This window comes from Jaculus jaculus, chromosome 7, assembly GCF_020740685.1.
Source record: "Jaculus jaculus isolate mJacJac1 chromosome 7, mJacJac1.mat.Y.cur, whole genome shotgun sequence".
Taxonomy (NCBI): domain Eukaryota; kingdom Metazoa; phylum Chordata; class Mammalia; order Rodentia; family Dipodidae; genus Jaculus; species Jaculus jaculus.
The window spans coordinates 35,264,205-35,335,791 of NC_059108.1; the positions used below are offsets into that span (position 1 = coordinate 35,264,205).

General features: G+C 46.4%; 1 protein-coding gene and 1 long non-coding RNA gene across 9 annotated transcripts; one reads left to right on the forward strand and one right to left on the reverse strand.

The window, feature by feature from the left end:
- The first annotated feature begins 696 nt into the window (after nt 1–696).
- On the forward strand, nt 697–54,029 carry Traf3ip2 (TRAF3 interacting protein 2). Of its 8 annotated transcripts, XR_006638106.1 has the most exons (10): nt 929–1,211; nt 16,999–17,796; nt 30,341–30,530; nt 37,149–37,327; nt 39,350–39,438; nt 45,224–45,292; nt 46,332–46,448; nt 48,566–48,666; nt 50,507–50,581; nt 53,484–53,541. XR_006638106.1 is itself a non-coding variant. In XM_045154091.1 (9 exons), the coding sequence occupies exons 2-9, from the start codon at nt 17,007–17,009 to the stop codon at nt 53,628–53,630; spliced, it is 1,656 nt and encodes a 551-aa protein (XP_045010026.1). In that variant the 5' UTR covers nt 697–829; nt 16,999–17,006; the 3' UTR covers nt 53,631–54,029. The 8 variants fall into 8 exon arrangements, 7 of the variants coding, with proteins under 7 accessions (XP_045010026.1, XP_004660696.1, XP_045010028.1 ...); XM_045154091.1 differs by lacking the exons at nt 929–1,211; nt 48,566–48,666 and adding an exon at nt 697–829 and having other exon boundaries at nt 53,484–54,029; XM_004660639.2 differs by lacking the exon at nt 48,566–48,666 and having other exon boundaries at nt 933–1,211; nt 53,484–54,029.
- On the reverse strand, nt 12,821–15,182 carry LOC123462087. The gene is made up of 3 exons (XR_006638107.1): nt 14,794–15,182; nt 14,288–14,535; nt 12,821–12,973 (listed from the first exon to the last, which is right to left on the reverse strand). It is a non-coding gene; the product is annotated as an uncharacterized LOC123462087 (long non-coding RNA).
- Nucleotides 54,030–71,587: the final 17,558 nt, after the last annotated feature.

A 71,587-nucleotide genomic window follows, 5' to 3' on the forward strand; every position in this document is an offset into this window, starting at 1 on the left:
GAAAGGGAAAGAAAGAAAGGGAAGAGGAGAGGGAGAAGGGAGGAAGGTGCCAGGTCAGGACAAAATGGAGTCACTGAGGACAGCAGGAGGGCAACAGACACCAGGGAGTGGGTCATCCACATTCCTCAAGGAACCGCCCAGCCATCACCCCTTCCTTGACTAACAATGCCCCAGGTCTAGGTTTCTTGCCCCCTTATCTCTCAAGACACCAGGTTACTGTTAAGGTGTCACACCCTGCCTATCTTAGATCTCCCCTAAAGAAACCTTTTTTTTTTTTTCTAACTTTTCCCTTCCTCACCTTCCCCCAACTGAAGAGCTCTATAAAGCCCACTATCTGTAACCCCAAGTTCACTGCTCCCCTCTGAAGAGTCAATCCTGTCAGCTCTTGTTTTTCCCTAAATAAAAACTTTCACCTTTGCCTCAGTGTGGTCTCCGTGGTCTTGGTCACTCCTGAACCTTACAGAGGGAAGGAAGGAAAGGAGGGAAAAAAAGAAACACACAGAGAGAGACAGAGAGAGAGAGAGAGAGAGAGAGAGAGAGAGAAAGGAAGGAAGGAAAGAAAGAAACTTGAGGCCATGGAATGGGAAGACAGAAGAGGTCAGCGGATGTGTGTGTGTGTGTGTGTGTGTGTGTGTGTGTGTGTGTGTGTGTGTGTGCACGCACACGCGCGCTCATATGCTCTCTTGCAGGACATACCAGTAATCCCTTTTGGGTGGTATGGGCAGTAAATGCCATTTTAAGCAGGTCGACAGCTAGTGAGAAGTCCTGTTTCATACTCCTAGTTGACCTGCCACCTCGGCCTCCAGCTCAAGCTCCCAGGACTGTTCAGGTGAGCAGGCCCTGCCGCCACCTGGAAGACCCCGCATTCCTCACAGTTTTTAGCAGCTGGGTGGAGAAAACAAAAAAAAATGCAGCCTAATAGGTCACTGGCTCTTTCTGGTGACTGAAGGAGGTTTCTGTTTTAAGACTAAAGTGACTTCTCAGGCTGATTCACAGCCCACAGGGAGACTGTGAGGGAGGCTTCCTCGCCTGCCAGCCTGCCTCATAGAGATTTGCATACGACTTCCACTTCCTGCTTCGGAGCCGGTTCTGCTCCTTACCTGGGCCAGGAGAGGGAGGGAGAGAGGGAGGGAGCCAGCCTAGGTGGAGCCGGGAGAGCAGAGCCGACCACCACCGGGGCCCATCTGTCTGTCTGTGGTTGGTGATCTCTGGTAAGTGATCTTGGTGGTGCCTGCCACTCCCCCCAACTGATGACCCACTTTGCAGTCCACTCTGTTTCCTCCTTTGCCGGAATGTCCTGCCCGTGCTTTCCTCCCCACCTTTACCTCATCTGGAGACCAGCTTGGGTTGAGAAAATGACAGCAAGCTTCTCCAGCAAGAATGTGGTCTGGGTTAGTGTTTCAGACCAGCAAAGGAGATTAACTCTTTGAGCAGAGGAGTGCCACGCAGGGTCCTGAGGGTTTCTGAGCCGTCTGGGAACGATTTGTGTGAGTACTTCATGGCCCCTCCAAGTTTGGATCAGGAATTCAAGTCCTATCTACCTAGTAAGTTGAAGGCCAGGCCAGCAAGCCAGCCAGGGACTACACAGCAAGACCCGGTGTTTAAACACAGAAACTCGCAAGCTCTTTCTCCAGGGAGCCGCCTGTGGAGGCAAGGATTAAGTAATTGGCTCCCAGCCCCAGAAACACGTCAGTGGCAAGATGGAAAGGAGAACTCCCAAATTTTCTGTATTCTGTTTTAATGCTGGGGGAAAAAAATCAACACCACATTTTTTGGGGGGGCCAGGAAATTTCACTCAGCTCTGGGCTGGGTTGGGCCTCCCTAGACCCCCTCCACAAGTCTCCCTGCCAGACTTAGGCTGGCATTTGATGGAGCCCTGGGGGGGGGGGGCGGGGAGGAGGACACAGGGAGGGAAGTGCCAGCTCTTGATCCTAGAAGCTGCCCTTGCTTCTCGTGATGTGCTTGTTCAAGGTGGTCTTTCAGAATAGGGGGATTTCTTTTTAAAGGAATGGGAGAAAAGAGACCAAATAAGTCATTCAAAAAGAGAGGAAACTTGGTTCTAAGTTCCCCCTCCACTTGCTGTGGGTCTATTTCTTAGGCAATTCTCTTTGGCTCCCCAGCGCGCGCTTTCTCTCTCTCTCTCTCTCTCTCTCTCTCTCTCTCTCTCTCTCTCTCTCTCTCTCTCTCTCTCCCTGTGTGTGTACTAACATGATTATGTCTGAATTCCTTTCTAACACAACAAGGGCAGTCCCAGAGGAGGCCCGTGATGGGTGGTCTTAGAAGACGGGTTTGGTTTCTTGATTATTGCACATATAAATTTTGTCTCCTGCTACTAGTTGCTTAGGAAGAAGCCTTTGTTTCTTTATGCTTTCCCAGCCCCCAGAGCCCAGCATGCTATCAGATACCTTGGAGGAACTTGGGGCTCCTCGCATGTAAACGTGATTTTCTGTTTTCCAGGCCAAAGGTAAAGCAGCTTGGGGTAGATGGTGGGGGCTGGGCAGCTGCAGTTTACAGAAAATCTGCTTAGAGTTGCGGCATCTTTTTATTTTTTATTTTTTGACATTGACCACTTGGGGTAAACTGGGGATTTCTAGAATTTAGTTCACATCCCACTTGGGTTACTCAGAGAGCATCACCCCGTGGGTTTGCTGGGAGCCGAGGCAGGCTGGAGAAGTGGCTGGCCAGTGACTGACTGAGCTGCCACCCTGGGTGTGTGGAGCCTTTAATGGGAGGGTTTAGGAACCTGTGGAACACATCCCCACTCCATGTAAGGCTGCTGACCGTGACTGGACCCATTATTAAATGCCGGATATACTGAATCTTAACCTTTTCTGAACCACTGCTTTAAAAAATTGTTATTGTTTCTTTTGAGCAATTCCTGCCAGGACAGTTCCCACAGGCTCTAGCTGGCTGGGAGGAGCGGATGCAGGGCTGCGGTTGGTGTTGCTACACGGGTGGTGGGGGCGGGGGTCAAGGCCATGTGGTAGTCCTCATGGTGTTTTTATATGTTTCTTTGCGTTCCTCTGGGAAAAAGAGGACAAGAATTTCAACATATTTCACCTGTGGTGAGTTCCTGACTTTTTATTTCCAAATCACAATGTATTTTCATCGGAAACCAGGGTAAGAGGTTGTTCAGCTGTCAGCCTCGCTTTCAGCCACTACAGCCATTCGTTTTCCTTTTTTTTTTTTTTAAATTTTTATTTATTTATTTGAGACCGACAGACAGAGAGAAAGAGGCAGATAGAGAAAGAGAGAGGGAGAATGGGTGCGCCAGGGCTTCCAGCCTCTGCAAACGAACTCCAGACGCGTGCGCCCCCTTGTGCATCTGGCTAACGTGGGACCTGGGGAACCGAGCCTCGAACCGGGGTCCTTAGGCTTCACAGGCCAGCGCTTAACCACTAAGCCATCTCTCCAGCCCCGTTTTCCTTTTTTTAAAATATAGTTTATTTATTTGTTTGTTTGAAAGGGAGAGAGAGAGAGAGAGAATGGGCACACCAGAGCATCTAGCCGCTGTAAACGAACTCCAGATGCATGCACCCCCTTATGCGTCTGGTTTACATGGGTCCTGGAGAATCAAACTGGGATCCTTTGGCTTTGCAGGCAAATGCCTTAACGGCTAAACCATCTCTCCAGCCCCATAGCCATTCTTTTTTTTTCTTTTTTTCTTTTATTTGTTAATTTATTTGAGAGCGACAGACAAAGAGAGAAAGAGGGAGAGAGAGAGAATGGTGCACCATGGCCTCCAGCCACTGCAAACGAACTCCAGACGTGTGCGCCCCTTGTGCATCTGGCTAATGTGGTTCCTGGGGAATTGAGCCTCGAACTGGAGTCCTTAGGCTTCACAGGCAAGCGCTTAACAACTAAGCCATCTCTCCAGCCTCCCCCCAGCCCCCAGCCACAGCCACAGACGTTCTTAATCTGGTGCTGCTGCTCCAAGTTGGTCCCGGGCCTGGCTGGCGAAGTAGGAATGAGGGTTGAAGAACGCGGCAGTATGTCAGAAAGAAAGCTTTCCCGCTCAGGGATCCTCACGTCAGACGCTGTAATAGAAAGTGTTAAAGCCGGCAGCTCTCAGGATTAAGGGTTAGTGACTTTTCAAATGTGCTGAGAATTAAAAGAAGGGAGGAAGTCGTATTTGCAGGCATCCTTTAAGCAGGCGTTCAGCAAGATAGATTATGGTGGGGTAGTTTGTCTAAATTAAATCAATGTTCTACATGTTGCCGAATGGAAATCTCAGATGTATCCTGAATTCAAATCATCTTTCTGCTGCAAGCAATTTTCGATTAGGCTTTAAAAACCCACATCTATGAGTTGCAGTCAACTGCTACTGCAGCAAGAACACAGATGAGGCACATTAAACTTCCAGTTCCTTTCAGAGCCAACTAAGTGACCCCTAATGTTTGATCACATTTCCTTATCAAAACAATCCAGCAGGCCTTCCATGAGAACACATCTGATGATTGGAATCTAGACGCTGTCCCCCAGGCCTCTCCTATTTCTTCCCAATGTATTGTCACCAAGATATTTTTAGTTCATGAAACCCAGGCTTTCCTCTCCCCCTCTGACATTCCTTGTCTCCTACCCAGCAGGCCTCTGAGAGCCCACATATGCTCAGGCCTGACTTCTCTGCCTGCTCCGTTCCTGTGAGCCCGAAGGCCCTCCTGGAGACCTGCCTGTCATCCGTGTGGCGGCATTTAGTGCTGTGCAGATTTGGCCTGGTTCCCTGACGAGGCCGCTGGAATCAATTGTTTGGAAGGCTAGATCTGCTTGGAGCTCTCGTCCAGGCTGTGGATCCCCCTGGAGTATCCCCACAAACCTAGGCTGCCTGGGCTCTTCGCAGCTCCCTCAGCTGAACCTGCCTCTCCTCTGCTGCATTGGTGTCCTGTGCCCAGCTTTGTGAGTTACCTTCTTCTTTGCCAGGGTCAACAGGTCTTGGTCCCACCTCTGAGCACCCTTCCTGCTTAGTTCTGTCTGCCCAGACTCCCTGACCACACTGGCTTATCCCGTGTAATTGCACGCCTTTCCCTGTGTGTACTTTTCTCTTTCCTTCCACTGATGCCTCTCACACTACCGTGCTGTTGTTATTATTATTGAGGCAGCATCTCTAGCCCCAACTGACCTCAGATCTTTATGTAGCTAAGGATGACCTTGCTCTTCCTGTATCACCCCAGTGCTGAGATTACAAATGCCGCCATGGCCTGCTCTATGTGGGGCTTTGAATAGGCAACTACATCCCTAGCAGTTTCGCTTCTTGTTCTCTTACTACATCTAAACAAATTAAATATGTTTTTCTCCTATGACAAGAAAGGGTTGTCTGCTTTCCTTACTTCTCCGCTCTTCTGCACCCTTCTCGTTCTTTCTGTTTCTTCTTCCCTTGAACTGAATTAGGGATCACAAATGGGCGCTAAAAAGACTATCTTATCTAAAAACAGTAAACCAAAGCCGGGAGGGAGGAGGGCACATGGGCTGGAGAGATGCTCAGTGATTAGGGTACTTGCCTGCAAAGCCCAAGGACCCAAGTTCAGTTCCCTAGTACCCATGTAAAGCTAGACGCACAAGGTGGCACATGTGTCTCGAGTTCATTTGCAGTGGCTGAATGCCCTGGCATGTCCATTTTTTTTCTCTTCCTCTCTCTCAAATAAATGAAATGAAATGAAATTTAAAAATACAACAAAAGGACTGGAGCTGGATGGAAGCAGGCAGTCTGTTCCCACTAAGACAATTTTACCTCCCTTAGTGACTCAGAGCTAGCTCCAGATTGTACTCAGTCTGGTGCGAGGCTTCCTGTGCAAGGTCCTGTCCAGGGACCAGTCCGTATCCCCTTGTCTCTAGGGCTCAGATGGTTTCCAATCCTCTGGCAAACCTAATGGAACAACTTCACTCTCAGGGAAATTCTGCAAGTCAACTTGGAAGCATTTGTTCTCTGGAGTTTGAATTGGAGCCAAACAGCTCACTTCAAACCAAGCTTCTACTACATAAATCAATGTTGGGAAAAATTTGCATTTGGGCAGTAAACAAACAACATTAATGAATTTGCAGATTTTTTTAAAAATCCATGATTTTCGATACATTAACAAAAATTATTATGGAGGTCTGGGGACATGGCTTTAGTCAGCAGTTAAAGGCACTTGCTTGCAAAACCTAATGGCCTAGGTTAAATTTCCACATAAAGCCAGATGCACAAAGGGGCACATGTGTCTGCAGTTCCTTTGCAGTGGCTAGAGGACTTGTTGCACCCTGTCTTTCTCTCTCTCTCTCCCTTGCTATGCAAATAAATAAATATAATATATGCAATAATAAGTCAATATGTATGCAAATAGATCAAAATGGTTTTTAAATAATTTCTGTTTAAAAAAGTTGCTCTGGGGCTGGAGAGATAGCTTAGCGGACTTGCCTGCAAAGCCTAAAGACCCATGTTCAACTCTCCAATTCCTACATAAGGCAGGTGCACAAAGGTGAGGCAAGCACAAGGTCACACATGCCTACAAGGGGGAACAAGAATCTGGAGTTCCATTGCAGTGGCTGAGGCCCTGGCTGCCAATTCTCTCTCCTTCCCTCCCTCTCTCTCTAATTTTATTTTATTTTTTTACTTAAAAAAAGTTACTCTGAGACTCTCTAATTAAAATATTTTTTTTTAATTTTTATTTATTTATTTATTTGAGAGCGACAGACACAGAGAGAAAGATAGATAGAGGGAGAGAGAGAGAATGGGCGTGCCAGGGATTCCAGCCTCTGCAAACGAACTCCAGACGCGTGCGCCCCCTTGTGCATCTGGCTAACGTGGGACCTGGGGAACCGAGCCTCGAACCGGGGTCCTTACGCTTCACAGGCAAGCGCTTAACCGCTAAGCCATCTCTCCAGCCCGACTCTCTAATTAAAAGTACCTGATCCAAATTGGATTTTAAGATCCTTCCAACTATAAATATGTATGTGTTTATTTCTCATATCCACCTAAAATATTCATGTCTGTAGGATTCTTCAATCCTATCCATGACTCAAACAATGTTAAAAATAAAATAAAATAAAATCCAGCCAGGCATGGTGGTGCATGCCAGCACTTGGGAAGTAGAGGCAGGAGATTCAGAGGTTCAAGACCAGCATCTGCTACATAGTGAGTTCAGGATCAACCTGGGCTACTCCAAACAGGTGAACAGCCGGCGTCATTATTTGGGAGCTGATCACGTGGTTTCCTAATTACTCAGGCTGCCTGTCCTCTGGTCTTGCTGTGCTATTTGTCTTTTTCCTGGGACATAGCACCTTCATTAAATCCCATCCGTCCTTTCCTCGGAGACGTCCCCTGGAAGCTGTCCCCTCTCCGGCTGCACTGCCATTTATCATCACCCTTTGTTTATGCTCTGTCAACCAGGTTTCAATTTATTTTGAATTCAGTTTAGATTAAAATTTAATGAGATCCAATCAAGTGCTTTCCCCAATCAAGATGCCTCTGCAGCTTCCTCCATTGTAATGGCATGAGGAAAGCCAAAAGGTTTCCCGCCTGGCAGTGCTCTATGGAACACCAGTGGTGTGTGTCTAGGCCCCTTTCCGTCAAGGTGAATAGTCTGAAACACACCTTTTGCAGAGCTTCTGGGGGCTCTCTGACTGTCCCCAGCTGCTTTCTCCTTCTCAAAGAACCATACCAGTCCATGCCAAACATTTAGTGCATAGGCTCTGGGACCGAACAGCCGCTTACTGGCCTCATGACCTTAAGAAAATCTCTTGGGCTGGAGAGATGGCTTAGTGGTTAAGCGCTTGCCTGTGAAGCCAAAGGACCCCGGGTCGAAGCTCGATTCTCCAGGACCCACGTTAGCCAGATGCATAAGAGGGCGCATGCATCTGGAGTTCGTTTGCAATGGCTGGAAGCCCTGGCATGCCCATTCTCTATCTGCCTCTTTCTCTGTCTGTCACTCTCAAATAAATAAATAAAAATGAACAAAAATTAAAAAATTAAAAAAAGAAAATCTCTTAACTTTTCCATGCCTGTTTCCCCATTATAAAATAGGGCCAACAACAGTACCTGTCAAACTTAGATCACTGTAAGGACTACATGAGTTAATATATATGAAACACTTGGAACAATCATTCACACATAATAACCACTCAGCAATTATTAACCAGTGATAGCTAAGAAAGAGCATTTCATTAGGTTTGTGTTTGATATATCAGCATTGCCTTATGTCTGAGGTTGGTAAATTCTAGCCCTGGGGCCAAAGGTAGCCCACAAGCTCTATCTGCCTATTGCGAAGAATCATTTGAATATATTTTTTGGTATGCATTTGTGTATGGGGGCACATGCGCAGTGGCACACATGTGGAGGTCAGAAGACAACCTTGGGGTGTTGGTCTTTACTTTATACCTTGTTTGAAACAGGGTCTCTCTAGTTATTCACTACTGCATATGTCAGAAAACCTGGTCTGTGAACTTCCTGGGCTCTCCTGGTTCTGCCTTCCATCTTGTGGTGGATGTGTTGGAATTATAGATGTCTCTATCACTGTGTGTAGCTTTTTAAAAAATTTATTTATTTATTTACTTGAGGCAGAGGGGTTGGGGGGAGAGAGAGAGACAGAGAGAGAGGGAGAGGGAGAGAGAATGGGCATAGCAGGCCTCCAGCTGCTGCAAACGAACTCCAGATGCATGTGCCACCATGTGCATCTGGCTTACATGGGACCTGGAGAATTGAACCTGGGTCCCTAGGCTTTGCAGGCAGGCACCTAAACCTCTAGGCCATCTCTCCAGCCCCACTGTGTGTAGCTTTTATGTGGGTTCTAGGGATTCAAACTTTAGCCTTCAGGCTTCTGTAGCAAGCACTTTCAATCACTGAGCCTTACATTTTTAAAGGATTGTTTTTAAAAAATGTAGTGGATCTGCTGGGCCTGATGATGTATGCCTTTAATCCCATCACTTGGGAGGCTGAGATAGAAGGAGTTCAAGGCCAGCCTGGGACTCCAGAGTGAGTTCCAGGTCAGCCTGGGCTAGAGAAAGACCCTACCTAGAGAAACAAAACAAAACAAAACAAAACAAAAACGAAGTGGAATATAAGACAGATATAGTATGTGGCTCATAAAGCAGAGCCGATGCTTTTGTGGTCCTTTGAGGAAAAGTGTGTTGGCCCTGGGCCTCAGCTCTTTGGGGGAATTACTCAAGTTATTATATTAGTCCATAGACTAGATTTCCCTTCACTTTGAAAAGGATACTTACTAGATCACTCTTAATGTATTATATCTTAATGTATAGTAAAGTAGAAATGACAAAACGGGAGCTTCACCCAGCCTGTGGCCCAGGCTGGCTTTAAGGACCAAATGAGATGATGTGAATTAAATGTTCTGGAAATGACTCTCCCCGACACAGGTTGGTTAGGCAGATATAGTCTCCATATCTGGCTTAGATAATATTGTTAGTACCCGGTGTAACACCATGGGACAGAGTCTATAGAAGAGTTCCATAGCTAAGTCACTTACTGGAGTAAGAATAACAGAACAGCCATTACTTTCAGAGTCCCATAGCAGCCAGCGTCTCCACGGGACACTTGATATCACCTCTCAGCCACACCGTACCCCTTGGGGCAAGTGTTCCCATTTCTTTCATGTCTTTCAGAAGTTAAGTGATTTTTGTCAAGGTCACACATTATCTCCACCTGGGGAGGTTTTCTGTTCTGTGTGGTCTCACATCATAGAAGAACCTATGGATTTAGCGTAAGGGCACCTATAAGTCAGCCACAGCGGACTGTGAACATGAGCACTGGGTCTGTAATGTGTGTCTTGAGAGAGACCCCCCCCACACACACACACAGGAGGGAGAGGGGCCAGGCATCCTAACGGACTTGGAGAGAGGAAGGTAGGCAGGACGTGGAAAAGAAGCCTTTCGATGTAGTGTGAGATCAGAAAGGTGTGTTGTAAAAACTATTGGGTTCTGTGTTGAGACATTAGTAATCTAGTGTAGAATGTGCTAGATGGTTGAAGAAAAGGATGCTGGGAAAGCGCTGGGCAGAGTTGGTGACAACTCAAGGAGGCTGACTGTGTTGTGTACAGAGAAAAAGTGGGAGGGAGGAGCACCGGTCTCTGTGAGAGGAACATCAAGGGCGCATTGTCACGGGGTTGTTGAGACTGCAAAGGCCCGCGCGGATCCGTGCAGATAAGATCTTGTCTGCCACGCCAGTCCTGGTGAGGGTGGGGTGGGTAAAAGGGGTCTCAGGCTTAAGAGGGGAGAAGGAAACAAGCCAGAGGCTTATATGCAGAGATGGAGAAAACAGCAGAGGTGTAAAGAAAGGAGACGAGAAAGGCTGGTAGGTCTGGAACCATAGCTACCAGCTCACAGCAGGTTGAAGCAGCAGGGAAGAGAAGCTGCTTCTGTCCTTAGGGTCAGAGGGGGAGTATGACCCAGGCTCCTGCACAGCGGTGGCAGCTGGTTGTGTCCCTGGGGCTAAACTGTGAGGAGCCCACATCCAGTCCCCGCGGTGTTCATCCCTCTGTGAATAGTTCTGTTGTGCTTTTATTTTAAGGTGCCTGTTTGCTTTATCTTTGGTGTGGGTGTGTGCATGGGGTTGTTGTGTGTTGTGTCTCATGGGTTCACCCTGGTTCTTTGTGCACACAGTATTGGGTATGTGTGAAGGAGAGAGAGCACACACACATTTGTGTGCCAGCTCATGCACTCTGAACACGGCGTGGAGGCCACGGGTGGACACTGGGTGTCCTCCTCTACTTTTCAGTCTAATTTCCTTCAGGCTGAGCCTCCCCCTGAACCCAGGGCTGAGTTTTCCATGACACTGGCTGACTAACCAGCCCCAGTGAGTCTCCTGTCTCTGCTCAGCGCAGGGTCGCAGGCGTGTGTGGCCATGTCCAGCTTTTTCGTGGGTCCTGGATGGGAAGAGGTTCAAAAGAGACGGCTGAGATCCCCTTGGGAATAAGGAGTTTATTGATGGCTCGAGGTGGGAGTTGTAGGCAAGGGGCTGGGAAGTGGGACAAGGGGAGGGGAGCTGGGTGTGAGCCAAGAAGAGAGGGAAGAGCGAGAGGGGAGAGAAAGACAGCAAAGGCAGGAGAGAGAAAGAGAAAAGATGCTTACATAGAAAGCAAGCAGATGAGATAGATACAGGAAAAGAGGCCAGAAGAGCTTGGTGGGCACCTGGCCTTTCACATCCATGGCCGTGGGGCATGGCAGACTGGCGCAGGGGGAGAGGAGCTCGTGGGGTGTTCGCCTGTGCTCAGGGAAGGAGGTAGGCTGGCTAAATCCCCCATGAGGGGACCCTTGGGGGGACTTCAGCTTTGGCCATTTGGGAGGGGAAGGCGCCCTGGAGAGCCCAACTCCATCCTCTCGCACACGGAGCCATCTCACCTGCCCCGCACAGGGCTTGCCTGCGTTTTCTCTCCATCCCGGATCCGTGCGCCTGTTGCATGTGCTGGGATTGGCGTTGGGGATTCAGTCCTCGGCGGGGCGCTGGTGGTGGTGGTGGTGGTGGGGAAAAAACCAACCAAAATAAACAACAAGGGAACAAGCACACGCGACGGGATTAAACTGTTCTATACAGAACAGTCACAGTCCCGAGATCCCACAGGGGTGTTGGACTTGTGGCTTGTCTCTCGTCTTTGCTGAGTCACTTACCTTCCTGGCGTCTGGATCACACCCCATGGTCATGTCTGCAGAGGAAACGCTTAGAAGCGAAGTTACTAGGTCAAAGGGCATCAGTGGTTAAGATTCTGACAGTCTTCCCCTCCTCCCGGCCAAGCAGGAGAGAATGTGTTTACCTGAGGGATGTGAGCAATGCACGGAATCCCTGCTCTTGCCTCATGGCCTTCAAGTGTGAGGTGTGGGCATGTGGCCCTGGAGCTCAGAGGGGACTTTTGAACCAGAAACCGTCCAGGATTTCCTCACAGCCCCTCCCTTCCCTCAGGTCACAAAGTGATCGGCATGGCCCCTGTCCTCCAGGTCTCCCCGCTTCTCACTGCCTCCTGAGCTCAACACCAATCCCCTGTTAGGAGCAGCGCAGGCTGGGGGAACCCGAGGTGCCCGCTCACAGCCTCCTGTCTTCTCAGGGATCAGCTAGTTTCCTACTCCAGGGTTGCCTGTCTGCCAAGGAGGAGCATTCAGGCCACACACACCAAGGTCATAACCCCGTGGACAGCATATTGAGAGAACCTGGAAGAAGTGAGGGAAAAAGCGGAATTGACTGTCAGTAGTGAGATACTGAGTGACTTCTTAAAACATTATATATATATATATTTTTTTTTAATTTTTTGTTTATTTTTATTTATTTATCTGAGAGCACCAGACAGACAGGGTAAGAGGGAGTGAGCAAGAGAGAATAGGCGTACCAGGGCCTCCAGCCACTGCAAATGAACTCCAGACGCATGCACCCCCTTGTGCATCTGGCTTACGTGGGTGTGGGGAATTGAGCCTCGAACTGGGGTCCTTAGGCTTCACAGGCAAGCACTTAACCGCCAAGCCTTCTCTCCAGCCCAAGTATAATATTTTTACAATATTTTGTTAATGACAAAACTGATAAACATCCACCTTTGATAGCAGCTGCAAACCCATGTACATTTGTGTGCATCCAGGTCTCCACAAATGCCCAGGGAGGCTGGGCAGGGGCAGCCATTCTCAGCCAGTCCTGGCAGGGGCCTGGGACTGTAATGTACAGACAGACCCACTCCTCTAGAGGGGAGGGCTGTCACAACCCAGCCAGTAAGCAGGATCTTCTAGGTATGAGCCCAGGCATATGTTAGGGAAAAGGTCACCCATGTGGAACCATTCTAACAGCCCCGAGGACATGGCTCATCAGATTCTCCCTGCTAGCCCCCATGGAGCCTGGCACTCTGTCTGTGACCCTTCCAGCTATGCAGACCTGTGCCTGCTTGTGTAGACATCAGTTATTTCTTCACGCAGCATATTTTCACTGAGTGCCTCCCTGTGCCGGGAACAGTTCAGGGTGCTGAAGCTGGAGCTGAGGAGGGACAGTCAGAAACCACGTCCTCATGAAGGGTGTGTTCTGGAATGAAGGAAGGGGCAACAGACAAGAATTGAATGTCCTTAAAATGTACCTTTGCGGGGTAGGAGGAGCGCCACGAGTTAGAGACCTGCTTGGACTACAGAGTGAGTTCCAGGTTAGCCTCGACTAGAGACCCTACGTCAAACATACCATAAAATGGAGCCAGGCGTGGTGGCGCATGCCTTTAATCCCAGCACTTGGGAGGCAGAGGTAGGAGGCTCGCTGTGAGTTCGAGGCCACCCTGAGACTCCATAGTGAATTTCAGGTAAGCCTGGGCTAGAGTGAGACCCTACCTTGAAAAACCAAAAAAAAAAAAAAAAAAAAAAAAAACCCACAAAAAACCACCATAAAATAGCCTGGAGAGATGGCTTAGCAGTTAAGGTGCTTGCCTGCAAAGCAAAAGGACCCAGATTCGACCTCCCAGGACCCACATAAGCCAGATGTAAAAGGTAGAACATGTGTCTGGAGTTCGTTTACATAGTTCTATCTGCCTGTTTCTTTCTCTCTCTCTAATAAATAAAATTAAAATATTTTTTAAAAATACCATAACATGTATCCTGGGGGAGATTATAAAATGATAAAGGCAAACCAGAGGGGGATGGGGTAAAGGAAGAGCTGGAAGGTTTAGCAAGCATGCGCAGGGAGCCCTCAGAGCTAGCTGAGGAAAGCCCTGAAGGAGAAAGGAAGTGAGCCTTGTAGGTATGTGCAAGGGAGAGTATGCTAAAAAGGGACGGGGTTGGGGGGGGGGACTGGAGAGATGTTGTAGTGGTTAAGGCGTTTGCCTGCGAAGCCTAAGGACCCCAGTTCAATTCCCCAGTACCCACGTAAGCCAGATGCACATGGTGGTGTCTGGAGTTCGTTTGCAGTGGCTAGAGGTTCTGGCAGGCCCATTCTCTCCCTCTCTCAAACAAAATGTTAAAACAAATAAATAAATAGAGGGAACAACACATTCAAAGGCCCTGCAGTGGGACCTTCGCTTCCCATTTGTTCTCCTGCTTCAGCTGCATCACACATGACTTGAGAGAGGAACTGTTTACAGGTCATATCTTTCACTGTACACCCTTGTGCAAATCCTTAGTTTGACACTGTTTCTAAAAAAGTAAAACCATGTTAGTCATGCCTTGGAAGGGAGACTAGACAACACAGAGTCGAACACATAGTAGGTTCTGTAACTACTGGGACATATAGTAGATTCTGTAATTATTGCTGTCTGTACTCTTGATAGTGATATATATATCAGGGTCCATTTTATTTTTGTAATTACCAACCCTGCAGTTTAACTGCAGTTTTCATTGTTATGCCAGATTTACTTACCTTCACTGGAGGGGCCATGCACTCCTTTTCAAACCGGTTTTTAGTAGCCACAGGTTGGACCTCAGATTTCCAGTCATGGAAGATGGCCACATTGTCACCTTTATATTAGCTTCCTCGAAGCCCCTTGAGGGCCCATGAATTAGAAGAGTCAAATTTGCAAAGTGGGCTTTTTGTTGGTTGGTTGGTTGGTTGGTTGGTTGGTTGGTTGGTTTGCTCTTTGGTCAGAAGTACTTCCCAGGCATTCACCTCTGAAGAAACAGGGATGGGCTATGGAGATGGCTCAGCAGTTAAAGACACTTGCTTGCAAAGCACGCAGGCCCCAGTATCCACATAAAACCAGATGAGTTAAGTGACATATGTATCTGAAGATCATCTGCAGCTGCTAGAGGCCCTGCCATGCCCATATACATACATGCTGTCTCTCAAGTAAATATATATATATATTTTAGAAATCCTTTTAAAAAGAGAGAGAGAAAAAAAACTCAGGGAGAATAAAACAGTTGTACCTGAAGTGCCTTGGGCTTGGCAATGGTAGTGAATCATGGGGCCAGAAAGAGCCGTCAGAATCCCGTCCTCTGGTGAGCTGGCTGTCCTTTCTCTTCGCCCTCTGGTTCCTCAGGCTCATAGATGAGAACAGATTACACAACACTCAGCCACCCTTGAGAAAATACTTTTGTTTCCTGACCCGCCGAGGAGCATGTTGTGCGGCGTATCCAGTTTCACAGCTGCAGACAAAGTGTCAGGAAGGAAAGAGAACCGTGGCAGGCACTTAACAGCAGTAAAACATTGAAATGATTATGTTTTTTTGGTAGGTTCTCATTCAGTTTTGCAAGTTCTGACCAACATAGGTGGTGAGGTCTCTTCTATGCAAAGCCAAATTGAGGAACACACATGAAGTCCTAGGAAGAAAGAAGATGAGAAGGAAAGGCTGAGGGAAGAGAAGGCATCAGCCAGCAGTGAGAAGCCCAAGGAGTGCTTCCTGGTACCAGGGGACAGTGCAAGGGCTGTTAGGAGTGTTCCGTGGTACCAGGGGACAGTACAAGGGTTGTTGGGAGTGCTGGATGGTGCTAGGTAACAGCACAAGAGTTGTTGGGCAGCAAGTAGGTTAATTTGATGCCAGGTGGAGTGAGAGAAGTGTCATAGTTCCCTTGGCACAGAGGAGTGGTGAGACTTCTCATTCGTTATTGTTATTTTTCTGAGACAGTGTCTTGATGTGTTGCCCAAGCTGGTCTCAAACGCCTACTCAATTGATCCTTCTCTCTCAGCCTTCAGTGGTTAAGAACATCAGGTAGAGGCTGGAGGTGTGGCTCAGTGGTGGACACACACCTACCATGGGCAGGGCCCTGGGGTCTACCCCAGCACTACAGGGGAGCAAAAGAAACATCTGGGGGCAAACTGCTGGCCCATCTCTGTAAACGGGGAGCATTTCAAAATGTGTGCTGTCTCATTTCCATTGGATTGGATACAGGGTATAAGAGAAAGTGAATTCCTACTCTTCAAAAGCTGCCTTACAATAATTTATGTACTCCGTGACTTTAGGCACAGTAAGCCCTCAGTAAACGTTTGCGGTTGAAATTCTGCATGGATCCAGAGCCAGAATTTAAACACACACACACACACCCACACACCCTTTTCCCTCTAGTATTTGAAGCATGCTATGTACAAAAGCCTCATGTAGAATGAACCTCTGGGACTTCCCCCACCTCCTTGCTCCACAGCCTCTTGTGAACCTCCAGTGTTCCCACCCCACCCCGTTTGCTCAGCTCTCCCTAGAGCCATCATCGCTGCAAGCAACTAATGATAAGGAGAGGGAAGCTTTCTTTTCTCATGGTACTAAGTCGATTAAGGGTCGATTTTTATAGATAAAAGCAGTATTGCTTGGAGTGCAAGCTCTGCTCTGAAAGGGGTAGCCTTAGCGGGTCTTTGGTGACGGCTGCCCTCACTGCGGGCACAGTGCCCAGAGGTAAATAAGTCCTCCAAATGACCTCGAGTTGTTAAGTGGAGAATGTCACAATGACCTGTTTCAATGTGCTTTAAACTGGTACTTTCTTTTTCTAAGACATCTTTATTTATTTTTCAATTAAGCAATAGTTAAATGGAGAAGCAAACAGCTAAAGTTCAAAAGGTAAAGTTCTCCCTCCCACTCCTTTCCCTTAGCCCGTCCTCAAGGGTTTAACCAGTGTGTGTCTGCGTGCCCACTACACATTGTGTACACACTCACACACACAGGAATACGTTTAGTCATTTACTTTTGGTACACAAAATAGCAATTGAGTACACATATTTTTCTGACCCCTGCTTTTTCTTGTAAACAGCTAATAGGATATTGTGGAGATCAGCCCAAATCAGTTGCTGGTATTTATTTCATCAGGCATTCCAAACACACACAGAGAATCCGCATTATGATAATTTCTCTCTCCTTGGTACTTGGTGCTTGGTTTTGCAGCCATGTTTCCCCTTTGCTGGTGACTTCGACCACAAGATGACTTCTGGTCACATTCCTTGAATCGCCTTCCAGATGAAGTATCTTAACAAGCCTAAGTGCCTTTGTCTAGAGGATAAGAAAAGTTTATGTGACTGGGGCCCCGAAAGTACAGTGGTGCCACAGTGCTGTTAATTTAAACCACATCCTGCAGGAGGTCCCTTAAGGTCATAAAATGGGGACTCCAAGCCGTGATCTTGAAACTGTGGCTCGTTTTCTCTTGTTTCAGCAACTAGAATGAACCGAAGCATTCCCGTGGAGGTTGACGAGTCAGAACTGTACCCGAGCCAGCTGCTGAACCCCATCCCAGAACATTCCCTGGAAGAGGAACGGGACCCACCTGCTCCAAACGCAGGGAGTGTGGCACCCAACGGCCTGCAGGCGCCCCAAGCCCCTGCCAGTGCCCCGGGAGATCTTCCTTGGCCTCACGCTCCCCTAAGACTTGCAGGTCACCAGCTGCCCGTGTCCCAGCGGGTCACCTGCCTGCGCACCAGAGTCCTGGAGGAGGCTGAAGACAGTTTCTTGCGAAGACATCCGGATCCCGATCTGGCCCAGGGTGTCCCCTGGGGCTTCTCCGAGGAGGGCCAGCTGGGGCCTGGGGTCCGAGCTCCCGAGTCATGGGTGGAAAAACGGAATCGAAGGCTGGGATCTGGGCTTTCAGCCGCGTCTCCAGACACGGGCCATGACTCTGTTAAATCAGACCAAAGTCACTCCTCTGATGGTGGCCAACACTACAGGCCCCAGCTACAAAGGAATCGTGCGGCCCCAGACCTGCCCACTACGGACACGGGGTACGACTCCTCCCAGCCTCAGGACATCCTGGGTGTCCGGCAGCTGGAAAGGCCGCTGCCCCTCACGTCCACTGGGTACCAGGACCTCCCCGGGCCTCTGAGGTCCCGGGAGTTCCCACAGCTCGAACCTCAGAGATACCCGCTGTGGGCCCAGATGCTGCCTCCCCATCCCTCCCCGCAGGAGCTGCAGAACTATGGGTACCGCTGTCCCGGAGGGCCCCATCACCAGGAGCCAAGTAAGTGACCTCTACAGCTTCTGGACCTGATGGGCTGGGTGTTCTCTGCCTGAAGGGCCTTCCCATGCGTGGTTGGTTTTTGTGAGGGGACCCAAAGCCTGTGTCTTCAAAGTCCTTCTCCAGGAAATTTTTAGGACAAAAATGGATTCATTCTGTTGTGGTTAGTGAACTGAAACCTGCTTGGAGGCAGGGAGAACACCCAGGAGATTTCTAGAAAGCTTATTGGTTATCGCAGTCCTTGGCCTTCCGTCGGGGTGCTCTCTCCTCTGCACGTTCTTTTCCCATCAAACTTGGCAGGAAAGTGGGTGGAGAAGTGGATGTCACTGCCCTCTGAGTGCCCAGTCACCAGACAGGTGTGGTGCATTCCCCGAGTGTGAGTCACTGAGAGGAGCACTTGGTAAGGCTGGATTGTGTGGACTTCTCAGATGTTTCCAGGTTAAAAGGGAATCATTTGTAAGCAGTATAAGCTGAAGAGATGGCTCAGAGGTTAAAGGTGTTTTGCTTTGCAAAAGCAAGATGGCCCAGGCTTCAGTTCCCCAGTACCCACGTAAAGGCAGATGCATAAAGTGGTGCATGCATCTGGAATTTGGTGGGAGTAAGTAGAGGCCCTGGCACACCCATGCTTGTCATCTCTCTCTTTTTGTCCTTACAAGTAAATAAAGAAAAACTATTTAAAAAAAAAAAGCAGCAAATGTAAGCAATATAGCATCAAGTACTTTCTTAACATTCTACACATATATATCTAAAGATAACTTTTCTGATTATAACAGCAACATATGGTCACTTCCCCCAATTGAAATATGCCCAAAAATTCAAAGCCGAAATTAAAAAAATGGTTCATATTTCCTCACTCAAGCATAATTATTTATGAGGGTTTGCACAGATTTACTTGTAGTGTTTTCCCTTTAGATGCTTTCAGCATCATTTGAAAAGGTTGCACTGGTGAGTGTGGGGGCGCACACCTTTAATTCCAGCGGAGGTAGGAGGAGTGCTGTGAGTTCAAGGGCAGCCTGAAGCTACAGAGTGAGTTCTGGGTCAACCTGGACTAGAGTGAGAATCTATCTCAAAAAAAAAAATATAACATTGTAACCAGATATGTTAGGATATATTTGCTAAGTTGTCATTCTCTGGTGTTGGACATTTTAAATGACTTTCATTTTTTGGTCCAATAAGCAATGCTATGACAAACATCATTTTTAGCCTGCATTTCTTAACTCCTGAAGTAAATGTGCAAAAATGTGAAAGACAGGCATAGACAAAGGCCTTGTGATAGGAAGTCCTAAGCAGTTGCCTTTACTAACAGAAGCACACTCTATTGTGATAGCAGAGTGAACACAGACTCAACAGAATAATGAGGGTCCCGGGAACCTCTCCCCACTAGAAAGAACTTTTCCTGTTGAAGCCTGAAATGGTGCTATTAGCAATCCAATCTTTGCAGGTAAGCATCGCCCCATTGGGCAGGCTCCTTTGAAGGCAGACATGTCCAACTGGGATCATTTTTCACCCCAATACCTCAGAACCTGCTTCCATTCATCACTTCCCCTTGTCCTGTGGGTCATTTCCTCTGTTGAGAGGGATTAGAAGGGGGTGTTTCAGATTGGGGGTGTGCAAAGAGGCAAGGAATGGCCGGCCTATGGGCGAGAACTGGGATAGGACATGGGAATAATTCACAGACAATGCATAGTGCAAATGCATAGGAAACCAAGCAAGTTAAGAAATGCAAAAGGTTTAAAGAGGGCTGGAGAGATGGCTTAGCAGTTAGGCGCTTGCCTGCGAAGCCTAAGGACCCCGGTTCGAGGCTCGGTTCCCCAGGTCCCACGTTAGCCAGATGCACAGGGGAGCGCACGCATCTGGAGTTCGTTTGCAGAGGCTGGAAGCCCTGGCGCGCCCATTCTCTCTCTCCTCCCTCTATCTGTCTTTCTCTCTGTGTCTGTCGCTCTCAAATAAATAAAAAATTTAAAAAAAAAAGGTTTAAAGAGACCTCTTCTGTAATTATGAATGCAAAAATAAAAACCCTGGGACAGCCCCTGGTGTTAGTGGGGGTAAAGTAAATGTAAGCACTATCATACGCACTTAGTAGGAGTATAAATGGGTGCAATTCTGCAAGGCTCTTTCTCAGTAGTTATAGGTGGGCCTTGAACTCACAGTGATCCTACCTCAGCCTCCTGAGTGCTGGGATTGAAGGCAGGAGCCACTGCATCTGGCTGTAATTTCTGTACATATCAAAATTTATAAATGTTCCTTCTTTGGCCAGCAGTCTAACCTTTAGTAATCTGTCCAACAGAAACTAAACACAAAATATATGAGTGGTATGTTTATTAAAGCATTGTTTATTGTATTCAAGTAAAAATGAAAACAAATGCCTATTTCTAAGGGGCCAGAGAAATAGAGATGGTCCCTGACTTAAGAGTTTTAGGGGGCTGGAGAGATGGGTCAGTGGTTAAAGGTGCTTGCTTGCAGAACCTGACTGCTCAGGTTAGATTCCCCAGCACCCATGTAAAGCAAAATGCATAGAGTGCATGCATCTGGAGTTTGTTTGCAATGGCAGGAAGCCCTGGCACATTCATTCTCTCTCAAAAAAAAATCTTGAGTTGGGATGGTGTGAGGTCAGTAAGAATTTGGTAGAGACTGAAGTGAGCCCAGCTTCCAGTCAGACACCAATCTCAACCTGAACTCCACAGCGTGCTCTGCTGCTAAGGTGGTGCTATTGTGTGAGTTAGGTGCATGAAATATAGTTATATAAGCTTATTAAAACCTAGTGTCACCGGGCATGGTGGTGCACGCCTTTAACCCCAGCACTTGGGAGGCTGAGGTAGGAGGATTGCCATGAGTTCGAGGCTATCCTGAGGCTACATAGTGAATTCTAGGTCAGCCTGAGCTGGAGTAAGACCCTACCTCGAAAATACAAAAACAAAAACAAACAAACAAATAAACAACAAACTAGTGTCGGGGGCTGGAGAGATGGCACAGTGGTTAAGGTGCTCACCTGAAAAACTAACAACCTCAGTTCAATTCCCCAGTACCCATGTAAAGCCAGCCAAAGTGGTGCATGTGTCTGGAGTTTTATTTGCAGTGGCTAGAGGCTCTGGCATGCTCATTCTCTCTTTCTCTGTCTCTGTCTCTCTGCTTGCAAATAAATAAAAATATTTAAACAATTAGAAATATGGCTGGAGAGATGATTTAGCAATTAACGTGCTTGTCTATGGATCCAGGTTCAGTTCCCCAATGTCCACTTAAGCCAGATGCGTATGGTGGCTCATTCGTCTGCAGTGACTAGAGGCCCTGGTGTAACCATTCTCACTCTCTCATAATAAATAAATAAAAATAAAATATTAAAAATAAAAATAAAATCATAGCCACAAGAGAAGTTAAAGAGCTCCTGGAATTTGTGATTTATACATGAAATAGTCTACTAGGTTCTTGTTGCATAGCATGACAGTGTATACATTTCTGATCTAAAAAGGATTAAAGTTGGGCCTGGGGAAATGGTTCAATGAATAAAGTGACCTGAGTTTGGATCTCAGTTCCCATATAAAATGCTGGGCATGGCGGCGCACCCCTGTAATCCCAGTGTTGGGAACGTGAAGACAGGCAGACACCTAGGGCTGGCAGGCAAGCTGGTGTAGCAGAAACAGCGAGTCCCAGATTCAGTGAGAGACCCTGTCTCAAAAATAAGGTGGACAGGGCTAGAGAAATGGCTTAGCGGTTAAGTACTTGCCTGTGAAGCCTAAGGACCCCCATCCAAGGTTTGATCCCCCAAGACCCACATAAGCCAGATGCACAAGGTGGCACTTGCATCTGGAGTTCGTTTGCAGTGGCTGGAGGCCCTGGCATGCCCATTCTCTCTCTCTCTCTCTCTCTCTCTCTCTCTCTGCTTCCTTCTCTCTGTCTGTTGCTCTCAAATAAATAAATAAAAATAAGGAAAAAAAACTAAAAAAAAAAATAAGGTGGACAGCAACTAAGGAAGAGGCTCAACATTATCATCTAGCCTCCATATACATGCATGCATGTGTATCCACACACACATGAATATGCATACATGCACACACACATACACATGTAAAAAAAGAGTTAAGGTAAAAAAGTAAGATACAGGGCTGGAGAGATGGCTCAACAGTTAAAGGTGTTTACTTGGAAGACTGCCATCCAAATTTAAGCCTCGCCAGCATCCGTGTAAAGGCAGATGCAAAGTGAAAAAAGAAAGGGAAGGAGGGAGGGTGAGAGAGAGAAAGGGATGTGTTACAACATGTACATAAATACACACATGCACTTTTTATAAAGCAAATATAGAGTTGATCCTATACATGTTTAGTTTATATAAACTATACATGTTTATACATTTAAAAGTCCAAAATGGGGATGGAGAGATGGCTTAGTGGTTAAGGAGCTTGCCATTAAGCCTACTGACTTCAGTTTGGTTCCCCGGTACCCACATAAAGCCAGACGCACAAAGTGGTGCGTGCATTTGAGGTTCATTTGTAGCAGCTAGAGGCCCTGGTGCACCCATTCTCTCCCTCCCTCTCTTTCCTTCTCTCTCTGCCAGGTGCATGTCTCTAATCCCATCACTCCAGAGGCCAAGGTAGGGGGATTGCTGTGAGTTTGAGGCCAACCTGAAACTACCCAGGTCAGGTTGGGCTAGAGCGAGACCCTACCTCAAAAAATCCAGAATTGGGGCTGGAGAGATGGCTTAGCGGTTGAGGCACATGCCTGCAAAGCTTAAGGACCCCAGTTCGATTCTCCAGGTCCCACGTTAGCCAGATACACAAGGGGGCATATGCATCTGGAGTTCATTTGCAGTGGCTAGAGGCCCTGGCATACCCATTCTCTCTCTCTCTTTCTGTCTCTCTCCCTCTCTCCATGTCTCTGTCTCAAATAAATAAATAATTTTTTTTTAAAAATCCACAATTGAAGCCGGGTGTGGTGGCGCACGCCTTTAATCCCAGCGCTCAGGAGGTAGAGGTAGGAAGATTGCTGTGAGTTCGAGGCCACCCTGAGACTCCATAGTGAATTCCAGGTCAGCCTGAGCTACAGTAAGACCCTACATCAAAAAACCAAAAAAAAAAAAAAAAAATAGATTGCTCAGTGGTTAAAGACACTTGCAGAGTTTAACAGCCCTTGTTCCCCATGTAAAACCAGATGCAGAAAGTGGTGCATGTAGCTGGAATTGGTTTGCAGTGTCAGGAGGCCCTGACACATCTGTTCTGCATCTTTCTGTCTCTCTCTCAAATAAATAAATAATATTTTTTAACTGTCCAAAGGACCATTCCAACTATTAATTGTGACAAGGGTTATAAGAAAGTAGGGAACTAAGAGAAGACAAGCATATTTTCCTTGTAACTTTACATATTTTTGCTAATTTTTATAGTAAACATCTATAGTTTAAAAAAGTTGAAAAGAAGAATGCATAAAAGATAAGCTTGCCTTAGTGCATGCTACAAGTACCCCTACCCTGGCTCCCAAAAATGTCTCTTCACAGATGGTAGTGTGTGTGTGGCCCAGTGCTCATAGCTTTTCTGTAGGGCACTGCAACCCCAGAATATTAAGGAGGCATCTAGCAGTAAGGACTCTCAGGAAGGTTACTATGAGAACTGAGTGAGATAATGCACTAACGGCTATAGGAAAGTGGCCGGCTGCTGGCAAGCCCCCAATACTAGTAACTCTTACTTATTACTGTTCTTTTCAAATGACTCCTGCAGTCCAGCCCCGCAGAGTGAGAACTTCTCAGTGGCATGGACCTAAAGTATTCGGGGCAGGTATACAAGTGCTTAGTTTCATGTCGGGGCTATAACTGCACTTAATTGCCAACAATACCACTTCCAAACAGCTGTTCACCTGAGGGAGGCTTGTGCACTTGGAAACCATGGCTATGTGGTTCTCCTCAGCCTTAGAAGAACCAAACTTCCTTGCCCGTTAATGAATGTATAAATAAATAGTGACCAACATGCAAATAGCATATCTTAGCTTTTTGCAAGTGAAAGCAAAAATGGTCACCCTTTTTATGCTAAAATTTTTTTTCTAGACAGATGAAAATGAGAAATGCAATAGCCTATATTTTTTCCTCACCCCGACCCCTGGAGAAGCCAGCCTCTGCTGCAGAGACACTTCCATTGATGGTCACCAGGAGAAGTCGATGGCTGAGCCATCAAAGCCCAGTGTGCATGCAAACATATTGGGGGATGGGAGAGAAAGAGTTAAAGCCCTTGCTTTATTATAACACTGCTGTCTTTATTAAAGAGACAGTGAGATGAAGCTGAGGGGGACATGACTAGTTGTTCCCCTGGATCAAAAAAAAAAGTGATTATTTGTATGCTAGAATGCTTCCACAAAGAAAGCAAAGAAAAAGTAAACCAGATGGAAGAAATGATAAGCTGTTTCAGGAGGCACAGCTGCTCCCAGCTGTGGGAGTTCCTGGGACAGTTTATGTTGGACATTTTGTTTCCTGGCTAAACTGATTGCATTTTATCGTGATGTTTCTTGACAACTTGAAAAAAAATCAGATTTTATTTTCTCTCTCATGAACTCTTTTAATACCATTCTTAATAAGGAAGAAAAATGTTTCATGTTTCCAATGAGAAATGGAAAACCTCGCTTAGGACTTGGTTTACAAATTCCAAGTGGTGAAAGTCCACTGACATGAAGACCGAGCGTGTTCAGGCCAAGAGGATCACAGGACTGACAAGTAATGTGCGGGACCAGCCCTCAGTTGTGACTGTGCAAGATTTTCCCTTCTGCTGTTTTCATTCTGTGCTTCAAACCGCCTCACAGCTGAGGAGCCGCTCTGGCAACCAATCATCTGTCTGTCACACCTCCCGCCTTCCATTTTCTGCACAGCAAACTCTTTGATGGAATTTTAGGAGCAGGGGACAAGCCTGTGGGAAGCTATTTCTGAGCACAGATTCTACAGTAGGTGATGGCTGATTTATATGCCTCCCCTTCTCACACACTAACTAGTGTGGGTTTGTGTTGAAAAACAGACACCCACGGGCATGCAGATTTCTCTCTTCCTCTCTCCATTTATCTTGAGCTGCCTAAGAGAACTGGATCTCTCTTGTCGCTCGCTGTTCACTGAGTGCCTCAGAGTAGAGCCTCGATAAGTGTTTGTTGAATGAATGAAAGAAAACTGTTTCCTACTTCCTAGAGAAAGAAGTGATCTCTACCCATGAGTCTTTGTGATATCAGGCCTTGGAAAATGCCTCTTTAATTGTCTGATAGGGAAAGAGAGAAGGGAGCAAAATTAATTTGGAGACCACTCATCATTAGTGTATTTAACAAATATTCACCATGCTGTTTGCTAGGCATTGCAAAAGTGGTGGTGAATACAACACTCCTGGCCTTGTCTGTGGTGTTCACAGTTGCCTGGGGAGACAGAAAGTAAGTGGCGCTCCATATGTAAGATGACAAAGTATACATACATACATACATACATACTATAAAACAAGTAACTGGGTGTGGTAGTTTGAATGTATGTTCCCCCATAGACTCAGGTGTTTAATTAAAGCTTGTAACTTGGGTCTCTAGCTGCCTGGCTTGAGGAGGTATCACCGGGGCAGATCTGAATTCCAGCCCAAAAGTGTGCACAGCAGTCTGAGCTCTGGTGGATGTTGTGCTTGCTGCTTTTTGGTATGTGATAGGTGGTGGTAGGTTCTCTTACTGCTTTGACTTATGAATGGGATCCAGCTTCTTCTGTCATTGATGGAACTTCTCTTGGATCTGTCAGCTGAAATCTTCCTCCCCTAAACTGTGCCTGGTTTGGATGTTCATCCCAGCAACCTGGAGTTGACTACTACACTGGGTGTTGGAACAGACGGTAATGGGCAGGAGGCCAGGGAAGGTCTCATTGAAGAGACAGTTGAGCTGAAACCTAAAGGCTGGGAAGGTCAAAGAAGCAGTAAGGACATGGGCTGGGGGAGGGCAGTAGTGACAGTGATATCAGAATGGATGAAGGGTGCAAGGTCCTAGTGGGGAATCTGTGTTCTATTCTGAGTTCAAGAGCTGAACTCTATAATCCTGAGTAAGGAATCTGGAACAGTACTTGGAATGTAGCAAGAGACCAATTACTATTAACTCTTACTACAAATAGTCTCCACCTGAGCTAGCAAGCTTGATCATGATACTAGAACAGGATGATTAAAACCAGAGCAATGGGGTGGACAGATGGTTTAGTGGTTAAAGTGCTTGCCTGCAAAGCCCAAAGGACCTGGATTTAATTCCCTAGAACACATGTAAGCATATGCACAAGGTGACACATGCAACTGGAGTTCATTTGCAGTGGCTAGAGGCCCTGGCACACCCATTCTCTCTCTTTCTCTCTCTCATAAAAAAAAAAAAAAAAAATTAGCCAGACGTGGTGGTGCACACCTTTAATCCCAGCACTCTAGAGGCAGAGGTAGGAGGATCGCCATGAGTTCAAGGCCACCCTGAGACTATATAGTTCATTCCAGGTCAGCCTGGACCACAGTGAGTCCCTACCTTGAAAAACAAAAATAAATAAATTAATTAAAGTTTTAAAACCTTGAGTAATGATGGGCTGCCGAGATGGCTTCATGGTTAAGGTGTTTGCCTGCAAAGCCAAAGGACTCAGGTTCCACTCCCCAGGACCCATGTCAGCCAGATGCACAAGGTGATACATGTGTCTGGAGTTCATTTGCAGTGGCTAGAGGCCCGGGTGCTCCTATTCTCTATCTGCTTCTTTGTCTTTCAAATAAATTAATTAATTTAAAGAAAATCTAATAAGTATGTGTTTTATTGAACACTTGTTTATATGACCATATTTCCAGGCAAAAACCAGTCCAAGTTCCACTTACGAAAGTGAAAGTTCATTTTGGGGTGACCCTGTGGGGGGGAGCACTCATCCTGAACTGTAAGCGATAACAAAGAGGACTGACTTTTCGTTCCTCTCATTTAAAATGTCGACAAGGTGGGTCATTTTCTGCCACAAAAATTGCTGTAACTTTCTACCACAGGTGGCCATTTCAGAAATGCAAGTTACAGCTAATCAAACACTCAGCCCACATGCTTAGTGATCTTAATGATACGATTTGTTGCTATGAGACAAAAACATGTTGTGCGGGAAATAATCTGCTAGAAATCATATGACCTTGATTTCAAAGGCTTTTGTGAAACAGCACTAACATCCGCTTTCTGGAAAAGAAACAAACCCTATGATTAGAGCTTGGTAGTCCTTTTAAAGCAAATATAATGTTATTAGCCACTCATTAATGGACATGGGAAGTGAAACTGGCTCCAAATAGTAAGAACTTCTCATGAGTTTACTCTCAGCATTTCCCTTGGAAAAGGTTTCAGGCCACCACCACTTTTTCCTCTTTGACCTTGTCTTTCCCCTTCCTGTCTGGAGCGGGTCACTAGTTTTATTTATTTTTGCATGTGTAGGACGTGGTGTGTGCACATGTATGTGCTCATAGGTGGATGGAGGCTAGAGAACATCATGCGTCCTTTCTCTATCACTCATCCGCGTATTTCTGTCTCTGAACACAGAGCTGAGATTTTGCAAGCGTCCAGCGATTCTCTGGTCTCTGTCACAGAGCTGAGGTTATGGATATGTGTGGCCATGCCCAGTTGTGTACCTGGATCCTGGGGAACTGAACTCAGGAGGTTTCAGGCCCTCATGCTTGCAACAAGCATTCTTACCCACTGCACAATCTCCCCAGTCTATGATTTTTTTAAAATATTTATTTGTAAGCCGGGCATGGTGGTGCACACCTTTAATCCCAGCACTGGGGAGGCAAGGTAGAAGGATTGCCAAGAGTTCGAGGCCACCCTGAGACTACATAGTGAATTCCAGGTCAGCCTGGACCAGAGTGAGACCCTACCTTGAAAAACCAAAAAAAAAAAAAAAAAAAATTATTTGTGTGTACAGACAGAAAGAAGAGAGGGAGGGAGGAAGGGAGAGAGAAGCTATAAAAAGAGAATGAGCAAGGGCACGGTGGTGCCTGCTTTTAATCCCAGCACTCACACTTGGAGGCACACTCATAGCACGCTGCAGGCCTAGGTAGGAGGATCAGTGTAAATTCAAGGCCAGCCTGAGACTCCCTAGTGAATTCCAGGTCAGCCTGCTAGTGTGAGACTATACCTTGAAAAACCAAAAAAGAAAATAAATAAATAAAGATCCTCGGGTCTCTGCTGCCCTGCAGGACTGAGGTTGCAGATGTGCGTAGCCACAGCCAGCTGCTTTACAGAGGATCTGGAGTTTTGAACTCATGCCGTCTTAGGCCTTGGAGGCCCTGACGCGAGTGTGGGAAGAGCGCCTGTCAGCCCATGAATGCTAATTCTGAGGTCACACGTTGCATAGTAAACACATCTGTGTCTGTACGTATGCTAATGTGTAGTTACAGCATGACTACAAGAGGTTAAAAAGGCGAAGGTTTTGACGAGGTCTGAGAGGCCCGAGCTGGGAAACGGACAGACCTGCAAGAGTCTCAGTATTGATGACATGCCCATCTCTCCTCCAGGAGAGGCTGGCGTTGCCGCTGCAGGCAGTGGGTCAGAGCAAAGCTGCTGGAGTGAGGTGAAGTGAAGGGCAGGACTGGGTCCACACGGACAGATGGACAACAGGTCCAGACAGACAAAACAGATGGCAACTGAGTAGGTGGCTTCAACAGTGGGACTGAGCCAAGCTGACGTCCCTGGAATGGTCAGGAGTTCCCTGACACACCACGTGGCCAGTTGACAGGTCAGTGGGGGCCATCGCCATGTTGGTGCTAGGTGTCCCCTTCTTTTTTTAAAATATATTTTATTTATGGTGTCCCCTTTCTTTATGAGATCCAAGTAAGGGAGTTAAATCCTTTCCTTAGTCTGATGTGTCCAGTAAGTTCTTGGACATTGTTTTCCTGATAAGATTTTGATACACCCATGTGCCCATGCAGCCCCAGTTCACCCTGATGAATTTATATAAGGTGTCAACTTTGTACTCCCAGGACTAAGACATTTATCAGTCGGTTTCACAAAGGGCGTGCAACACAGATGGTGCCGTTCACGGGTCGGCCCAGGTGCAGAGTCATCCTCCACCCCCAAAATGGATTCAAAAACTCTTGTAAAATGGAGTTTCTCAAGGCAAGGCACTGACGGACAAAAAACACCGCCCAGCCTGATCTCAATAATCCCTTGAAAGTTTCAAAGGCTCCTGACTACTTACCAAATGCTAGATAAACTTCCCAAGTGCGGGCCCATCCTCTCTATAGTACTCTTTCTGGTCTCAACCTCCCTTGCCTGTGACGTTCCTGTGTGCTGTCCGTTCACTACGCATCTTGTATGTAATGCTACTTGCATAGAAGGCAAACCATTATTACTTTTGGTTTTGTTTTGTTTTTCAAGATAGAGTCTCATTTTAGTCCACGCTGACCTGGAACTCACTCTGTAGTCCCAGGCTGGCCTCAAACTCAGTCTCCTGAGTGCTGGGTTTAAAGGTGTGCACCACTATGCCAGGCCCAATGTTACTGTTAGGATCAGAAAAACAAGAGCACTAACTTTTTTAAACAAAGCTGCTTCTTGTCATCCTTCTCCCCCGCTCTTCACACTTCTGACCTCAGCAAAAGTGGCAGCACCTGGGTTATGAGCAGGGGCTTAAGGCCCTGACCGTAGGGGTATGCAACCAGTTCTCTTCAATCTGTGTGCACCCTAGATTTCCACATATATCTCCTCTGGGCTGGACTCCCCCTCAGGTACCGCCTCTCTCTTAATGATTCCCTGAATTCTTCTGCATTTATCTGGTCCTCTCACCTGGCCAGCCGAGTCCCTGCTTGGGTCCCTGCTGCCTTGAAGTCTGGCAAGGACCATTTGTCTCCTGGGTTACACCTTCACATCTGGCTCTGACAGCTCTGGCTTTGCTCCAGTCACTGCCCTCCTCAAGTTGTTTTGGCACCAAGCACACATAGGCTTAGCAAGGGAGACTATGAAATGTTGCCAACCAGTTGGCCACTTCCCAGAGGATGAGCCAAGATTTTGCCCATTTTCTTCTTCATAATAGGGAATGGTGCCTGTGTCCCTTGGTGGGGGAAGAAAAGAAAACCCAGCAATGTTGTATCTATCATAGGGATAGTTTCTCCTGGCCTTGGGTTCTATACACTTGGAGAATTATGGTATGAATAGTGGTGTGAGAGAGGTTCTTCATGATTAGATTATCCCAAGTTTCTTATTAAAACAGGAGTCTGTGTCCTTTTTTTTTTTTTTTTTTTAAGTTTGCTGGGGCTGGGGATGTAGCTCAGTGGTAGTTGCTCGCATGGCGTGCCTGAGTTGGCTCAACTCTCAGTGCTGTAAAAAGAAACAAAAAAACCCTGAAAGTTTATTTATTTTTATTATTAGAACACCAAATTGGTGATTTCACAGATGTTTTTTCATAGAAAAACAAAGCGCCTCAGTGTCATGGCTACTATCAAGCACGTTACTACAGAAATATGACAAGTAGCATGGAGTGCCGCTGTTATCTGGACTCTCGCTGTTATCAATATAGACATCCCCACTGAGCTCCCCTTGATTTAACATGGGGGGCTGAATCTGACATCCCCATTTTTCTTGTCTTCACCTGCAGATGGCCACGGCTGTCCTCCAGCAGCCTACCAACAGGTGATCCAGCCAGCCCTGCGTGGGCAGCCCCTTCCTGGAGCAACTGTGAGAGGTCTATACCCTATGCAGGTCATCCCCAATTATCCCAGCCCCCAGGACCAAGAAGAAAGGCCTGCACAGAGAGAATGTTCTTTCCCCAGGATCCCAAAGTATCAGTAAGTATACCAGGGCCAACCTCCACACATTCTGACATGAGAAAGATTATGCCAGCACATCCAAGATGTATCCACATTCCCTGGGCTTGCCACCCAAGTCAGTGACAGTCATACCATGAAACACACAATATACACTTTTCAGTTTAGAACAAAATGGACATTGGTTGACAAGAACCTCTGTACTAGACATTTGAAACCACGAATGACTAGTCACAGTTTTCTTCAGGGAAAAGCTGTAATAAATATATTAAAAAAAACAATTTATGTATGTTGAGTACCATCACTGGGTTTCTCCTACGCTTCTTCCAGAAAATAACACTGTTTATGCATGACTAAGTTGTCTAAACCTTTGTGTTAGTCTGTTTACCATTGCTGTAACACATCATCTTAAGCTGGGTACTTGATGAAGCAGACACTGAGCTTACAGGCATGAAGGCTGACATTCCCAAGACCAGGGCCATCTATTCAACATCATGGCAGGAACATGAGTTAGAGGAAAAGATGGACTTGGTTATTACATATATGTGTGTGTGTATGTGTGTGTGTGTGTGTGTGTGTGTGTGTGAGTGTGTTTGTACACAGGGACTCACTATGTCACCTAGGATGACTTCAAACTCACTATGTTGCCCTGGCTCATCTCAAATTTGTAATCCTCCTGATTCAGCCCCCTGAATAGCTAGAATTATGTGCACATGCCACTGTGCCCAGCTTATTTTAGGTTTGCTCTTTTATTACATCTTTCCCCTGAACTAACCAAAGTCTCTTGAGAACATCAGTTCCTTCTGAAGGCAGCACCTTGAATGACCCAATTACTCCTGCTGGGCCTCATGCCAGACATTCTACAGCTCCTCCCAACACTGCCATATGCAGTACTAAGCTCCCAATAAATCAACTCTTGGGGGACACACATCAGACTCAAACCCTAGCGTCCTTTAGTCCTTATCTTCTTACTGCTTCATTTTAAGTTTTGCTTTTGTCTGAACTTATGGGATATAATCTGTACAGGAACCAAGTATGTGGAGGGTCCTAATTCAGGACAGAAGTGAGATGAAAACAGATGCAGTGTTTGCTTGCTCTCCTGCATTCCTATATGACAGCTGTCATCCAACACACTAGACAATATTCTGTTTTCATAGAGAGGAGTAAAACATGAAAATCCTTTAAGGTGGATGTTTTTTGGGGGGGGGAAATAAATTGGCAGTTAGCTCAAAAATTTTATTGAGAGCTGGAGACATGGCTCAATGGTCAAGGTATTTGCCTACAAAGCCTAAAAATGCAGATTTGATTCCTCAGGACCCGTGGAAAGCCAAATGCACAGTGACAGTTTCTTTGCAGTGGCAAGAGTCCTTGGTGCATCTGTTCTTTCTTTCCCTCTTTCTATCTCACTCTTTTCTTGCAAATAAATAAAATATTTTAAATTTTTTATTGAAAGAAAAATAGCCAATTTCATTAACAATGACAAATAAGGCACATGTCTACCTTCTCTTTCTGGAAAGTCCACAAGTCCTTGTAGATCTTTCCAAAAGGATCTTTCATTTTTCCAAGAAAAATACATAGAGTCTAAAGAATAGAATTAAATAAAATAGGATTTTATAGCAGGATAAACTATTACAGAACAAACATCTAAAATTCCATGAAAACAAGCAAACAAAACTTGGGCATTTTAATGAAATGTTTGGTGCTGAATAGAGGAGGCAATTATGAGTTTTAAAGTAAGCTTTTTGTGGTTCTTTTACTCTTTTGCCCAAGGGAGCCTGGAATTTACTACATACTTAGACTATGCATAGGTTAGACTCAAACTCCTAGCAACCCTTTCTGCCTCAGTCTCCCAAGTGCAAGAATTACAGGTGTCATTAACACCCAACCTTAAAATAAAATTTTTAAAAACAATTTTATTATTATTGTTCATGTATTTGAGAGAGAAAAAGAAGGGATATATATTTGTATGTGGTATGTATGCATATGTATATGTATATATGTAAATGTGCCACCTTCTGCATCTGGCTTATGTGGGGGCTGGGGAATCAAACTTGGGTCTTTTGGTTTTGTAGGCAAGTGACTTAACCACTAAGCCATCTCTCCAACCCCAAATAAACTTTTATTCTGAAAAAAATAAAAATAAAAACTAGATTTGGGCTAGAGAGATGGCTTAGCAGTTAAGGCATTTGCCTACAAAGTCAAATGATCCTGGTTTGATTCTCCAGGACCCATGTAAGCCAGATGCACAAGGTGGTGCATGCATCTGGAGTTCATTTGCAATGACTGGAGGCCCTAGTGTGCCCATTCTCTCTCTCTCTCTCTCTCTCTCTCTCTCTCTTTCTCTCTCTCTACCTGTTCTCTCCCTCAAATAAATAAATAAATAAATAAAATACATTTAAAAAATTAGATTTAGGGGTTGTGAAGATTGCTCAGTGGGGAAAGCATTTGCCAGGCAAGCATGAGGATACAAGTTCAGATCCCAGCACCCATGGAAAATGCCAGGTGTGAGAGTGCCGGCCTGTAACGGTGCTCAGGAGGTCAGATGGGATCCCTGGGGAAATCTGACTAGTTAAACTAGTCCATTTGATGAGCCTTGGGTTCAAGTGAGAAACCCTGTGCAATGGTTTGAATCAGATATGCCCCATAAACTCATGTGTTCAGTGCTTAGTCCCCAGCTGGTGGCAATTTGGGAGACGAAGCCTTAGTGGAGGAGGTGTGTCACTGGGGTGGGGTGTTTTAGCCCAGCTCCCCTTTGCCAGAGTTTAGCTCACTCTCTTGCTGCTTTCTGCCAGCTGCTGAGGCAAAGATGTGATATCCAGCCTCTGCTCTACCATCCATTACCTTCCATGATGAAATTTCCCCTCAACTGTAAGCCAAAATAAACCTTTTTCGGGCTGGAGAGATGGTGTAGTGGTGAAGCGCTTGCCTGTGAAGCCTAAGGACCCTGGTTCGAGGCTCGATTCCCCAGGACCCACGTTAGCCAGATGTACAAGGGGGCACACGCGTCTGGAGTTCGTTTGTAGTGGCTGGAGGCTCTGGCGTGCCCATTCTCTCTCTCTCTCTCTCTCTCTGCCTCTTTCTGTCTGTCGCTATCAAATAAATACATAAAAATAAACAAAAAAATTTTTTTTAAAAAACCTTTTTCTATCATCAACTGCTGTTGGTCAGGTGTTTTGTCCCAGCAACACAAAGGTAACTATAGCCCCCTGCTTTAGTAAATAAGTAAAGAGGGATGAAGACTCCTAGTGCCAACCTCTGACCTCCACAGACACATGCACAGACATGCACGGGCACCCACACTTGCCAACAGACATATGTTACAGAAGAGTTGAAATGCAGTGCACAGTGAACAGTTTTATAGTATCAGTTTAAGACTAGTATGGTTACCTTAATCTCGTTATCATTTTAGGGTGAGGAAAAATGAGTTTGGGTAAAGAAGCTAACTCATTGCCCATTAAATTAAAACAGCTTCAGAACTGAAAGTCCACTCCATCTTTAATCTTTGTGATACTGTTTTCATATGGAGGCTTTTGAACATCACCCAAAGCCTTAACATATTTTATCAAATGAGCAATCATCTTTTATAACAACTAAGCAATTTTGGATATACAAATTTAATGCAAAGAATAAGAAAGTGAATCTTCATTTAGCTGGAAGTATTTTTTTAGAAGAATTATTTGCTATTTATTTGGTTTTTTGAGGTAGGGTCTCACTCTAGCTCAGGCTGACCTGGAATTCACTACATAGTCTCAGGGTGGCCTTGAACTCATGCAATCCTCCTCTACCTCCCAAGTGCTGGGATTAAAGGCTTGCACCACCACGCTGGGCTTATTTTATTATTTTTTTTTAGGTAGGGTCTTGCTCTAATCCAGGATGACCTGGAATTTACTCTGTACTCTCAGGCTGACCTTGAACTCATAGTGATCCTCCTACCTTAGCCTCCCATGTGCTGAAATTAAATGTGTGTGCCACCATGCTCCATGTTTACTTAAAAAACAGAATAATATCATTCTTAAATATATATGTGTGTGTGTGTGTGTGTGTGTGTATGTATACATATATGTTTGAGGCAGTGTGAGACAAATGTGAGAGAGAGAGGATAGGTGTACCAGGGCCTCTAGCCCCTGCAGATAAACTCCAGACACATTGTCACCTTGTGCATCTGGCTTTATGTGGGTACTAAAGAATCAAATTCTTGTCTTTGCAGGCAAGCACCTTAATCAATGAGCCATCTCTCCAGTCCAAGCGTTCTTATTTTGGAAATACTATTGAGATTTTGTATAATTTTATGATTTTAAATCCTGTTACATAAGAATTTACGATTTTTTTTTTTTTTTACAATAATGCTATCAAAACAGAACATGGACTAGTTGGAAAGGAGTCGGTGGAAGTGGACAAAGGATGATGGGGAGGATTGGGATCATGGCATATGATCATTATGGATATGCTTGGAGGTTGTCAATAAAAAGCTAAAAGGGGGGTCTGAAGAGATTGCTCAGTGGTTAAGGCGCTTACCTGCAAAGCCTAATGACCTAGGTTCAATTCCCCAGTAGCCATGTAAGCCAGATGCACAAGGTGGCACATGCGTCTGGAGTCGGTTTGCAGTGGCTAGAGACCCGGGCACACCCATTCTCGCCCTCTCCCCTCTCTCTTTTTCTCTACTAAATAAATAAAATAAAGTATATATGTTTAAAAATGAAAACCATGCGAATATAGTTAGGTACAGGCAGGTACAGTTTTGATTTCCCTACTGGTTAGAAGCCAGTTACAAAAAAGAACAACAATTTGGGGGCATTTTAGGCAGATGGGGATTTAATGTAGGGAACTGAGTGCTTACAGAATTGGAGGCTAGGGGGGGAGAGGAGGCTGGGCTTCAGGGAACGGCCCCAGAGCAACATAAAATGGGACCCCTTAACCCCTCCACGACAAGGGGCTGCCTCCTCCTGCTCCCAGGGGATGGAGAATCAGCAAGCTGGCACTGCAGGGGAGGATAAAGGCTGCTGCTCAAGCTGAGATCACCGAAGAGAAATGCTCTCACCCTGCCCCGGGACACTGGGACGCTGGTGAGGAAAAGCAGCACCTTGTGCCTCCCTGACAAGAGACCACAGAAGTGGCTGAAACCCAACCTGTATTTCCCCTGCTTCCTAACCCTCACATGAGTGTGTGTCATCGCTCCCCCTGGCAGGATGCTCAAGGGAATCAGACCAGCAAACAGAATACCAATAAAGATGCCATGTCGTGAATCAAATTTTCATTTATAGAGTAACAACAGAATACTTTTAAACCTACATGGCTTTAACAAAACAAGCTTTTGATAGATAATTAAATGTTATCTATCATGAGCTAAAAGTCATGTCTTTTTAGTCTGAATGCCTTTAAAGTCAACCTTCTATGTCACCGATCATGCTGTTCTGTTTTGCTGGTGACCTTGTCTGCCCTGTGCATGGGACTTATTTTCCCAATTAGACAGTCTTGAATAGAGAAATCAAATCCTGCTTCCCTGTTTTGACCCCAAGCCTCACATATGGCAGCCAGCTGAGTTGCTTGTGGGAGGAAACTTCAGAGCTCTGCTCTTCCTTCTCAGATAAGAAATGGGGGACAGAGTAGAAAAAATCATGCACTGGTATTGCCCCACAGTTCTCTTTTTATTTTATTTTATTTTTAAAAAAATATTTATTTACTTGAGAGAGACAGAGAAAGAGAGGGAGGCAGATTGAAAGAATAAGAGATTGGGCATGTTAGGGCCTTCAGCCACTGCAAACAAACTCCAGAAGAGTGCACCATCTTCTGCATCTGGCTTACATGGGTCCTGGGGAATCAAGCCTGGGTCCTTCGGCTTTGTAGGCAAGCACCCTAGCTGCTAGGACATCTCTCCAGCTCCACTTGTGTGTATGCATGTTCATGTGTGTAAATGCTCATGGAGAGAACCTCTTAAGACAGGGTCTGTCACTGGCCTGGATCCCACCAATTAGGCTAGACTGGCTGGCCAGTGAGCCCAGAGATCCTCCTGTCTCCACCTCCCCAGCACTGGGTCACAGGCACACACTACATCTGTCACTTTTTTGTCATTGTTGTTTTTGGGTTTTTGAGGTAGGGTCTCACTCTAGCCCAGGCTGACCTGGAATTCACTAAGGAGTCTCAGGGTGGCCTTGAATTCACAGCGATCCTCCTACCTCTGCCTCCCGAGTGCTGGGATTAAAGGCATGCACCACCACACCCAGTTTCCTTTTTAAAAAAATTTTTTTAAATTTATTTGAGAGAGAAAGTGGTAGAGAGTGAGAGACAGAGAGAGAAAGAGAATGGGTGCACCAGGGCCTCCAGCCACTGTAAACGAACTCCAGATGCATGTGCCACCTTGTGCATCTGGCTTACGTGGGTCCTGGAGAATCAAACCAGGATCCCTTGGCTTTGCAGGCAAGCGCCTTAACTGCTAAGCCATCTCTCCAACCCTATACCTGTCACTTTTACATGTGTACTAGAGGTCCAACCCAAGTCCTTATTCTTGCAAAGCAAACAATTTACCAACTGAGCTATCTCCCAAGCTCTGTGTCGAGTGGTTCTAAAAGGCTTTCTGTCCCTCGGAGTTTACTTTTGTTTTAAAAAAAATACAAAATTCACTGCAGATCTGTTTGCTTGCAGGGGCCAGCTGTATCACCCACCACCTAATGGAGCTGGAGGTCCGGAAGAGTCCTTGGAACATCCCGCAGAGTTGAGACCACAGGCTCCCCAGGCTCCATCCCCAGCTGCTGTGCCTAGACCCCCTAGCAACCCTCTAGCCAGAGGGACTCTGAAAACAAGCAACTTGCCAGAGGAATTACGTATGTTGTTGGCAATGTGGTTTTCTCCTTGTCAAGTCTTGTACTTTGAGAGTACTTCTTGTCACTCATGCATAATTTCACATATTTTTAATGTACACAGTGAAATAAAATTCACTTTTTAAAAAAACTATTTTGCTTTAAAATTAGCCAACATTTTATACTCAGGAGACTGAGGTAGGAGGATCACCAGGAGTTTAAGGTCAACCTTATCTAGAGTAAGACCCTCAAAACAAGCAAACAACAATAATAAAAACCCGGTATTTTGTATGACTGCTTTTAGCTGTTCTGACCCATGAGTAAAGCTCACCGACTGCTTACTCCTCTCTTTTCCTTAATGCATACTCCACCAACAAGTAACCTACTTGTCCTCTTGTAACCACACCCTTCAATGCATGTGGCCCTGGGTGCATTGATTGGCTATCCATGTGGCGCTGGACAGAAAGCTGTTGTCTCACCATAAATTAGCCACAGCCATCAAAAACAGGGTCATTTCCTTCAGGAGTGAGTGATCTTGTTTGGGAAAAAAATTAAAAAAAAAAAAAAAAAAAGCTGGCTCACGTTCTCCATACTGCTTCACAACCGAATGCAACCTAAGCCTTTTAAAGGAATGGTCAACCCAGGCTCCTGTACTGTTTCTTTTTCCACATTTTTCTGCCAGAACCAGAAATGCTGAAATACCACCAAACTGTCCTCATAATAAGGTCAGTAAGGACAGTTAGTTCCATAAATCTTAAGAAAACAGCAGGTACTTGTGAAATTTTTATCTGTTGTGCTCGCTGGAGGAGCTTGGGTGATTCTAAGGTGCTCATCACACCTGAGAGCTCTGAAGCCTGCTGCTGTCTGCTTTGCCAAGTCCTTTGGAGGAGTCGCTGCTCTCCAGTCACTCACAACTCTGAAAGACTTCTGACAATCCGCTGTGGTTTTCTGAACATCTTAAGGTTGTGTATACTTTAGTTTTGAATGTTACTGGGGTGCCAGATCCTGCCTTGCATGGTATATAGCCCCAGTATTATTTCTTATAATCTAGAAAAGGGGTTCCTAAAATGAGTTTATAGGAACCAGCTAAATAGTAGATATGGAGAAGAAAATGAGTTGAGTGTCATCAGTATGCCTGGCTGCTTAAGTGAGTTGCTATCACCATTATACACACCTTTTGAGAGGTGCGTTGCTGTGCGTAGGAGCCTAATTATAAATCAGCACATGCAAACTCCTTTTCTCTTTAGTCCCTCTTTCTTCTCTTCCCTCCGCTCTGGGGATCTGGAGAGTCAACTAGTTCATCTCAGACTAAAAGCCAAAAGATTATTCATCCCCCACATGAAAATGCTAGCCAGGTAATTTCTCTAATACTTTATTCTGAGAAAGTAGTGGTTCTTATCCTGGCTGGGGTGTGCTTATCAGAACCGTACCATCTGGGGTTCTGTGCTGGCCCAGGACAGCCCAGAGGCAAGTGTCTCTCCCTCAAGCTGCTGACATGTCACTAACATTTCTGAGCCAGTTATTAGCCTGCTCCAACTTATTGGCCTTTTTCCAGAAATGGGTTTATGGGGAGGGAGGTAACAAGGGAACACATTCTTGCCTCCCCCCCTCCCCACTTGTTTTTGTCAGGGGAGAGTTCAGGGCAGTGGAGAACATCACGAGATCAAAAGAGGATACTGCTGGGTGGCCCCTTAGCAAGTCTCAGCTTCTTGGCCTGCTGTGAGAGTAATTTCGTTGGGCACCGGGCCAAGTATCTCTTAAGAAGCCAGGCAGTGGTTGAGCTTAAGGACCTGCAGGCTCGGGTGGATAGATTTTTTTTTAATGCCTCATGTGCTGTTCTCTGTCCCTTTGATTTCTGTTCACCCCGGGTAGTATGCTCCATCTTGGACAGGACCCAGCCCTTGTCGCTGGGGACCCCAGTGCACACCCCTGCAAGCAGAATCCCGTAGACCACCCCGGGACAAAAGCCAGCCCATACAACTTAGAAGTGTTGTGCAGAACAGAATCATTTACCAGTTTCTAACAAATGTGAACATTTTCTTTTAGGAAAAGTTTTTATCACTTATTCTATGGACACAGCCATGGAGGTGGTGAAATTTGTGAACTTTTTGTTGGTAAATGGCTTCCAGACTGCAGTAAGTACTTTATTCAAAGAGAAAAAATTTTTAAGAGTCGAAGTGAGGATAATATGAATGATTTTAAAAAGGTATAAATCGTTGTTGTATTTTAAACAATTTTTAATGTTTTATTTATTTACTTAGTTGGTTGGTTAGTTATTTGAGAGAAAGAGGCAGATAAAGAGAGAATGGGCATACCAGGGCCTCTAGCCGCTGCAAACATGCTCTAGATGCATGGGCCACCTTGTGCATCTGGCTTATGTGGCTACTGAGGAATTGAACCTAGATCCTTACACTTCACAGACAAGCTCCTTAACCACTATGCCACCTATCCAGCCCCAAACAATGTTATTGTATTATTTGATTTATGTGATTATGAACTAAATGCTTATGAATTCAGGTAACTGCTTTCTAGTTACTTATTTATTTTATTTTTGGAGAATCAAACCCAGGCCTTTACCTAGGGCAGGCAAGTACTCTCCAGTGAGGTTATTTAACAGTCCAGTTATTTTCTAGACTTTAAACCATCCAGAATCTCTAACATTCCCCCCTGAGATTTCTGAACAACCCGAATGGTGCCGATCCCCAATAGAAGTACAGCTGGTCCCTTGTCCCCTTTTGTAGTCAAGCCCACAAAGGTGGTACAGGAAGGTACCAGTGCTACCAAGGTCACCTGCTTACTACATCTAGTGCTTTTGTTCTGCACTGAATTATGAAGTTTGACATAGAATCTTAGGTCTCCCACTGCACACAGCTTGTCCTCTCATACTCTGACATAAGGAAGACATGGCTGGATTTGCAGGTGGCCTAGTCTAGGCCTCTTCTAACCCTGAAGGTCCACTGTAACCTTGGCCCAAAAATCACAAACATGTTTTTCTGCCCCAACTCCAGAAACAGCACAGGTTAAAGCCAAGTATATTCTTCTTTTGGATAAGCAAAATGTCACAGATATGCTCAGGGGACTGGCTTTCCTCAAACATTAAGATCACTTTTTTCACTCCCAAGGCCTCTCCTGGGTATTTAGAGGCTGTGATTTCTAGGGAGTGTGAAAAAACTAATAATGGGTGGATGGGAATGTTAAAAGATAAAGATGAAAGCATATTTAAAGGATAAAGAGGTCACTTAGCATAAGAGCTTTTATTTGAACTTTATTTTTTATCATAATACAATTAATGAATAGGAATATCTGAAAAAAATTTAAAAGATGCCTATATTTATACAATCCGACTTCACAACATATAGAGACCAACATTCACTTTCTTATTTCTGAAATAAGTAAGTACTGTGGCAATGGTGACATCAAAACCAGAGTACAAGAGGTAAGGTCAACACTTCAGAAGAGGTCTTATGATTCATCTTCTGAAACACACACACTCACTGCCCCTGGAGAACAGGTGGGCTTTTTAAACTTAGGGCAAAAAAAAAAAAAAAAAAAAAAATCCCCTAAACAAAAACTGTTTAGGGAGAATTTAAATCTAATCTTTTTCTTTTTTTAAACAAATTTCAGATGTATGTTCTATCTTGTGCATCTGGCTTACATGGGTCCTTGGAAATTGAACCTGGGTCCTTTGGCTTTGCAACAAGCACCTTAACTGCTAAGCCATCTCTCCAGCCCCCTTAAATCTAGTCTTGACCCTCCTATTCTGAATGTGTGTGGGAGAACACAGAACCCTGTCCTGAATAGTTAATATTGATACATCAGGATCCCCTTATACAACAATGGCAAATTTAAGGGGAGGTTAATAAAAGAGCAATTGTAAAGTCTGAGTAGGCTTTAGGGAATCCACCACTGGCAATGAAAAAAGCAAGGCATAGTTTCTGTTCCTTCATCTAAAGAAACAAGGGCACAATGGTGCCCAGAGCCAGAAGAGGTTGGCTGTGTAAGGCTGCCATAAAGTAGCATGGATGAGGTGGCCAGAACAACAGAAATTCATTTCCTGACATTTTTGGAGGCTGTAAGTCCAAGAGTAAGGTTGAGTCAGGGTTGGTTTCACCTTGAGGCCTCTCTCTCTGGCTGGTGGAGGGTCATCCTCTCCCTACTCTCCCACAGCTGCTCCTCTGTGTGCTCACACACCTGGGTCCTAGTTGTCCATGAATACCAGTCCAGAGGGAGCAGGGATCATCCATATCATCTCATTTCACCTTATTTATCTCTTTCTGAAATAGTGGGAGTTAAAGATTAAAACATAATTTTTGTTTTGTTTTGTTTTTAAGGCAGGATTTCACTCTAGCCCAGGCTGACCTGGAATTCACTATGTAGTCTCAGGGTAGCCTGGAACTCATGGTGATCCTCCTACCTCTGCCTTCCGAGTACTGGGATTAAAGGCATGCACCTCCATGCCCAGCTCGACATTTTTTTAAATTTTTAAATAATATTTTTATTTATTTGACAGAAAGAGAGACAGAGAATGGGCACACCAGGGCCTCCAGCCACTGCAAACGAACTCAATGCAGGTGCCCACTTGTGCATATGGCTAACATAGGTTCTGGGGAATGAAACCTAGATCCTTTGGCTTTGCAGGCAAACTCCTTAACCTCTAAGCCATCCCTCCAGCCTGATTTTTTTTTTTTTATTGGTTTTTGTTTTGTTGAGACAAGATCTCTGGAGCTCAGGTAGGTCCCAAACTTATTGTGTAGCCTTGAACTCCTGGCAATTTTGCTACCTCAACTCCTCTGCTGCTGAGATTATGTTCCACCATATCTGGATAACAAAAATTTTCAGGGACACAACTTAGCTCAAAACTACAGTGGTGCTTTAGAAAAACTGTCATGACAATGTAACAAGTGCTAAGGGTTCAGGAAAGTCCCTTAACCCCAAACCCTAGGTTCATGTCTAATTTTAATCAAAGAATTGAATAAAATAAGATTAAGAAGGATAATTATTAAATTATTATACTTATTTAGGGAAATATAAAACCAAGGAAAGCCACCCACATGGCTTGAGAGCCCATGTAGAGGGCCTAGAAAAACCATAGGAAGGGTAGAAAGGAAAGTGCAAAGAGCTCCTGCCATGTGGAGCAGGAGCCCATTGGAAAATAAGGGCTAGGGGCATCCTCTGGACTTGACCCAGCCTGGCCAAGCCAGGGAGAAACTTACCAGCAGCTAGAGGTTCAGGAGAGGTCAGGCAGTACAGAGACCTTGCTCCTCGCTACCTTACCGTAATCCTGGCAAACATATTTATAACATTATGGTGCTGGGCCTTACCTTCTGGCTTGAGTGACAGCTCATTGGTTAGGGCTGGGTGCTGTCTCAGGAAGAGGGCAGCCAAGTTCTCGGCTCTAAGCTTGACTAACCACAATGTTAGGATTAGATTTAAACCTAGGAGAGAACTCCCTCCCAGGAAGGGCTCAGGTTGCTTGTGGAAAAACAGATGTAGGTAAGAGATAAGAAGTCAGATCATCCTTTGCTCTCTAGCAAAGTGGAGATTGCTTGGATAGGCTCAAAGACATTCCTGCTTTTTTACTTTCAGGGGCCCAGTCACCCTAACTGCTTATTCCCTCTCAACAGACCTTTGGTAGAATTCTGGAAAGGCAAATAGAATATATCCAGTGCATCATGTGTGTCCCAGAATGTCTCCCTCAGTAGCTGGATACAACTTAGGTACTGAGATAGTAATGGTTATCATTTATGGTGTGCTAACTTCACACCTGGCATCATGATATGCCTTTTCCATGTGAACTCATTTGATCCTCACAACCTCACGAACTATGCTTATTAGTAAAGATAATAAGACTAGACTATTTCAGTAACATTTACAAAGTCATGCAGATGAGAAGTGTCAGGAGCAAACCCCAAGCTACCACAGAGCATCTCTCTGTACACTAGAAATGAATTAGTGATACAGTCACAGAGAGCTTAATAAAAGCTTCTTCCACACTGCCTGATGGCTTTGGCCAGTACACACTTCATTTGCCTTGTTTTTTTGAGAGAGTCTTCTTATGTAGCCTAGATTAGTCTCAAACTCATGGATCCTCCTGCCTCAGCTTCCTGGATTTTAGAATAACAGGTGTGTGCGACCATTCCAGACATTAGCACATATCTTTTTGTAAAATATTTCTAAATATTTTACTTGTTTAGTTAGGTATGTGTATGTGAGAGAGATGGGGGGAAGCAAATAGAGAGGAACTCTAATTATTGCAAATGAAGTCCAGATGTATGTGCCACCTTGCGCATCTGGGTTTACATAGGTATTGGGGAACTGAACTTGGGTCCTTTGGCTTTCCAGACAAGTACCTTAACCACTAAGCCATATCTCCAGCCAAAAGCATGCAGCTTAAAACAAAATTATCTAACTCAAAAGCAAGCCATTCCGCTTTCTATGTTCTGACAGTAAAGGGTATACACGTGTTCTGTGAACGGAAGGAATAATCACTTTCTACAGGGAGCTTAGAAGCAGGTTAAAGAGCTAAGGTGGTCATAAATGATACATGTGATAAATGAAAGACTACTGTGTTGTTTGCCACAAGTAGTCACAGTGGCAGGAGTTAGGTGCAGAGGAATTTGTGCTGTCTTTTTAATACAAACAGGAACCAATGTCAGGAACATAGTAAACAGAACGTATAGGGAAAAGAAAGATGAGGCTGGAACACAGGGATAGGAAGCGTGGTGAATGGCTGGGACTTAACTTGGTCAGTCCCAAACAGCAGAATGACATTTAAGAAAATTGACCTGTGAGCAGTATGGCTAATCAAAACAACAACAAAAAAAGAAAACCTCCCTGGGTCACCTACTCCATTATCTATCCCTCTTCCAATCAGGGGCACCTTCACACGCACAAATACACACTCACCACTGCTGTACAAGTCTAAGAAATGCATTCTTTGGTCTTCTATAAAATAGAAAATGAATTATTTGAGTTTCTCTTTAATTTAAATACTCCTTCCAAGACATGAAAACTTTATAAACTCCTCCCTACATCTCAGTAATTGTTTTTCTGACCATTTCTTGGATCTCTTTCAAGTTGCATATAATCCTTTTGAAATGTACAAATTGAAACTGGACATAATAGCATAGTAATTACTTGACTAACATGTGAAATGCCACAGTTGTGCCTCTGCTTGCATGCCACGTATTCATTCAAGTTTCAGAATTTGCCCTCACCAGGCATGGTGGCACACACCTTTAATCCCAGCACTCGGGAGGCAGAGGTAGAAAGATCACCATGAGTTCAAGGCCACCTTGAGACTACATAGTAAATTCCAGGACAGCCTGGGCTAGAGCGAAACCCTACCCCAGAAATCAAAAACAAACAAAAAGATAAGCAAAACTATATAATTTGCATCTAGTCTTCAAATTACAGTTATATAATGTAATATCTTCTCCTGGCTGGCTTATATCCAACTTAGTGGTATGCTGTGTCCTTTATGTTTTAAAATTAAGTTATTATGTAACTACAGACACATTTCTGTATGAATCACTATATACTAATTATTGATTTCATATACTAAAATGTGTATAAATGTTGATATGGAATATATTTTATGAAAATTATGTTTTGGGAGCTGGGCGTGGTGGCGCACGCCTTTAACCCAGCACTTGGGAGGCCGAGGTAGGAGGACTGCCATGAGTTCAAGGCCACCCTGAGACTACATAGTTAATTCCAGGTCAGCCTGGACCAGAGTGAGACCCTACCTCGAAAAACCAAAACAAGAAAATTATGTTTTGGTTTTGGGTTCATGCTGCTTCTTGCATGAAGCACCGGTGAGTTTTTGAGCTATAACTGTGTATAGCCTCTGTGTTCTCTCCACTTCTGCATCCTGAGGAAGCCTGTCATTTCAAGCCCTTCCCACATCCTCTTCTTTAGATTGACATATTTGAGGATCGAATCCGAGGCATTGATATCATCAAATGGATGGAGCGCTACCTTCGAGATGTAAGTACATTCCACAATTTTGAGACTGTTTGTTCCTGAGCAAGACGATTAGCTTGTAGAGTTATTTTATGGAAGAAGCACTGGGGTATTTATTCTTCCAAGTCTGAGCTGAGGAAGTCTGGACAAAGCCTCCCTTGTTGGAAGCAGAGACTTGGAAAGGAAGGATGGGGTCGCCCTCCTGGACATTCACGGGCAGGAAATAACGGTCAAACCAGACACAGGTGGTTGATAACAATCAGAACAAACAATCTCTAGACCAAATGGGAAAGGAGGAAATGAAGGCGGAGAGCCGGGTGGGAGCAGCAGAATTTAACTGAATTCGAGGCCACCCCAAGTGCTCTAAAGGACTGGGCTGTAGAGGGGACCACGCAGCCTTGCAGCCTGTGTAGCGGGACCCACTTGCAGCCTCACAATTTGTTTGCTACTGACAGAATCTATACCAGCCGCTGGGACACTTTGTGCTTTAACGAGATAGAAATTGATTGCTGTCAGCGTGTCCACATCCAGGTGCTTCTCTGGGCAGGAGCCAGTGGGGGTCAGGAGCCTCAGCAGGTTGGGGTTTGAGGCTTTCCTTTTGTCTGAAGCCTCACGTGTACTTCGCACTGAAGGGTCTGTTCTTACCGATGTGCACAGGGAAGGCGGGGCAGTGGACAAGCACAGTAACCACTGTTCACCCCCAACTGCTGGGAGGAGGGTGATTGTCATCCTTGGGGCACAGTGCCTTGTTGCCTGCACACACACAGTAATTCAGGTTTCCATTAGACGTTTATTAGAGAAGTTCGTGGAAATGTGGGCAAAGGCACATCTGCTCAGGAGAGTGCCCTCAGAGCCATTTGCTCTGCGCGTGGGGCGGTGGGGAGGGGCGGAGTGGATGAGACTGTGCCTACGTGGAGGCTGGGCCTTGCGCTTTTATGGAGAGGGAGCCTGGCACTCCATCCGCCAGCAAGTCAGGGTATGCTGGCCAGTGTCCAGCCGCTCTTCACCAAACAGACCACACTTCCCACTTGCATAAACATGCTTTCTTCCCTCTCATTAACAGAAGACAGTGATGATAATCATAGCAATCAGCCCCAAATACAAACAGGATGTTGAAGGCGCCGAGTCGCAGCTGGACGAGGATGAACATGGCTTACATACTAAGTACATCCATCGAATGGTGAGTGGTGAGAGGACCACAGGGCCTGGCCATTCCATGGGGAAAGGCCCTCTCTCTGGGGAGGCTGCATCTTCATTGAAGGTGACGTGATGTTGTGTGAAGAATCCATGTCAGGAGAGGCGATGCCTGTCATGGCTTTGCCCACATTTGAGAACCATGGAGAGTCATCACTCTGCACAGGACTCAGTGTTCCTGAGGGGAAATCAGTTTGTGATCTCTGAGAATTGAGATTCTGGAAGGCAAGGTTCTGCTGGCTTGGTTGTTTACCACCAGTTGGAGGGTGGGAGATTGGGCTGTCACATTCTGTCCCTTGCCTTTTCAGAGAGGCGGGAGGCCAAGTGGAGAGGACACATGCTGTTCATCGGTTAGGCTTGGTACAGATTTGCTTCCCAGTGTACAGGCTGGGTGACCTTGGTCTGGTTGCTTAAACCTTGTTGTGCCTCCAGATCCTTATCCAAAAAATTGCTAATATAGTGCTATGAGAATAAACGAAGCATGTTTGCTGAGGGTCTGGCACATATAAGACACTTACTCAGGATTGTTCTTAGCTCAGAATAGGTGGTGAACATTTCACTACCATGCCTGTACCATGAGGCCTGGTTATAGTGAAGCCACAGGAAGAATTTAAAGGGAAGCAGATTTACTCAGCATCTGAGAGCAAGAATCATCCAGATTTGGAGCTGGCATTCTTGTGGCCAGCAGTCTCTTGTTTTCTTCGACTTTAGAGACATTATGAAGATGGTTTCAGCTGCACTAGACCTGTGACTTTCCGACTGTCTTGTGGAGGTGGATACTCATGTGTCCTGGCGGTGGGTGGGGCCGGTTCTGGACCTCCCAAACTACAGCTGCTTTCTCAGGCTTGTTTGTTTACCAAGGCTCTTAAGGTTTAAGGAAGAAGAAAAGCTCACTGGATGAGGACTCAAGCCTCAGCTCATACTCTGCATAAGGTGGGAGGCATCTGGAGTGGGGAAAATGGCTCACGAAGACATGCAGGCCAGGCAGGAGCAAGCAGTGAACAGAATAATGCAGGAGGCAGCCAAGCGGTTTCGTAAATCTTTACCTCAGGGGAAACCAAGGCCCATCTGTCCTGTGGGTCAAGAGTGTAGGAAAGGGACAGTGAGTGAGAGTCTCCACCATGTTCTTTGGGACCTCTGTCTTTGACTAAGTGTGGATCAATTGTTTCAGTTCACAACCATTCCAAAGGTGGTGAGGCTTAAGAGTCAGAAGTCAAGTGTTGCTTCCAGTTCAGTCTCACCTAACCTGACAGTCTATGTATGGACAGGGCCTAGAAAAGGTATTGTTTCCAGCCAGATGTGGTGGTACACACCTTTAATCCCAGCACTCAGGAGGCTGAGGTAGGAGGATTGCTGTGAGTTTGAGGCCAGCCTGAGACTACATAGCGAATTCCAGGTCAGCCTGAGCTCGAGTGAGACCCCACCTTGAAAAGCAAAGTGAAGCAAAACAAAACAAAGAGAAGGTATTGCTTCTGGATATAAACTAACCTAAAAGGTCATGGCTGGCTCCAAGTGTGCTATCTCTTAGCTGTCTGTGTCAGGTCTGCATTTTCCCAGAACACCTGATGGCCTGTGGGTATCTCTCAGGACCTGCCAGCCAGTCCCAGGAGCCAGCAGCTGCAGTGTGGGAGGGGTCCCTGCCAGTTCCTGGAGAAACCTCTCTAGCCCTGCTGGCTTGTGTGGCCTGGACAGGCAGTAATGTGCAACTCAATCTCAGAGCCTGGATAACTGTGCTAGCTATAAAAGTGTCTCCAAATTTGGTTTCTTGGGCCTAATGTCTTGGATCCTTCTTCACCTTTAAACTCAGAAGGGGCTGAATGCACCATATGCAGAAGCCCCTCCCTCCCGCCTGGGGCAAGTGAAGACACAACCATGGGCAGTTGTATCATAGGTCAGATTACATCACCGATATGTATGTGTGAGAGAAATAAAAGTGCACTGTTTTGGCTAATCCTCCAACAGACTGGGTAGCCTAGTGGACAAGCCACACCGTACAGACTGTCCTCAAAGTCAGAGGTGAAACCTGGCTGTTTACTTGTAACTTACAGGTCCTATCTTTCCTTTCCTGGGTTGACTCTGTGCCTGCTCGGTTACTGGCCAAAGCTCTGTTCGGCGTGGAGAGCGCTTGGTGTCTTCCACATCTGGCAGGGAGGTGGTTCTGAGAAAACACCTGTGGCAGATCTGTGTTGTGCGAGCCCATGAGAGTGAGTGTTTATGAGGGATTGTTATTTCCACTGTCATTTATCCTGTGCATGACGATGACTTCTCCATTATAGCGATCAAGTGGAAGATGAAGTCACTCAGGACACATCATCCTTCATTCTGTCCTCATCAGACAAACAACAGCTCTGTGCTTGCCTTGAGATCTAGAAGACTCTAACTCCCTGGAATTCACTTTGTATTCTCAGGCTGGCCTCGAACTCATGGTGATCCTCCTACCTCTGCCTTCCGAGTGCTGGGATTAAAGGCGTGCACCACCACACCTGGCTTTTTTTTTTTTTATTTGAGCAAAAGGCAAATAGATAAAGAGAGAATGGGCATGCCAGGACCTCTAGCCACTGAAAATGAACTCCAGATGCCGGCACCACCATGTGCATCTGGCATACATTGATTGGTACTGGGGAATTGAACTTGGGTCTGTAGGCTTTGTAGGCAAGCACCTTAAACACCAACCAAGCCATCTCTCTAGCCTGAAAATTCTGACTTTTTTAAAATTAAGAACACACTTTGTATGGATACATCATGTGCTGGTACCAACTTTTCCCACCTCCTTGCCCCATTCCACAGAGTTCCTCAGTGGGGTTGCTGATATTTCTCTTGCGGTTGTGGGTTATACATTGTGGGAGCAGCAGTCAGTTACTTGGGGGAGGGAGTATCTCTGGGCACGATGTCTCAACCTGTGGCTCTTATAATCTTTCTGCTCCCTCTTCCACAAAATTCCCTGAGCCTTGATGGGTGTGTTTTAAGTCTGCTTCAGTGATGAGCTCTTAGGAGTCTCTGGATTTCTGCTTTGGTTGATAAAGTTCTGGGTAGCTAAATCCTCTTGGGTGACCATAGTGTGAGATGACCCAACAGGTTGGGGGACCTCAGGCCTGGCTGACTTGCTCCTCACTGCTGACCCCCAGTATACCACCCCACTCTGCCAACCCCATCTTGTGTTCTAGCCATCATGGATTCTAGCTGATCCCAGTCACACAAACATACTTCCACACCTCCAAACACATTCCCTTGTTCTTTCCTCTTCTGAGTTTTCCTTCCCCTTTCACCCTTTGACCTCCCTGAGAGTCCTTTCTCCCTGCCCAGTGACCCACTCTGATAACTCTTGTAGCTGTCCTTCAGAACCCTGGTGCAGAACAGAAAGCCTCATTCTGAGCTTCCACAGCCATCAGGGGTACTTTTCACACTCTACTCTGGTTGGAAACTTACCTGTCTGCCTGCTCCCTAGACTGCTGGCTTTGGGAGGACAGGAATTGTACCAGGGGTGTTCTGCTACATAGTCTCTCAAATAAATTCCGATCTGTAGCTCTTATTCATTTCCATGGCATAAGTACTCAATGCTGGGCAATTTTAAGCTAGTAACATGAAGTCCCTGGACACAGAATTGGGAAGGGATAAAACACCACCTTTCTCATTAGCTGAAGTGAACTGGTCCCAGCACACACTAGTGCATATCCTAATCCTAACTCAAATTCTAAATAAAGCCAGGCTTGGTAGTGCACACCTATAATCTCAGCACTTAGGAGGGCTGTCATAAATTCAAGGCCAGCCTGGGTTATGGTGTGAGAATCTGTCTCAAAAAATCAAACACCAAATAAACCAAAATCACGAGTCCACCCAGAATGTGACTTTTAATGGACCTTCAGTAAGTAATTATTAAATGAGTGAGTGGCATAGTATGTCACAGGAAGGACTTGAAATTGTAGGTATATGGCACTCAAATGAGCAGGTGAGAATACAACTGTGTCTTGTGCCAGCAGTACTATGCATACTATTAACTCTCATTCTCGTGCCCAAAATGAAGCCTTCATGTGTGTTTGGTTTCAGATGCAGATCGAGTTCATACAACAAGGAAGCATGAACTTCAGGTTCATCCCTGTGCTCTTCCCAAATGCCAAGAAGGTAAACAAACAGAAGCCTCAAATCTGGTTGGCTTGCCATCTGGGATTTTTATTGCTGTTGTTTGTTTTACGAGGTAGGGTCTCACTCTGGCCCAGGCTGACCTGGAATTCACTATATACAGGGTGACCTCAAACTCATGGATCCTCCTACCTTTGCCTCCCGAGTGCTGGGAGTAAAGGTGAGTGCCACCATGCATGGCTCCACCTGGGATTTTTAAAAATACCTATTTATTTGCAAACACAGAGAGAAAGACAGACAGAGAGAGAGAGAGAGAAAGAAAGAATGAGAATGAATGGGTGTGCAAGGGCCTCTTGCTGCAAATGAACTCCAGATGCATGTGCCACTTTGTGCATCTGGCTTTACATGGGTCCTGGGGAATTAAACCCTGGTCACCAGGTATTGCAAGCAAGAGCCTTAACTGCTGAACTATCTCCCCAGCTGCCAGCTGGATTTAAGTGGAAAGCTTTGTCAACGCTCTGTTACCCCTGTGAGATAACAGTGCTATAGCAAGATCTACAAGATGAGAAAGGTCATCTTGAAGTGTTACCTGGTTGGGTCATAGTGTCCTCATTGTGCAGTCATTACCTGATACTTCTTATCCCTGACCCAGCGGAGCCAAGATGGGGACTTATTTGCTGTTTTCTCCACATACATATTTTATTACACATAGATCACTCTGCAGACCTTAGACTAAAGGCATCAAATCCACTGTGGCTCTCATGAGGGTGTTTGCACCTGACAGGTTTAGAGAATGTGGGCCAAACCATTGGCAGGCATGCTTGAGGCCTGGCGAAGGGATGACAGTGGTGAAGTAAAAGTCTCGAGACTCAGCACACAGCATGCTGAGCTCAGACCTGGTCTCCCTGGGGAGGATCCCTAGATGTTAGGTGGCACAGAAACTTCTGCTCCAGTGAGGGAGGGGCCAATGCATGTGAATGGGATGCTTAGGGTTGTACGGTGCACAGCCTGTATGACAGTACCCCTTATCCTCCCTGGACCTCCTGTGCCCAGGGACTCAGTCCATGCTGCCAGTGACAAATCTGCTGACTGGTACTCCTGTCTCCACTTTGACCCTCTGCTAGCCACTGCCGTCAACGAAAACATCCAAATGTGTACATCCAACCCATTGCTCTCCAGTTTAAAATTTTGTGGCATTTTCCCACTGATTACGTTAGGCCCCTTTCTTAGCATGACCGAAGGGGCCCTTTGCGGATGATGTGCCCACTTACTTGTTCAGTGTTCTTTCTCAGAACTCTGTGCTCTGTATTGGTCATGCTGGGCCACCTCAGCATGCTGTCCCACCTGCCGTACTCTCTCACCTCTCTGCCTTTGTCCTTCTCATCCCTCAGCATGTCATGCTCTTCCTCCACTTTTTGGCCCAACGAACTCTGCCTTATCCTTGAGCCATGCAACCCCTCTAGTCTTCTGAGGCCTTGTCTCCCCATGTTGGCATATTTTATTGTCCCTCTCTTGGGGATACTTAATGATAGTACTTCGAGTCAATGGTATGTGTTTGGGGTACTGGGAGTAACTGCTGAGTATCTGAAGCATGGTGATATGAACAATGAACCAATGTCTAATTGGTTTTGTAATTGTTTTTAAATCCCCTTCTGCAGTTCCTTTATTGCTGGTGCATGGAGCAGACTGCTTTACCACCTGCCTCTTGGTATATGACTGCCTAAAAGGTGTTTATGAGCATTTCGCCTCCACATAAGATTTTTGAACTCCTCAAGACAGTTATGGTGTCTCTTTCTTTTTTTTAAATTTAATTTAATTTAATTTTTTTGGTTTTTCGAGGTAGGGTTTCACTCTAGCCCAGGGTGACCTGGAATTCACTATGTAGTCTCAGGGTGGCCTCAAACTCACAGCGATCCTCCTACCTCTGCCTCCCGAGTGCTGGGCTTAAAGGCATGCATCACCACGCCCAGCTTTATGGTGTCTTTTTCATTGAGTATTTTCAGTACTATGTTGTCTAACTTATACCAAGTGGTTTTGAACTCATCCTATAATCCCTAAAGAAACTCACCTCAAAGTGAAAACCAGTTCCTTATGGTGATCTTCAGGTCCTCTCTGATGCAGCCCCCTCTGCTTCCGGTCCTCTTCATCACTCACTGTTGCTTACCTGCTCCAGCCACCATGGCCTTGCTGCTTTTGAACAGGCCTGGCACATTCCCACCACATCTTTGCACTAGGTCTTCTATCTGCCTGAACTGAACAGTCACAAAGCCCTCTCCCTCTGCTCCTTCAGGCATTTGCTCGTTTTCTCAGTGAGACTTCTCCTAAGCACCCTATGTAATACTGCAAACCTTCCACCTCTGCCCCAGTACTCCCTGTTTCCATCCAGTGTCACTGTGGAACACACGGCCCATGTTACTCAACCTTGCCTCTCCCCACCAGGACGTCTGCTCCATGCGGGCAGTCAAAACCTGGCTTTGCAGGGGCCCAGCCTTACAGTGTCTGCCTCAGCTCGAGGACTGATCTGTGGCCAGCTCCTTCCACTACAGCCAGACCTGAGGCTGCAGTGAAAGGATAATGAATTAGATTAGGCCCACAGCCTGGGCATACTTCCCCCCTCAAGTCCCAGGGGGATTCACATCACTCTGTGTGACCTCTGTCCTACCCCTTTCATGTGAAGGTGGTGAAAAGCGCATTGACATGCAAAGGGCAGGTAGCCTGGGAGCCTGACAGAAATGCCGTGCACATGTGGTTTCCATAATGCGATCTCCAGCTTGCCCCCAAGCCAAGAGCGTTTCTTGTGCTAAACCCTTCCAAGAGCAAAAGAGCACGGCTCCCAGGACAGCTTGGTGGAAACGCCTATGCAGCCAGAGATGCTTGGGCACTGAGCCCGGATCTGGGCCCAGACTTTTCTCCAGTGACCTCTGCTCTGTCACTCTTCCCACAGGAGCACGTGCCCACCTGGCTGCAGAACACTCACGTCTACAGCTGGCCCAAGAATAAAAAGAACATCCTGCTGAGGCTGCTCAGAGAGGAAGAGTATGTGGCTCCTCCCCGGGGGCCCCTGCCCACCCTGCAGGTGGTGCCCTTGTGACAGCAGCCACCTCGGATCAGGGGACCCTGCTTTGAGAGCGTTCTTCTAGCTGAGTCTGATTGGTGACACTTGTGGTTGTCTCTTGGGACCTTCTGAAGGCCCGCAGGCCCTGAAATCTCTTCTGCAGAGTTGTCTGCCTCCTAGACTCCAACTGCTCAGATTTCCCTGCCCTTGAAAGACATACAGTGTGCCAACGTATGGCACATCTTCCTGACAGTGTGACGTGTCCACTCTGGCCTCCGGTGCTTAACGAATAGATCGCACAGATGTTGTGGCAGCAAAAATGTCTCACCACTGTGCTCTCCTGTCGCTTCAGCTACTTTTATGAACTGACCCGATGCTTGTGTCCCAGACCCGGCTGCTTCATATGCAGATAATAAAGTGTTTACTGTTTTGTAAGAATGTGCTTCATTTGTCTCAAAAGAGACAGACATGTTAATATTAACTTATAATCATATGGGCAGTTGTAGGATAGCAACAAGGCTGCTTAGATATATATTAGTAAATGCAACAGATGTCCCTGTAGTAAAGGATTAAAACCAGATAGCTGAACACCTCCTTTCATTCAATGTATTATGGAGTGTTATTCTGTGTGAGTGTGTGTGTGTGTGTGTGTGTGTGTGTGTGCATTTGAGGGAGAGGGATACACATATGAACAGGTGCATGTGGAGAACAGAGACAACCCTGGGTGTCATTGCTCAGATACCATCCACTGTTTTTTTTTTTTCCTACATGAACATTTAATTGTACATATTTCCTTTAAAGCATTACATTAGCAATGTATTAGAAATTGTGGGAAATTTACTTGTGCAGGTGTGTGCAGTAACAGTGAACACAGAACACAGGCTGGAGTAGACTATGTAAGAATACCTGTGCGTGTGTGTGCAGTGACACAGGACACGGAACACAGGCTGGAGTGGACTGTGTAAGAATACCTGTGCATGCGTGTGCAGTGACACAGGACCCAGGCTGGAATGGACTATGTAAGAATACCTGTGCATGTGTGTGCAGTGACAGAGGACACAGAACCCAGGCTGGAGTGGACTGTGTAAGAATACCTGTGCATGTGTGTGCAGTGACACAGGACACAGAACACAGGCTGGAGTGGACTACGTAAGAATACCTGTGCATGTGTGTGCAGTGACAGAGGACACAGAACCCAGGCTGGAGTGGACTGTATAAGAATACCTGTGCATGCGTGCAGTGACACAGGACACAGAACACAGGCTGGAGTGGACTGTGTAAGAATACCTGTGCATGCGTGTGCAGTGACACAGGACACAGAACACAGGCTGGAGTGGACTGTGTAAGAATACCTGTGCATGTGTGTGCAGTGACACAGGACACAGAACACAGGCTGGAGTGGACTACGTAAGAATACCTGTGCATGTGTGTGCAGTGACACAGGACACAGAACACAGGCTGGAGTGGACTGTGTAAGAATACCTGTGCATGCGTGTGCAGTGACACAGGACACAGAACACAGGCTGGAGTGGACTGTGTAAGGATACCTGTGCGTGTGTGTGCAGTGACACAGGACACAGAACACAGGCTGGAGTGGACTATGTAAGAATACCTGTGCATGCGTGTGCAGTGACACAGGACACAGAACACAGGCTGGAGTGGACTACGTAAGAATACCTGTGCATGTGTGTGCAGTGACACAGGACACAGGCCCTGGCTGGAGTGGACTATGTAAGAATACCTGTGCATGCGTGTGCAGTGACACAGGACACGGAACACAGGCTGGAGTGGAGTGTGTAAGAATACCTGTGCATGTGTGTGCAGTGACACAGGACACAGAACACAGGCTGGAGTGGACTATGTAAGAATACCTGTGCATGTGTGTGCAGTGACACAGGACACAGAACACAGGCTGGAGTGGACTATGTAAGAATACCTGTACATGTGTGTGCAGTGACACAGGACACAGAACACAGGCTGGAGTGGACTATGTAGGAATACCTGTGCATGCGTGTGCAGTGACACAGGACACAGAACACAGGCTGGAGTGGACTATGTAAAAATACCTGTGCATGTGTGTGCAGTGACACAGGACACAGAACACAGGCTGGAGTGGACTACGTAAGAATACCTGTGCATGTGTGTGCATGACACAGGACACGGAACACAGGCTGGAGTGGACTGTGTAAGAATACCTGTGCATGTGTGTGCAGTGACAAAGGACACAGAACACGGGCTGGAGTGGACTGTGTAAGAATACCTGTGCATGCGTGCAGTGACACAGGACACAGAACAGAGGCTGGAGTGGACTGTGTAAGAATACCTGTGCATGTGTGTGCAGTGACACAGGACACAGAATCCAGGCTCGAGTGGACTATGTAAGAATACCTGTGCATGCGTGTGGAGTGACACAGGACACAGAACACAGGCTGGAGTGGACTATGTAAGAATACCTGTGCATGCATTTGGAGTGACACAGAACCCAGGCTGGAGTGGACTATGTAAGAATACCTGTGCATGCGTGTGCAGTGGCACAGGACACAGAACACAGGCTGGAGTGGACTGTGTAAGAATACCTGTACATGTGTGTGCAGTGACACAGGACACAGAACACAGGCTGCAGTGGACTATGTAAGAATACCTGTGATGTGTGTGCAGTGACACAGGACACAGAACCCAGGCTGGAGTGGACTCTGTAAGAATACCTGTGCATGTGTGTGCAGTGACACAGGACACAGAACACAGGCTGGAGTGGACTACGTAAGAATACCTGTGCTTGTGTGTGCAGTGACAAGGACACAGAACACAGGCTGGAGTGGACTACGTAAGAATACCTGTGCATGTGTGTGCAGTGACAGAGGACACAGAACCCAGGCTGGAGTGGACTGTGTAAGAATACCTGTGCATGCGTGCAGTGAAACAGGACACAGAACACAGGCTGGAGTGGACTATGTAAGAATACCTGTGCATGTGTGTGCAGTGACACAGGACACAGAACACAGGCTGGAGTGGACTATGTAAGAATACCTGTACATGTGTGTGCAGTGACACAGGACACAGAACACAGGCTGGAGTGGACTATGTAGGAATACCTGTGAATGTGTGTGCAGTGACAGAGGACACAGAACCCAGGCTGGAGTGGACTGTGTAAAAATACCTGTGCATGCGTGCAGTGACACAGGACACAGGACACAGAACTCAGGCTGGAGTGGACTACGTAAGAATACCTGTGCATGTGTGTGCAGTGACACAGGACACAGAGCACAGGCTGGAGTGGACTATGTAAGAATACCTGTGCATGCGTGTGCATGACACAGGACCCAGAACACAGGCTGGACTGGACTGTGTAAGAATACCTGTGCATGCGTGTGCAGTGACACAGGACACAGAACACAGGCTGGAGTGGACTGTGTAAGAATACCTGTGCATGTGTGTGCAGTGACACAGGACACAGAACACAGGCTGGAGTGGACTATATAAGAATACCTGTGCATGCGTGTGCAGTGACACAGGACACGGAAGAGAGGCTGGAGTGGACTGTGTAAGAATACCTGTGCATGTGTGTGCAGTGACACAGGACACGGAACACAGGCTGGAGTGGACTCTGTAAGAATACCTGTGCATGTGTGTGCAGTGACACAGGACACGGAACACAGGCTGGAGTGGACTACGTAAGAATACCTGTGCATGTGTGTGCAGTGACACAGGACACAGAACACAGGCTGGAGTGGACTATGTAAGAATACCTGTGCATGCATTTGGAGTGACACAGAACCCAGGCTGGAGTGGACTATGTAAGAATACCTGTGCATGCGTGTGCAGTGGCACAGGACACAGAACACAGGCTGGAGTGGACTGTGTAAGAATACCTGTACATGTGTGTGCAGTGACACAGGACACAGAACACAGGCTGGAGTGGACTATGTAAGAATACCTGTGATGTGTGTGCAGTGACACAGGACACAGAACCCAGGCTGGAGTGGACTGTGTAAGAATACCGGTGCATGCGTGCAGTGACACAGGACACAGAACACAGGCTGGAGTGGACTATGTAAGAATACCTGTGCATGCGTGTGCATGACACAGGACACAGAACACAGGCTGGAGTGGACTACGTAAGAATACCTGTGCATGTGTGTGCAGTGACACAGGACACAGAACACGGGCTGGAGTGGACTACGTAAGAATACCTGTGCATGTGTGTGCAGTGACAGAGGACACAGAACCCAGGATGGAGGGGACTGTGTAAGAATATCGGTGCATGTGTGTGCAGTGACACAGGACACAGAACCCAGGCTGGAGTGGACTGTGTAAGAATACCGGTGCATGCGTGCAGTGACACAGGACACCGAACACAGGCTGGAGTGGACTATGTAAGAATACCTGTGCATGTGTGTGCAGTGACACAGGACACAGAACACAGGCTGGAGTGGACTATGTAAGAATACCTGTGCATGCGTGTGCAGTGACACAGGACACAGAACACAGGCTGGAGTGGACTGTGTAAGAATACCTGTGCATGCGTGTGCAGTGACACAGGACACAGAACACAGGCTGAAGTGGACTATGTAAGAATACCTGTGCATACGTGTGCAGTGACACAGGACACAGAACACAGGCTGGAGTGGACTGTGTAAGAATACCTGTACATGTGTGTGCAGTGACACAGGACACAGAACACAGGCTGGAGTGGACTATGTAAGAATACCTGTGCATGTGTGTGCAGTGACACAGGACACAGAACCCAGGCTGGAGTGGACTGTGTAAGAATACCTGTGCATGTGTGTGCAGTGACACAGGACACAGAACACAGGCTGGAGTGGACTACGTAAGAATACCTGTGCATGTGTGTGCAGTGACACAGGACACAGGCCCTGGCTGGAGTGGACTATGTAAGAATACCTGTGCATGTGTGTGCAGTGACACAGGACACAGAACACAGGCTGGAGTGGACTATGTAAGAATACCTGTGCATGTGTGTGCAGTGACACAGGACACGGAACACAGGCTGGAGTGGACTATGTAAGAATACCTGTGCATGTGTGTGCAGTGACACAGGACACAGAACACAGGCTGGAGTGGACTATGTAAGAATACCTGTGCATGCGTGTGCAGTGACACAGGACACGGAACACAGGCTGGAGTGGACTATGTAAGAATACCTGTGCATGCGTGTGCATGACACAGGACCCAGAACACAGGCTGGAGTGGACTATGTAAGAATACCTGTGCATGCGTGTGCATGACACAGGACCCAGAACACAGGCTGGAGTGGACTACGTAAGAATACCTGTGCATGTGTGTGCAGTGACACAGGACACAGAACACGGGCTGGAGTGGACTACGTAAGAATACCTGTGCATGTGTGTGCAGTGACAGAGGACACAGAACCCAGGATGGAGGGGACTGTGTAAGAATATCGGTGCATGCGTGTGCAGTGACACAGGACACAGAACACAGGCTGGAGTGGACTCTGTAAGAATACCTGTGCATGTGTGTGCAGTGACACAGGACACAGAACACAGGCTGGAGTGGACTACATAAGAATACCTGTGCTTGTGTGTACAGTGACAAGGACACAGAACACAGGCTGGAGTGGACTACGTAAGAATACCTGTGCATGTGTGTGCAGTGACAGAGGACACAGAACCCAGGCTGGAGTGGACTATGTAAGAATACCTGTGCATGTGTGTGCAGTGACACAGGACACAGAACACAGGCTGGAGTGGACTATGTAAGAATACCTGTGCATGTGTGTGCAGTGACAGAGGACACAGAACCCAGGCTGGAGTGGACTATGTAAGAATACCTGTGCATGTGTGTGCAGTGACACAGGACACAGAACACAGGCTGGAGTGGACTATGTAAGAATACCTGTGCATGCGTGTGCAGTGACACAGGACACAGAGCACAGGCTGGAGTGGACTATGTAAGAATACCTGTGCATGTGTGTGCAGTGACACAGGACACAGAACACAGGCTGGAGTGGACTGTGTAAGAATACCTGTGCATGCGTGTGCAGTGACACAGGACACAGAACCCAGGCTGGAGTGGACTCTGTAAGAATACCTGTGCATGTGTGTGCAGTGACACAGGACACAGAACACAGGCTGGAGTGGACTACATAAGAATACCTGTGCTTGTGTGTACAGTGACAAGGACACAGAACACAGGCTGGAGTGGACTACGTAAGAATACCTGTGCATGTGTGTGCAGTGACAGAGGACACAGAACCCAGGCTGGAGTGGACTATGTAAGAATACCTGTGCATGTGTGTGCAGTGACACAGGACACAGAACACAGGCTGGAGTGGACTATGTAAGAATACCTGTGCATGTGTGTGCAGTGACAGAGGACACAGAACCCAGGCTGGAGTGGACTATGTAAGAATACCTGTGCATGTGTGTGCAGTGACACAGGACACAGAACACAGGCTGGAGTGGACTATGTAAGAATACCTGTGCATGCGTGTGCAGTGACACAGGACACAGAGCACAGGCTGGAGTGGACTACGTAAGAATACCTGTGCATGTGTGTGCAGTGACACAGGACACAGAACACAGGCTGGAGGGGACTGTGTAAGAATACCTGTGCATGCGTGTGCAGTGACACAGGACACAGAACACAGGCTGGAGTGGACTCTGTAAGAATACCTGTGCATGTGTGTGCAGTGACACAGGACACAGAACACAGGCTGGAGTGGACTACATAAGAATACCTGTGCTTGTGTGTACAGTGACAAGGACACAGAACACAGGCTGGAGTGGACTACGTAAGAATACCTGTGCATGTGTGTGCAGTGACAGAGGACACAGAACCCAGGCTGGAGTGGACTATGTAAGAATACCTGTGCATGTGTGTGCAGTGACACAGGACACAGAACACAGGCTGGAGTGGACTATGTAAGAATACCTGTGCATGTGTGTGCAGTGACAGAGGACACAGAACCCAGGCTGGAGTGGACTATGTAAGAATACCTGTGCATGTGTGTGCAGTGACACAGGACACAGAACACAGGCTGGAGTGGACTATGTAAGAATACCTGTGCATGTGTGTGCAGTGACACAGGACACAGAACACAGGCTGGAGTGGACTGTGTAAGAATACCTGTGCATGCGTGTGCAGTGACACAGGACACAGAGCACAGGCTGGAGTGGACTATGTAAGAATACCTGTGCATGCGTGTGCAGTGACACAGGACACAGAACACAGGCTGGAGTGGACTGTGTAAGAATACCTGTGCATGTGTGTACAGTGACAAGGACACAGAACACAGGCTGGAGTGGACTACGTAAGAATACCTGTGCATGTGTGTGCAGTGACAGAGGACACAGAACCCAGGCTGGAGTGGACTATGTAAGAATACCTGTGCATGTGTGTGCAGTGACACAGGACACAGAACACAGGCTGGAGTGGACTATGTAAGAATACCTGTGCATGCGTGTGCAGTGACACAGGACACAGAGCACAGGCTGGAGTGGACTATGTAAGAATACCTGTGCATGTGTGTGCAGTGACACAGGACACAGAACACAGGCTGGAGTGGACTGTGTAAGAATACCTGTGCATGCGTGTGCAGTGACACAGGACACAGAACACAGGCTGGAGTGGACTATGTAAGAATACCTGTGCATGTGTGTGCAGTGACACAGGACACAGAACACAGGCTGGAGTGGACTATGTAAGAATACCTGTGCATGTGTGTGCAGTGACACAAGACACAGAACACAGGCTGGAGTGGACTCTGTAAGAATACCTGTGCATGTGTGTGCAGTGACATAGAACACAGAACACAGGCTGGAGTGGACTACGTAAGAATACCTCTGCATGTGTGTGCAGTGACACAGGACACAGAACACAGGCTGGAGTGGACTATGTAAGAATACCTGTGCATGTGTGTGCAGTGACACAGGACACAGAACACAGGCTGGAGTGGACTATGTAAAAATACCTGTGCATGTGTGTGCAGTGACACAGGACACAGAACACAGGCTGGAGTGGACTACGTAAGAATACCTGTGCATGTGTGTGCATGACACAGGACACGGAACACAGGCTGGAGTGGACTGTGTAAGAATACCTGTGCATGTGTGTGCAGTGACAAAGGACACAGAACACGGGCTGGAGTGGACTGTGTAAGAATACCTGTGCATGCGTGCAGTGACACAGGACACAGAACAGAGGCTGGAGTGGACTGTGTAAGAATACCTGTGCATGTGTGTGCAGTGACACAGGACACAGAATCCAGGCTCGAGTGGACTATGTAAGAATACCTGTGCATGCGTGTGGAGTGACACAGGACACAGAACACAGGCTGGAGTGGACTATGTAAGAATACCTGTGCATGCGTGTGGAGTGACACAGGACACAGAACACAGGCTCGAGTGGACTATGTAAGAATACCTGTGCATGCGTGTGGAGTGACACAGGACACAGAACACAGGCTGGAGTGGACTATGTAAGAATACCTGTGCATGTGTGTGCAGTGACACAGGACACAGAACACAGGCTGGAGTGGACTATGTAAAAATACCTGTGCATGTGTGTGCAGTGACACAGGACACAGAACACAGGCTGGAGTGGACTACGTAAGAATACCTGTGCATGTGTGTGCATGACACAGGACACGGAACACAGGCTGGAGTGGACTGTGTAAGAATACCTGTGCATGTGTGTGCAGTGACAAAGGACACAGAACACGGGCTGGAGTGGACTGTGTAAGAATACCTGTGCATGCGTGCAGTGACACAGGACACAGAACAGAGGCTGGAGTGGACTGTGTAAGAATACCTGTGCATGTGTGTGCAGTGACACAGGACACAGAATCCAGGCTCGAGTGGACTATGTAAGAATACCTGTGCATGCGTGTGGAGTGACACAGGACACAGAACACAGGCTGGAGTGGACTATGTAAGAATACCTGTGCATGCGTGTGCAGTGACACAGGACACAGAACACAGGCTCGAGTGGACTATGTAAGAATACCTGTGCATGCGTGTGGAGTGACACAGGACACAGAACACAGGCTGGAGTGGACTGTGTAAGAATACCTGTGCATGTGTGTGCAGTGACACAGGACACAGAACACAGGCTCGAGTGGACTGTGTAAGGATACCTGTGCGTGTGTGTGCAGTGACACAGGACACAGAACACAGGCTGCAGTGGCCTGTGTAAGAATACCTGTGCAGGCGTGTGCGTGACACAGGACACAGAACACAGGCTCGAGTGGACTGTGTAAGGATACCTGTGCATGTGTGTGCAGTGACACAGGACACAGAACACAGACTGGAGTGGACTATGTAAGAATACCTGTGCATGCGTGTGCAGTGACACAGGACACAGAACACAGGCTGGAGTGGACTATGTAAGAATACCTGTGCATGCGTGTGCAGTGACACAGGACACAGAACACAGGCTGGAGTGGACTGTGTAAGAATACCTGTGCATGTGTGTGCAGTGACACAGGACACGGAACACAGGCTGGAGTGGACTATGTAAGAATACCTGTGCATGCGTGTGCAGTGACAGAGGACTAACAACACAGGCTGGAGTGACTGTGTAAGAATACCTGTGCATGCGTGTGCAGTGACACAGGACACAGAACACGGGCTGGAGTGGACTGTGTAAGAATACCTGTGCATGCGTGTGCATTGACACAGGACACAGAACCCAGGCTGTAGAAGACTATGTAAGAATACCTGTGCATGTGTGTGCAGTGACATAGGACACAGAACACAGGCTGGAGAAGTCTATGTACGAATACCTGTGCATGTGTGTGCAGTGACAGAGGACACAGAACACAGGCTGGAGTGGACTATGTAAGAACACCTGTGCATGTGTGTGCATGACACAGGACACGGAACACAGGCTGGAGTGGACTATGTTAGAACACCTGTGCATGTGTGTGCATGACACAGGACACGGAACACAGGCTGGAGTGGACTGTGTAAGAATACCTGTGCAGGTGTGTGCAGTGACACAGGGCACAGAACACAGGCTGGAGTGGACTCTGTAAGAATACCTGTGCATGTGTGTGCATGACACAGGACACAGAACACAGGCTGTAGTGGACTGTGTAAGAACTCCTGTGCATGTGTGTGCAGTGACACAGGGCACAGAACACAGGCTGGAGTTGACTGTGTAAGAATACCTGTGCATGTGTGTGCATTGACACAGGACACAGAACACAGGCTGTAGTGGACTGTGTAAGAATACCTGTGCATGTGTGTGCAGTGACAGAGGACACGGAACACAGGCTGGAGTGGACTATGTAAGAATACCTGTGCATGCATATGCAGTGACAGAGGACACAGAACACTGGTTGGAGTGGACTGTGTGAGAACTCCTGTGCATGTGTGTGCAATGACACAGGACACGGAACACAGGCTAGCGTGTGGTCTAGGAAGCTTGCTGTCCAGTCTACTCCTAACAAACTCTGTGATCTTTATACCAAGTCTTTTTACTTTTCAGTTTCTCTGGGGACTCATGTAATGTGTCTTGGGGGCTGGAGAGATGGCTCAGTGCTTTAAGGCATTTGCTTGCAAAGTGTGGTGACCTGGGATCAATTTTCTAGTTCTCATATAAAGCCATAATTGTCTACTTGGTCACCTTTGAATTTCTGGAAAAATAAGGGAAACACAAACTTCAAAAATTCCCCCTCCTTTTTAAGTTCTTGTTTTGGTCTGATTTGAGAGCATTATTAAAAATTGTACACACCTATGGGAATAAAATTAGCAATTAATACTTTGAAATATTTCTAGTTGCAAAGATATAGCCATGCCATGTTACTACCCATCGCCCCCTTATTTGCCTGTCCTGAGCATTTGGCCACTAACTAGTTCCTTCTATATTTCCCCAAGTGGTTAAAAGAAAGGTCCCTGCTGTGTCACGGGTAGTCATTAAGGTGTTACAGCTAGCACCAGTACCAAAACACAACCAACAAAACAACAACTAAAAACTACACACACATATATACCTGGTCAAGTGATGACAGCTTGGCCCCTGAAGTGTGTATGAAATCAGAATACCCTTAACATCAAAGGAATTCTAACAACTATTTTAGAACACTGACAGATTAACAGTTGGTTTATTTAGACATTACCCTGGTCTTCATGTATTCATTTGTAGATATTTTTGGAGTAGTACTAGGTTGGTAAAAATAACCTTGAAGCCTCAAGACATTATTCAGGCAAAAAACAATTTTGAGAGTGGGTGTGTAGAATGTTAAGCTAGATTATTTTCTAATATTTACTGGCTACTTTTTTTGGGGGGGGGCTTCAAGGTAGGGTGTTGCTCTAGCCCAGGCTGACCTGGAATTCACTATGTAGTCTCAGGGTGGCCTCAAACTCATAGCAAGCCTCCTACCTCTGCCTCCCAAGTGCTGAGATTAAAGGTGTGCACCACCATACATGGCTAATTTAGCTGTTTTAAAAAGAACTTTTATGGGGGCTGGAGAGATGGCTTAGCGGTTAAGCGCTTGCCTGTGAAGCCTAAGTACCCCGGTTGGAGGCTCGATTCCCCAGGACACACATTAGCCTTATGCACAAGGGGGCACATGCATCTGGAGTTTGTTTGCAGTGGCTGGAGGCCCTGGCATGCCCATTCTCTCTCTGTGTGTGTCACTCTCAAACAAATAGATAAAAATAACTTTTTTTAAAGAAAGTACTTTTATGGGCTGGAGAGATGGCTTAGTGGTCAAGGCGGCACATGCCTGTGAAGCCTAAGGACCCAGGCTCATTTCTCCAGATCCCACATAAGGCAGATGCACGTGGTGGCGCATGTGTCTGGAGTTCATTTTCAGTGGCTAGAGGCCCTGGCATACCCATTCTCTCTCTCTCCCTCTCTCTCTCTCTCTCTCTCTCTCTCTCTCTCTCTCTCTCTCTCCCCCCCCCGTCTCTAATAAATAAAAGTTTTAAAATCTTAAATAAAAATTATTTTTATTTATTTATTTGCAAGCAGAGAGAGATAACGAGAAGAGAGACAGATAGAATGAGTATGCCAGGACCTCCAGCTGTTGCAAATGAACTCTGATGCATGTGCCACTTGGTGCATTTGGCTTTACATGGGCTTTGGCAAATCAAATCTGGGTCATTAGGCTTTACAGGCAAGCAAGTACCTTAACTGCTGAGCTACCTCTCCAGTCCATAATTTAGTGTTTTAAATGTAATTTTGGGGCTGGAGAGATGGCCTAGTGGTTAAGCGCTTGCCTGTGAAGCCTAAGGACCCCGGTTCGAGGCTCGGTTCCCCAGGTCCCACGTTAGCCAGATGCACAAGGGGGCGCACGTGTCTGGAGTTCGTTTGCAGAGGCTGGAAGCCCTGGCGCGCCCATTCTCTCTCTCTCCCTCTATCTGTCTTTCTCTCTGTGTCTGTCGCTTTCAAATAAATAAAAAATAAATAAAAAATTTTTAAATGTAATTTTGTTTCGTTGTTTTCAAAGTAGGGTTTCATTCTAGCCCAGGCTGACCTGGAATTCACTCTGAGTCCCAGGATGGCCTGGAACTCACAGAAATCCTTCTATATCTGCCTTTCGATTACTGAGATTAAAGAAATGTGCCACTATGCCCAGCTGTCAATGCAAATTTTAATTTCAGTGACTGGTTTCAAAATGCTTGCTTATCTCATTTCATTTAACTTCTATATTGTTCAAAGATGTCTCAGTGCATGGCTACAATCAAAGTATGGGGCTAGCTATTTCTCAGCTCAGTGCTCAGAAAAATTCTTGCTGCGATACCCTTTTCTCCCCTATTAAATAAATCGTTCTTTACAAACGGAGTTGTTCTGAGTCACCTTTGCAAAGGGATGGAAGTTCTCCACTGCCAACATTCCATCCTTGCTTCATGATGTTTGACCAGGAGCATTGTTCTTTGCCCTTGCCATTTTGTCAGCCACCAACATCCACTTTGCCAAGCACTCCATTGTCACTGTCACCTTTGCCAAACGGATTGCAGAGTCCTATGATCACTGGGAAATGATCCAGAAAGAGTATGAAAACACAGGGTCTTTCTTTTTCTTCTTCATAACTGAAGGAGAATTGGTGAGGTCTCCAAGTAGCAAATTAAAAAAGAAGGTAGGTTAGCTGGGAAATGCTCTGTATGAGGCAACAACAAACAAACAAGAAAGAAAGTGCTAACTAAACTAGTTAAATTCTCAACTTATTTCTGTCATGGGACTTCTGGTCTTGAAGGGACCCTAAAAAGCACACACCCCTGTGGCTTGGTCTTATGCAGGACCCAGAGAGAACTGAAGTACAGCTCGCTCCAGGGCCACCGTGCTGGTGATCTGACTTCCAGAATGCAGACCCCAACTGGTAAGCCTAGCAAGCTCTCTGGGTTTTGCTGGGAGATTTGTTCCACAAATAACCCAGTTCCTCCCTGAGGTAGATGGAGCCTGTGAACATGGAAGGCCTGAGGGAAGACGTACTTCCATCCTCTGGTGGCTGGAAGATTAAATGATCAAGTTGCAACTTGTTGTGGGAGAAACACTTCAGGGAATTAATTATTGCTGTGATTACATGGAGTATGGCTCTTCCTGAAGTGGTTTGGCATATTTATTTTGTAGTGGTTTTATGTGAACCCCAGGCATAGCTTAAAAGGCCTTGACACCATCCCAAAGCTTATACACAAAATCTATAAGCTGGTCTGGCCAAACTCCAAAACATCAAAAGAACAGGCTTTTATTTTTTAAATGCTGTGATATTTATTTTTCTCTCCTACTTCTGACTACAAAGATGGCACTTGTTGGAATAATACACAGCTATTTGAAATATCTACATTCCCTTTCGGATGGACAGCTGAGAAATGTATAGGCCATACTACCTGTCCTTGTAGAGAGCTGGCTACATAATGGCTACTCTCTATCACCAGGCGTATCTATAGCACAAAGGGGTTCAGTCACACGGTTGGCACCATGGAAAGCCTGGTGCCTGTTCCTAATTCATCCTGTTTTCTCCTGGAAAATGCTTTTGGAATCATAGGATGCATGACGTGGGGGGGGGTGTAGTTTTCACAGACCCACCCATGTGAGTCATAGCCTCTCTGCCAGAGGTGGTGTATGTACTCAAACTTATCAGCTTCAAGCCAAGCGGGTGCGACCTGTAGGAGGACAGCCAGGGGGCTTCTGGGCTCTAGCACTCTTACTCTGACCATCAGGAAGTGCCACCCGAGACTGCTGATGGGGCCTGGGACAAAGGTGGCCAGCACAGGGCCTAGCCACTGCTTCTAGAAGTTCCAGGGGAAGCACGATTGCAGGCCCCACAAGTCCCGGGCTTGTAAAAGAAAGCCATGGGGGCACCCCTTTCTAGGCCCAGGCCTGACCTCCCTTTGCTCCCTTCCCCAGGAAGGTGCGGAGGGTAGAGGGCAGATGGGGAGAGTGGGAAGAAGGGAGGGGGAAAGTGAGCGTGAGGACTGATGCCGGATGGGTCCCATCAGGCCTAGTGTGCCAGGCGAGTCGAGATGAAGTGGCTGCTCTGGTATGTGTCCAAGCTGCTGTTCTATTTTTAGTCCCTCCTGCGTGCTTCTTCGCCCCACATTGTATGGCTGGGCACCTGGATCGGCAGCGAGTATGGAACTGAGCCACTCAATTGTGAAGCTGGAAGGAAGGAGGCCATTCATGCAGGCTTGTTTATTGCTGACAGGGAAGAAGGACCTGGAATGTTAATGAGGATGGCTCTCAGAAGCGTGCCTTCATGGTTAGCAAGGAGTTCAAAAAGGAAGGCAGATTCAGGCCTGAGCTGAACAAATGTGAACAGCTGATAGAGGGAAAGAGAAATCAATTATGCTGTCACAGGCTTCTATGTCATTGTGTTGGAGTTGTTAGAAAAGGTAGGACAAGGACCAGATCTCAAAAGGAGACAAAGCCACATGGCCCTGAAGTATAACGAGTTTGCCATGGCAACTGATGGAAATAAGCCTCCCGGGGAACTGAGCAGGTGTGTTATCTTACAGAATAAACATACTTCTCTCACTCCAGGGTTTTTATAATAAAACCTGTGTTTGGAAGATGTTCCCCTCCTTTTCGTTACCCAGAGAAGTTGGCTGTTGCTCAATCAGCCTCAGGCTGTAGTGAGAGAAATGTAATCACTGTTATCAGAAGAACTGCTTTTGAAAAGGTTGGTGCAGGGCTTGGCCGCCAGCCTCACAGAGTGGCAGCTGGGCCTCAGGTACCTGCCTGGTTTTTCCCCCTTCCAGTCAGTGTCCTCCGCAGAAGGCCACTGGTTCCTGTGTTTACTGAGGACAGCGGTGGGGTATGGCTCTCACCTAGCAATGGTCAAAGGTCTGAGGAAAGAAGCGTGTTCAGATGAGGGTGGAGCATCTTACACTAGCTAAGAAATGGGCCACGGGCTCCTTAAACTCAGGAATTAACTGATTCTTATCTTCCAACCTGTTGTTACCTAAGAAGTTCAGTTACTCAAAAGCCCAAGGGAGCCGAGTTTGAAATCCCTTTCCAGTGAGTACCTGGGTGATAGGTTCTATATGAAATGTATACAAAAGGTGGAGATCTTATAAATGTCTCTCAAGCTAAACAAAGGGTCTGCATTTAATTTGTACAAGAGTTACGATCAAATAAAAGAATATCTCTCACTTTCCTCCTTTGTAACCACAAAGTAACCTCTTCCACTATAGATTCAAATTAACTTTCATCCTCAGTGGGCTTCCTAGAACACAAATGGTATGCAAACATGGTTCTGAGGAGAACTTGTGTAACCAGAACAGTCAAGCAAGCTTATGGTCAGAAGCACCAACTCCCTCCCTGCTTCTGTCTGGCTTCCTGCTTCTTTCTAGCAAGACATCTATCACCCCTAACCCTAGAGCCCTCCTCCAGTCCTGAGAGGAGACCCTGGTGGCTCTTCACAATGACCCAACCCTTTGACCTGGCTGCCTGACCAACTAATTCAACAAGGGTTTTATGTGCTAACCTTCCACACAAGCCGTAGGCACTAAACCACCAGTGCTCTGTTTCTAACAAAGAACCAGACTCACATCTCCTCCATGTACAGAGTTCTAATGGGACAGGTGTTTGTTTCCCAACCCCTAGAAGTCAGCAGTTGCAAACTTAGAGGACAATGGGAAAGAAGGGTTCAAGACGGGTATCCTGATGGAAACAACAGTTGACATTTTGACAGCATGATTTTGCTATGAATATATTTGAAACATGCTGAGAATTAAAACATTAAACATCCAACTTTTAAAAAGTTGCCAAGTAGCCGGGCATAGTGGTGCACACCTTTAATCCCAGTATTCAGGAAGCAGAGGTAGGAGGATCACCGAGAGTTTGAGGCCACCCTGAGACTACATAGTGAATTACAAGTCAGCCTGCCTGAGCTAGCGTGAGACCCTGCCTTGGAAACTCCCCCTCCAAAAAAAAAGTTACCAAGTAATATTTGTAAAAGCAGCCTTATATCTAATTCACCCAGATCAACTCAAAATAACTACGACTTCAAAGTCCAGAATAATAACCGATAGCAATAAGCACCCCTTCAGAAGTCTCTGGTAACAAGCTGTAATGTAATGTAATCCCAACACTCAGGTGGCTGAGGAAAGCAGAATTTATGCAAGTTCAAGGCCAGCCTTGGCTACATAGCCAGACTTACTCTCAAAACAAAGAAAGTAATTCTTGGTAACAGCACAACTCTCCTAACAACTGACTTGATTTAAACATAATGTTCTTAGTCACCTGGGAAAGGTGACATCATGGTTTTTCTGCTTTGTTGAAGAAGGTAACCGTGCATCTCATTTTCACCCTTTTCCTCTGTGGATGAAATTCCTGTACCCAAGCTGGGGATCTGCTCAGCCTGACCCTACACAGCTCTGTCAGGGCCTCAGTCCGAAGGAGAAGCCAAAGATGTACCCCCATCCCAAGGAACTAAGACACATGCCACAAGGGAAGGACGTAGGGCACTGGGCAGCTGCTTCAGCACTGACTGAGCTGGCATCTGAGCACCTCAAGACAGGCTATGACATGAGCTCATAGCCGTGTATTCCAAACTGTGTGTGCAGGGCTCTACGTTTTCAAACCGAAGATGCTAAACTGGGTCTTCGGCATCAGGACACCAGTATTATTTGAAAAGCCACACGAACCAGGAGTCTCAGACACCCCAGTATGAGCATGGAAAGTCTAGTTCCATCATGACATCGTTTCTAAAGAAACTGCCATCCAAAAGGGTATTCAGTGGCACCAGTATCAACTAACAGACCAGTAATCAATCTCCAACTATTTGGTAACTGCCCACTGTGTGCATGGAGTACAGAAATGTGACACACATGCATGCCTGCTCTACAATCATTTACCACCTAGCTGGAGTGATATGTCAACAGGGAAAAGATTGCCAGGCTAAAGAAGTGAGACAGCTGGTCTCTTTCTCGGATCCTCACGGGACCCAGGACTGGTATCAGGTTCAGGGTGAGAACTTCAAACAAGCAGGTGAGTGCAGATATTTCTTAGTAAATAGCAGATCCACTCTTTCTTTTCCCCACACACCTTTTAGATTATTATATTCAAAGTGAGATTAAGAGACAGAGTTTAAGAAATGGGAGAAATTTGTAAAAGCACTGAAGATTGTGCAAATTAAAAACCAATAAATGATAATAGCCCTAAGGCCCCAGTCACAACTCTCCAAGGAGCAGCCTAGACCTCTGCTTGGATAAGGACCAGACTACAACAGGTAGGAGCGTTAGGATGCACCACTCACCCCGCAACCCTCACAGCTGAGAAGACGACTCTGGCTGGTGCTGGGATTGGCTGGGACACAGTGAACGGATTTCTGCACTCTGCCTAGTAGGGTGTGGGACATGTCTGAAGTTTAGTCTGTCAGCTAAATATACAAATAACAAGAAAGCAGAGAATGATAACTTGCTGAGATTGGCAAAGAAATTCTATGAATGAACATTCATGTTGTTCAAGTTCCCAAACAAAAGCTGGGCACACACTAGCCAGGGTGATTCTGAGACACGCCTCCACATTTGTCACTGACACGGGGCAGCTTTAATCAGCCAAAC

Coding starts and splice junctions, on each gene's coding strand:
- Traf3ip2 (XM_045154091.1), top strand. CDS start 17,007: ATGAACCGAAGCATTCCCGTGGAGGTTGACGAGTCAGAACTGTACCCG. Junction 17,797..30,340: donor GCCCCATCACCAGGAGCCAA/GTAAGTGACCTC, acceptor CTTCACCTGCAG/ATGGCCACGGCTGTCCTCCA. Junction 46,449..50,506: donor CTAAGTACATCCATCGAATG/GTGAGTGGTGAG, acceptor GTTTGGTTTCAG/ATGCAGATCGAGTTCATACA.